Source organism: Xiphophorus couchianus, chromosome 22 (assembly GCF_001444195.1).
Source record: "Xiphophorus couchianus chromosome 22, X_couchianus-1.0, whole genome shotgun sequence".
In the NCBI taxonomy this organism is placed as follows: domain Eukaryota; kingdom Metazoa; phylum Chordata; class Actinopteri; order Cyprinodontiformes; family Poeciliidae; genus Xiphophorus; species Xiphophorus couchianus.
The window spans coordinates 2,029,766-2,091,584 of NC_040249.1; the positions used below are offsets into that span (position 1 = coordinate 2,029,766).

At 41.5% G+C, this 61,819-nt stretch overlaps 2 protein-coding genes across 4 annotated transcripts in view; one reads left to right on the forward strand and one right to left on the reverse strand.

The window, feature by feature from the left end:
* Positions 1-8,295, forward strand: part of LOC114137435 (ras and Rab interactor 2-like) — a 29,168-nt gene extending 20,873 nt beyond the window's left edge. For all 3 annotated transcript variants that reach the window (XM_028005999.1, XM_028005998.1, XM_028006000.1), the window contains 5 exons: positions 1-1,058; positions 5,871-6,179; positions 6,258-6,389; positions 6,473-6,636; positions 6,760-8,295. The exon at positions 1-1,058 is cut by the window's left edge and continues 541 nt beyond it. In XM_028005999.1, the coding sequence (XP_027861800.1) occupies positions 1-1,058; positions 5,871-6,179; positions 6,258-6,389; positions 6,473-6,636; positions 6,760-7,149 (2,053 nt within the window). In that variant the 3' untranslated portion in view covers positions 7,150-8,295. The remainder of the gene's footprint in view (positions 1,059-5,870; positions 6,180-6,257; positions 6,390-6,472; positions 6,637-6,759) is intronic.
* A 9,582-nt stretch (positions 8,296-17,877) lies between these two features.
* slc24a3 (solute carrier family 24 member 3) lies at positions 17,878-58,698 on the reverse strand. The gene is made up of 17 exons (XM_028006001.1): positions 58,324-58,698; positions 48,261-48,380; positions 29,513-29,589; positions 27,768-27,842; positions 27,581-27,665; positions 27,373-27,476; positions 27,017-27,091; positions 26,826-26,851; positions 26,668-26,721; positions 26,148-26,275; positions 25,265-25,425; positions 23,791-24,031; positions 23,391-23,557; positions 23,098-23,212; positions 21,360-21,472; positions 19,811-19,876; positions 17,878-19,717 (listed from the first exon to the last, which is right to left on the reverse strand). Exons 1-17 carry the CDS (start codon positions 58,502-58,504, stop codon positions 19,568-19,570), a joined length of 1,938 nt encoding a protein of 645 aa, XP_027861802.1. The 5' UTR covers positions 58,505-58,698; the 3' UTR covers positions 17,878-19,567.
* Between the last annotated feature and the right edge of the window lie 3,121 nt (positions 58,699-61,819).

Consider the following 61,819-nt stretch of genomic DNA (forward strand, 5'->3'; position numbering starts at 1 on the left):
AAAAGTCGCCTGGATTAACATTCCGAAGGAGGAAGAGAAGGAGAAGAGCAGCAACCTCTTTTCACGCCTCGGCTCCTCGTTGAGCATCAGTCCATCGTCCTCGCCTCCAAAGAGACTTAGCATCAGCTCCCCAATATCCATTCCCCGGCGAACCCTGCCCCTCCCTCTGACGGCTTTCTCCTCCTCTCCACGTCGATCCAAAGCATCTCCTTCATCCAGTCATGAGGATGCTCAGTGCCATCTGGCGCTGGAGGAACAGACGATTGAGAAGGCCATCCTAAGGACCAAACTGTCAAAGCAAAAGTCGGTTCATTCTACAGGCCAGGGCGCCTGCAGTGCTTCAGAGCCTTCGGTGATGACAGGAAGCAAGCTTTCAGAAGTCACACCTGGAGAAGCATCTCAGGAGGACTGTACCAATGGAGGCCAACGACTGAGTGACATGAGCCTCTCCACAGATTCCTCGGATTCCCTAGATTACTCCCAGTCCTCTGCCTTCTTCCTTCCTCCACTGCATGACCCCAGCCCCCCCACTATCGCTGACTTCAACACCCATCTCCCCCTCTCCATCCCACCATCCCACTTACGTTACAGCAGCATAAATATAGACGACGAAGTTGATGACGACGACTATGAAGAAGAAGAACCTGACTACGGCGTTGGCCTCGAGAGTGAGCAAGACCAAGAACTTACTATGCTCCCACCCGGGGTCCACACAAAGCGGCGCCCCAGTGCCAGTGCCCTGGTCCTGCAGAAAGCCCTGCAGGGAAAATTTCGGAAGATGAGCGGCGTTTTCAACTCGCTGCTGACGCCAGAGAAGAGGGCGATCCGCAAAGTCCTGGAGATGTCCAAGGATAAGAACTCATACTTTGGCTCCCTGGTGCAGGACTATCTGAGCTACATGGGGGAGGGTGCTGGCGCCCAGGCCTGGCAGGGCTACACCTCAGGACTCGAGCTGCTTCAGACCATCCGCCAGTTTATCACTCAGATGAAGAGCTACCTGCGACAAACCTCCGAGATGGAGCCACCGATTGAGAGCCTCATTCCTGAAGATCAGATTGGTAAGTTTGGAATGAAAACCTTCCTCCTCCTTTAAAACTATTTCTGTCTTGCCTAACTAGTTATCCAGCGGTCACATAAAGCATTAATAACTACACCTCTTGCACAATGTATTCAGTTATAGAAAGGAACTTTGGTTCACCTCTGCAGGATTCCTGCTGACAATACTGCTCAGATTTCCACTCCGTAAGCCTCGTGACCTCATTGTCATCTCCTCTCAGAAGGCTGTGCAAGTCATTTCTGCCTTTTTAAATAATTGGCTAATTATTTTTGGGAAGGGTGAATGATGTCAATATCAATGGAGAAATCACAGTATTGTGGAAACATGTGAATGCAGATGCAGCAGTTTCACATCTCTGTTTTGTAAAAAGCATAAAAATATTTTTTTTCTAAACTGCTTGATGTGTGAGTTGGTGGCTAACGGTGTGTTTTTGTTGAAAACATGCAGCTCTAACCTGTGATTAGGTTAATAAATGTCTGAGCTTGGTGATTTATAAAATAGCATTATTTTTCTTTTAATAACAGCTGGCCTTATACAGTAGGTACAGACACACACTTTGCTCTCGCACCTGCACACACACACACCTGAATATACACTTGCACATGCACCCGCACATACACGCCTACACACACACACACCTCATTTACATCTGCATACACCTCACTCGCACACGAACACACACACACACCTTTGCCAGAAGAGCAGTCGGAGAACTTTGGCCCGGGACCTCGTGACTGGAACAGAACAACATGCAGACGGAGAGAATAAAGACTCTGTTCTCTCTCAGGGTGAACAGAGCAGGTTAGCTTGTTCAAACACATCAACAATGTTCTGCAGTCAGCAAAGTCATAAACAGATAAAAATTAGTATTTTTACTAGAATCATAGGTAAACAAACGCCGTGCTGCTGACATTTGGACTTTTTAGATTCACATACACCTTCACTGTAGCACTGTAGTCTCTGAAAACAATAGGATGCTTCCTTTTTAAAGTCTGAGCAAAGACATAAAGTCCCTAAACAAAGGTTCAAGTCAAAGCTGATTCTGAAAAAAAAACAAAAAAAACTAACTAGATCCATTTTCTGCATGCTCCCATCATACCTGCCGTTGAAAAGGAATGATCCAGTGAGTGCAGACTATACCAAAATAAAAACCCAGCCGACCTGTCTGAATAAAGTTGAAAACTACTTGAGTTTGATTGTCAGGCCCTCAGATGAACCTCCAGGAAAACGCTTGACCACTGAAGTCCATAAATTCACCTGTTCACTGCAACAACACCAAAAAAAGAAGAAGGTAGAAACCAGAAAAGCAAGAATCCTGCAGTCAACAACTGTTCTCAGGACAGATTAATTTCAGACGTGAACTAAACTTTCTGGATTATATTCCTGTGGGGATTTATGCGACAGGGATCGGATTTAAAATGTGGAATTATTAAACTCTAAAACGAAACTCTGGTTCTTTTTAGTGACGTTCATGAAGCTTCTGTCGGACATTTCCGTTCCGTGTATGAAGAAAGGGTTAAACTGGGAGGGGTGTGTGTGTGTGTGTGTGTGTTTCATCGTGTTGGTATGCAGCTTGTCCGTTTTCTGAATGCTCTTGTTTTTTCTGCAGCACTGTTTAGTTTCAGGGCAAAATTGCCCAGTATTTTCCTGCGGCACCCTCAGAGAGCCGCTTCTGTTTGGCTCAAAGGCCCCAGATGCATCTGGATGGCCCGCCTCCAAGTCGTGCAGACGAGTACGTCAGACTGCGGCTCCTTTTATAGTAGCTGTCCAATGAGAGGCGGAAGATTAGAGGCAGGCCCCTACACAGGGGTCGCTCTGTTTCTGCCGTCATTGTCTCTTCTGATCAAATATGAAATGAAAGAGGGATGTGATCCTTGGAAGAATGAAGGAACAATAAACCTTGATTTACTCATTTAGCAACGTACAGAGATCAACATGCACTTGTTCAAAGAAACATCCTGTTCCCGTGGTACGGACCAAGGAGCCAGGAAGTAAACAATCTCTTATCAGTTAGAACATTGATCTCAAACTGCAATCCTTGAGGGCCAGAGTCCTCCAACTTTTAGATGTGTCCCTTGTCTTACACACTTGAATTAAATAATGAAACTGCCTCACTGGCATGCAGTCGAGCTCTACTGGAGCTAAAGACCTTATTTTGGAGTCGGGTGCGCTCGGCCGGTCCTTGAGGACTGGAGTTTGAGACTACTGTGTGTTAGAGGATAGATGCGCATTACCTCCTGTGTCTTTGCCACTGAGAAGGGCCAGAGATGGGAGCGTCTGCACATAGAGCTGATCAAAACAACCTTCTGAATTAAAAATAGTGAAATCGCTGCTCATCCCCACACCTGCTCAGCTAGGAAAGGATCTCAGGATCTAATTGGTCATGACGTTCCTATGGATGCCAAAAGCGCTGAACCTTGCTTCAAACTGGGAAATTTCACAGGACTGTTGCTGTTTTTTGCAGCACATTCCTGCTTCCTCCAGACTGAATCAGGTGACTGGTGGGGTCCACTTAAAACCTGATGTGTAAGGGACACAGAAGCACACAAACGTCTGACTTAACACCGTGCTGTGGGGGTCTCCTTTATCAGAAATAAGCAGAAGTCAACCTAGGCCTGTCACAATAATCAATAAATCAGTTAATTGCATGAATAAATAAAACAAACTCAATCATTTCTAATTTCATAATTTATCGTTTTTCTCTTTCTACCGAAAACTGGATCATAAAAGTCTTCGGTCTGGACTTTTTGGTCTCAACTAAACCTTTTTTAGAGGCATACATTTGTTTCCTGAGACTTAGCAATTCATTTTACTTGTTGTTTCTGAAGTTTTGTTTATTTATTTTGGATATTTAAAATGTCTTCCAGTTCCAGTGTTAAATGTTCATTGGAATTTAAAGCTTGTTGATCTTTGAGAATGTGTTCCTGCAATATTATTCCATTATTACCATTACATCACTGGCAAACTGTCTCAAAAGAACAGTATTATCGGTTATCGCGATAACTTCTGGGACGATTAATCATCCAGAAACATTGGTTTATTGTGACAGGCCTAATCAGAGGAAAGGAAGACGTTGCGCTGAGGAACCACTGTACCTGTACCTGGTTCTTTCAGTCCTTCCAGTTTGTTCCTTTAAATTTTTACCAGAATTAAAGACCGATTCGCTGTTACAGCCTTGATCACTGCTTACAAACCCATCAATGATGCAAATAATAATAAAAAATAATTAAAACAGTAAAATATCTATAAAATATGGCAACTGTGATTCTTTAGTCGTTCTGCAAAGTTCCCAGAAACAACAACAGCAGGCTAACTGGAACAATCGACTCGGCCCATGTAAGATATTTCCAAGTGTTTGGGAATCTCTTTTGATGCCTCATGTGTTGTGAGTTTCAGAACCGGATCTGCCGGGCCATTGGGTAGATAAGCTAGCAGGAAGACACATGTTTCCAGTAAACCTAACCTGTAAAAGTCACACCCTAAAAATACTCCTACTAGCTGGTAAGGTCAGGTATGAGCGCCAACAAAACCAGCATTACTCCTTATCGATCCCGGCAGGCGGTAAAAACGTCCCGCTCACCCAGAGCTCCCAGCCAGTGTGGAGTAGTGAAATGAGGAAGTGAAAACGGCCCGCTAGTGTTTTCTGCAGGCTCGTTGGCGATCGCTCTGCGCTCGGAGGGTGCTGCGGAGAGTTTCCCTAAGCCAACGCTGACGCAGACTCTGTGGATGGCAGATGCTGGATGCGGTCCAGCTGAAGTGGAAAGTAAAATCAAGCTGAGAGGTTACAGATGTGTCGAGCCAGAATAACTGCTGAGCTCACTGTTTCCTAGAGGAGAGTCAGCAGCTCGCTCTCAGACTGCGCTCACACATGGTCCTTGTCCAACAGGCCTGTTGAGGTTTGGCCTCCAGTTATCCATCTCCTCTGCCTTGTGTTGGCCGAATGTGACCGTGTCGCTGCAGCCGTCGCATGTCCACTGTCCACACTGCGGGTTGTCAGCAGTCTCACCTGCAGCGCACAAACAAGTCGAAGCAATGTTGGTATGAAAAGCAAAGGAAGGAATTTTAAAGAGGGAGTCGAGCTTGTTTGAGAGCAAGAGTGCTTGATGTTCTGGCAATTTACTGAGAGCACAGAATGTATCTCAAGTTGGGCTTCCAGAAATGTCTGACGAATCAACATTGAAATAACACGGGTAAGGATGTAAGCAGTTCTTTCCCATAAACCTTTCCTAAACCTTGTACCCAGTTTTTTGGGCTGGTATGTTTTTCTCTAAGATGTCTTGTGATGCATCCAAGTCTAAATAAATAAATATATACGTATTTATTTTTAGTTTGTTCCTTTAAAATTTTAAAGTAACAAACTTTAAGGGTACAAAATATGAAGTTGTATTTTTCTTCAAATACAAAGTTGTTGTTTGGAAAAAATGAATCAGTAGTTCTAGTCTTTAGGGGTTACTTGATGTCACAATATCTATTTTGTCACCTGCAAGAGTCGTCTACAGTAGAAGGAGGGACTCGGTCGGTCGGCATGCTTTTCTATCTGTCTGCCATATTGGATTTAACAAATATTTTCTTGCACTTGCGGTGGATGGACAGTAGCTGATGGTGTATTGTGTGATGCACTAGTGTCCACTTCAGTGGTCTGTGTGCATTTATAACATAAAAATCCTCAAGAAGCACAAGAAAAAGACTTTTAGATAGCTGCCCACTGTAGTGACGGCTACACACGAAAGGGTCGTTAAACTAGAACCTGTGAAGTGATTTGAAAGTGATTACTCTGACGGAGTAAAGACCCAGCTGTGTCTCCCCTCCTCAGACAGAGTCCTGGAGAAGGCCATGCTGAAGTGCGTTCTGAAGCCCCTGAAGCTGCCCATCAGCGCAGCGCTAAAGGAGTTCCAGGTGCGCAGCGGCAGCTGGCAGGAGCTGAAAGAGAACCTGTCATTGGCCAAGGCCCGGCGACCTCAGGAGATGGGCGTGGCCGACGCTCTGCCTCCCGACCACGTGGCCATAGAAAAGATCAGGCAGAAGTTCCACACCATGTGTAAGCTGTACTCCCCAGAGAAGAAAGTCTGCATGCTGCTAAGAGTCTGCAAGCTAATTTACACCATCATGGAAGACAACTCAGGTAGAGATCTGTGAGGCCAGCGGTTTTCCACACACAACACACCTGGTATGATGAAGCACGTCCATCCCTTTGTTTCAGGTCGTTTGTATGGAGCCGATGACTTCCTCCCCATGCTGACCTACGTGCTGGCCCAGTGTGACATGCCTGATCTGGACAATGAGATCCTGTACATGATGGAGCTGCTGGACCCTTCGCTGCTGCATGGGGAAGGTGCCGGTCCAACACCTTCCCTCCTTTAAAAGCACATTATGTCTCTCCTCAGATGATTCTTACCGTCGTTTCTGTGTGTCCAGGTGGTTACTATCTGACCAGCGCCTACGGAGCCATGTCCCTGGTTAAGAACTTCCAGGAGGATCAGGCAGCCAGGGTGCTGAGCTCCGAAACCAGAGACACGCTACACCAGTGGCACCGGCGGCGCACCACCCAGCGTTCTGCGCCTTCTGTCGACGACTTCCAGGTGAGCATTCACTGACAAACTGACTTACCAGACAGACTTCTTCTTTGCTTCCTCAGAGAGGTGATCTTTTACCTTCACCTGATGATGATGATGATGATGAGTGGTGTCCTGTTTGTCTCTCAGAACTACCTGCGTGTGGCACTGCAGGAGGTGGACAGCGGATGCACGGCTAAGACTCTGCCAGTGCGACCGTACACCACGGTGGAGGAATTGTGCCAGCTGTGCGCCCTGAAATTTAAGGTGTCGGACCCCAAGAACTACGGCCTGTTCCTGCAGATGGAGGGCAGCAGCCAGCAGCTGGCAGCAGACACCCACCCTCAGAAGATCAAAGCTGAGCTTCACAGCCGTCCACAGCCAGTTCCCTTCCACTTTGTCTACCGCCGCTTAGCCAAAAACGGCACGTTGTCAGCATCTCTCTCCAGCACCCCTGCCGCGACCCCTGATCCCCAGGCCAACCTAAACCACCAGAGCACGGACCCTAAGGCCCTCAGCGGCGGCTCCATCTCTGTATGATCACAGAGGAACACCCTCAGACCATCGTCCCCTACAAAACATGCTTCCCCCAGCATGTGCCGGCCGGATGTCGAAACAGTCCAAGTGGGCAAAACAGAGTCTCGTGCCAGTCTTCGCAGAGCCTGACTTCTCCTTTCAGGCGGCACATCTGTCTCAACCAACATCCCCTCGCTGTCAGATAGACCCGGCCGACAGAGGAAAAACACGCAGTTATTTTTACTTCCTCTGGATTCGGTATCTGAGCAGCTGAAAGGGACAGAAAGCAATCTGTCCTCATTTACACTTCCAATCATTCGGTGCATGTGTACATAAATAATCTAGGCACCATTTACTTTTAACAGTTGCAGGTCACCTGTTACTTTATTGCTTTTAAACTTTTAGATTGTCTATGAAAACAGATTTAGTGACACCTAGAGGCCATTAATGTACATAACAAATTTCCTGTGATTCTTCAGGAATGCATCTTCTCGTGCCTCCCAATCAGATCCGCTGTGATCAAATGTAAATTCATCTCATGCTTCCGATTATCCTAACATGCATTCATACGTCGTTGACCTTTGGAACATGGTGTCCATTCTCTTGATCCAATAGAATAGCGTTAATATAGTGAGATCTTTGTGTTTAAGTTTAAAATTAAGAAGCAGGTATTCGCTGTTTAATCCTCGTGATACGAGCTGGTGTCATATTTTCTATTCACACTGACATGTGACAGAGGAACTGCTGCGATTTGTTAGCTTGTGTGGCCTTTTTAGCTGGTCTGAAGTGCCACACTTTGCGATGCGCTGCACGGGAAGAGTGCAGGTTGTTTAGAGGAGAGCGAAAATGATCGAGATGTTGCGAGTTCCACGCGGAGGAAACGAGCGAGGAGCGGTCAGCACAGACGGAAAGGAAGTGCGACGTGGCTGGAAGAAAAGTGAGAGCCGCAGCAGGAAGTTGGGCAGCGTTGTGTCACCCCAGGAGACGAGCGTTCTCCTGGCATGTTGTTGTTAGGAGCTGTTGTATTTATGTCTGTGCTGGGATCTTTCACAGATACGCTTCCTGTCCTCGATATTTTTTAATGTTAAATTGTCACGAGACACTTTTCCTGCCTGTCATGTATCTATGAGAAACATTTTCTTCTGCACTTAATAAACATTGAATCTGGAAGCACGTCTGACTACAGTTTGTACAAAGGTCCATTGTTAGCATGGCCGGCCCCTCAGCATATGCGAGGTAAGCCGCCGCTTGGCACCCCCACGCCACCAGGGGGCCCCCAAGAGCAATGCAGTAGCATGATAGAAAAAAATATTTAAAATAATATTGAATAATGCAAACTAAATGCTATTACTATATTGTTCTTTTGTTGTTGTTGTTTTTACAGATACTGATTAATCTCTTCCTGTTGAAGGCTGCTGCCTCTGTTGGGGAAATATAAAATATTAAATTTAGTGTTTATCAGTTGATGTTACTTTCAAAACAGTTCAAATAAAATGACACACTTAAAAATCACTCTGCATTTTAAAATCCAAATATATATATATATATATATATTTTTGTTACTCCTGTAAAGTTGAAATGAATAGTCATAATAGTATTTGTATAATGTATGCTAAGTACAGATGACGCTAATGATAGCAGGGATGTTACACAGAGTAGTTTAGGAATTATAAATCTGGTGTTGGTATGGGGCCCCCCAGAAAAAGCTGCTTAGGGCCCCAAAAAGGCTTGGACCGGCCCTGATTGTCAGTCTTTATGAAAACCTGTCCATTTCACCTTAGTTTATTTACATAGACCAAAGACAACGATTCACAATGAATGTTGTCTCAAGTAATTAAATAATTTTTTAGTCAGCTCAGCCCCACCATGTAGACAGATTTACAGCCCAGTACATCCACTCCAATTCAGCTTATTTGCAACGCGTAAAACATTGATAAGTGCATTATGCTCAGATCAATATTCAAGTTACTCTAAGGTCCCAAAACTCACACTCCTCCACTTGTTCCTGCGTTGTGTCCTTCAAAAACCAAATAAAACCTGTTGTAATCAGTGTGTAATAATGTGAAGGGTCTTCAATTATATGAGAGTTTGTTTTTTTTACCAGGTTTGGGTATAAGGGTTATAACACCCTGCTTCATTGTGATTAAAAATTGCTTATTGCTTCTGAAATCATTAGATAAGAAGGTTCTCTTAGCCCATCCCAAAAAAAAGTTCATAAAAATCATTTGGGGATTAATTTAGTGCTAAACTTTCCACTGCTTTGCTCAGTTCACAAAGATTAATATCTGCATTGCACAACTGAGAGAAATCGATACGAGCAATTCTATGGTGTATTAAATCGAAGAAGGTTTCAGAGTCATTAGAGGAGAAGGCTGAGGAGTATAGGATACGATTTTGCTTGCAATTTCAGACAATTTAGTTGTAACCTCTCCATTTGTAACTAAAGTATTAATAGAGTTACTTTTGTGACTCCTTTTTTCTAAGCTACAAAAGTAGGTTCAGCTTCTTTCTCTCTCCTCTACCCATTTAGCCCTGGAGCTTCTATAAGTCTTTTCAGCTTTCTACAGATAAACATCGAAACATCTGCAACAGTTAGCATGGATTTAAATCAGCCTCCTGCATCGACAAGGAGTTGACAGAATGTTGCCTGTGTTCTTGACAACGAAGCACTTCAGGTTCAGATGATGTCAGGATGGATCAAATCTCCGTACAGATACAATACAGGGCAAACCATGAAAACAAAGCGTCTTAAAATCAATGACTGGAAGGTGAACTCTAGTTAATGAAAAGGTACACAAGAGGGCGCCAAGAAAGAGTCTGTCTGAAACTGAGGGGTTGTTCCTCCCAAAACCTTTAATGCAGCTCATTAAGTCAGAAAATCCTCCAGTGTATTTTAAATCAGCGTTGAACTGCTGATTCAAAATGAATTCACCCCAACATTCAGTCAGAAAATTAAATATTACATCAGTGAAATAAAAAAAAGTATTTTAATCCCGAGATGTGGACTTACTGAACAGCGTGTCCATGTGCTGTATCACTAGGAGTACTAGGTTTTCGATTTCTCCCCAGACTTACTGAAACAGTGCCAAAAGAACCAACGACTGATGGCTCAAATTAGCATCCATTCTTCAATTGTAAATGTGGTCATTGACCGTCAGGCCAGAAGGTAGGAGTGTGAATAGTCCATGCTGGGGGTGGGTATCTATGATACCAACAGGAGATCAGATCTCCTGTAGGTAGTGCTCTTCAGTCTAGTTTTGAAGCATACATGAAGTGTTTTTGGAGAGATGTGACCTTTTGCAGCTGATCCATGATGTTGTGCTGCATTATCCAGTCTAAGTCGAAGTCGAAGTCTAAGGAACAATTATGCAACTGTGAGATGCGTTGAGGCCATTACCAGGGTACTTATAAGGTAATGGCCTTATTTACAGAACAAAAGCAATCCTTCAGGTCATTTGGACTATCTCCAGCCTATGTCAAAATGGACTAACTCCAGCATTTCTAGTGGTATATCATCTGTTCTCAGGCTTTGTTCTCCGTTTTCAGTGAATTACTGCATCAGTACAGCATGAAAATCAGCATGTGGTTCTGCTGAGGAGCAGTGGAAGTCCAGTTTTGCACCTTCGACTCATCTGCAGTGTTGGTTCTGGTGTCTCTCTTCTTCCATCCGACAATATTCCATAGATTTTCTATGGGTCAGACGAGTTTACTAGTGTCACCATGGTTATTAAAGTATATGTTACTATTGTTGTCAATGTTGGCTGATAAAAAAGTTCTGCTGGAAAATAAAGGTAAGGTAAGGTGAGGCAATTTTATTCATACGGCACATTTTCAGCAACAAGGCAATTCAAAGTGCTTTACATGAATTAAGGAAATACAAACAAATAATAAACCAAAGGAAAGTATAAAGTCAGCATAACCGTGCAGTTTGTCAGCAGGAAACATGAAGTGATGTAAAATGTCCTGCCAGATGACTGACTCTGACTTTGGTCCAGATGACACAGTCCCCCAAATCTTCACTGACTGAAGTTTCACTGTGGACTCTCCACTATTTCTCCAGACTCTGGAACCTCAATTTGCAAGTGAAATACAAACTTTGCTTTCATCTTGAACTGTGTCTGGTTCAGGAGTCACACAGTGACAATTGTAGTCCATTATCCTGGATCCGTCTGTGTGTGTGGTGGATCTCACAGTTTTTCCCCAGTGGCTTTGGTGCATTTCTCGAATCATTTTTGACATCTGCCAAACAGTGAGTGCGTTTCTAAAATCAATTCGTACAAGTAGCGAAACAGTATGACTTACCTAGAGAGCCCAATTTCTTTCTGAAAATCCTTTGTTCATCTCTCAAAATGAAATATTTGTATCAGTGAAGATGCCAGTACTTCAGAATGTCAAGTACTTGTTTTATTGTGTTCAGACAAGACAGTAAAAATTGATAGTTGTACTCTCAATTGATATTTTGATGTAGACTACGTGGCTAAACCTTTGATGACAAGAACTTGTCATTGTAAATTGTAATGGTGGAAGATGAATGACAAGAGACAGGACAAGATTCACATTTATGCTTTTACTGTAATATATTGACAGACCCTGTCATTGTGGGACAGAAAGGAAAAGACAGCACTGCACAGAACAGCGTTGACCAAATCCTGTCCTTCCATTGTTAGAAATATAACATCAAACAGTATGTTCGCCTGTTGATGGTTCATGAGATATACCTACAATCTATTTCAGAAAACCGGTTGACCGTTGGTTGATCTAAAGAAGGAGTGGGCAACTCCAGGCCTGGAGGGTTAGGTCTCCTGCAACTTTTAGATGTGTCTCTACTTCAACACACCTGAGTCAAATAATGAGGTCATTAGCAGGACTCTGGAGATCTTGACCTCACTTAGGAGGTGATTCAGCTGTTGGATTCAGGTGTGTTGGACCAGGGAGACGTCTAAGAGTTGCAGGACACCAGCCCTCTAGGACCAGGATTGCCCACCCCTGATCTAAAGGTTCACATATTTGCCTATGTCCGAGCAAGTCAGGATTCATCTTGGAGCAATTTCTCAGTTCTGTACAAATTTAGAAAAAAAAAGTCATGGAAATGTGTAGAAATATGATTGACAAGTTATTGGAGCATTTTGCACGTTAAGACCTATACAATGAAGTTACGTTCAAACCGTTGTGGAGGTCGAGACTATTCAACTGAGATCTGGATGAAACACTTTGGTCTACATGACAAAAGCAATAGGAAATGTAGGAAAAACAGATAATTGTTCATAATCACTCAAATGAACAGGAAACTGCTATTTTGATATGCACAAGTGACAAATTGATTTGGAGATTGAACAAACGCGCCAAAGCGACTGAGAAAAACAGAAATGTTCCAACTTTCCATTTCCTCTGACTCTGCCCCGTTCTCTACTCAAGGCTGCAGTTTTCCCCGTTTTGCACTTCTTGTTCTACTAAACCTGTTTCATCCACCCAACAATCATTCATATGCCTGGAAACGGCACTCGGTGGAACTGCCACCTTCTTAAGCAACAGCCTTTTGAAGACCATTACATCTGACATTAACGTACGTGAGCTACTTGATCTCGGCAAATAAGCATCGTCTGAACCTCGGTTTTCCCTGCAGCCTCCCAGGTCGGTCATGATGTGTTGGTTTATGCACGGCCTGCTCAGAGCAGGAGAAAAGAGAACAGAAAAAAGAACCTTAAATAATGGAGATACTGGTAATGATGCCGTGTAAGTTTGTTATTGCAAAGTGTCCAGACTGTATCGCTGGCCAGAATCAAGTTAGTGTAACGATGCATTGTGTTGTGCAAAGTAAGAAATATGCTATTTTGTATCGTATTTGTACACGTACATAACTGTGTATGCTTGTGTAGTAAAACATGTTAAACGCAGTTTTATTCATGAAACTCTAAGGTGTTCAAGACGCCACCACTGATTTGCCTGACAAACACTTGCAACAAACAGAATGTGCTCTTTAATCAAAGACAACTTTATTGATGCAAAACGGTTTCTGAAATTAGATTTGAAACATTTAAACACAAAATATTCAGTTTTGTTAAATCCATGTATGTGGTAAGAGGTACTAGCTCCGATATGCGAAGGTCCATGTCTGCGGCAAACACTCACAGTCGTTCATCACAACCTGGGGCTGAAAAAGAGCAAGCAACCGTCAGGAATTCAAACTACATCCAGTGCTCTCTCTAAAACCATTTGACTCTCATTTCAAAGAACAGTAAGAGTTTCCATAGATAATTTAACATATTGAAATATCTCCATGCATGTAATCCAAAACAAACAAAAAAAAGAGAAAGAAAACAAAAACCAAAAAACTTAAAAACAGCGCCCTTAAAAACAAGGGGGGGAATAGAGGGGATACCTAGAATCTATGAAAATATATTCCCACACATATACACATTCAGACAAAAATATATGCATATATATAAATACATTTACACATATATTTACACATATTTACATAATCAGTGTATCACCAATGTGAATATCACAAACTATATAAAAATCTTCTTAAAAAGGTACCTGGTATCACGATGGGAGCATCCTAGGTGATTTGGTTGATTTCAGACACACAGAAGTGCAGAACAGTGACGGCCTCCACACTAAGGCTGCGTTCACACCTGAATTTGCTGCGTTCACAGCCGATTCCGATTTTTTTTTTGTCAAATCGGATTTTATTTTATTTTTTTCTGCCATGGTGTTCACACTTCCAAATATACATAACTTGTACGTGTTCTCCAGTGTGAGCGGTCAAACGACCTGAAAGTGTCCTGCATGCGCAGTAGAGGGCGCAGTAACGTCACACATAGAGCGCGTGCTCAGTGTTTTGCCAACCGCTGTAAAGAAGAAGAAGTAAACATGGATGCTAACGGTGGAGCATAGTTTACACATTTGAAGTTGTTCTGCAACGGGAACCAGAATATTAACAACTTAATCCTCGTTATAGTCCGTCATGGTTGTTGCTGCGTATCGGGACGCAGAATTGTGATGTTTGTCGAGTGTCAATGACGTTCAGGTCGGATGAACGCAACCTGGACTTTTGGTCACATTTGAATCGGATACGTATCGGATATCTGGGTCGCATTCGAAAAATATCTGACCTGTTTTGTTCTGGCTGTCATGAAAAGATCAGATTCAGGTTGCATTACGTCAAAAAAAAAAAAAAAATTGGAATTGGGTCACTTCAGGTTGAAGTGTGAACGCAGCCACAGTGTGGGAGCCGTCACTGCTCTGGACTTTTCTACGCCTTCATCAGGAGAAGGTGTACGCAGTGACTAGCAAACACAACAAACTCTACACACCCGGAACAGAGAAGGATTGGTAAAGTGCATGCTGCAGCTGATCTTAGATACGTATGATAAAGAAAAACATGGTAGTCACTATAATGCAGTTGCTGTTAGAGATATCTCCTGACACTGAGAAAATACTGTGCAGCACAGACACAGATTGCTCCATTAACTATGAGCACTGTCAAAGCGCTATAAGTTGTCAGAATTTAAATATATCAAATAAAATAAATTTTAAAAAAGGAGTCATTTGATTGCACATACAAGCTTTTTGGGGAAGTTTCACACAGGATGGTACAATGTACCATAACCACAATGTAGCGTATCAGCGTTTTGGGTGGATTGCAGAGGAGTTATGGAAGAATTTGCAGAGTACCGGTGGTGCGCCAAAGCTACACACACCAGTGAGGTTTGGTCCCGAGTGCCCTGCGAGAACCCCTTAACATGGCATCAGGGTTGTGCTAACCATGGTGACATCTTTGAGTGTGGAGGGCATCCCACTGCAACCAGAGTCAGGGCAGTTTGGCATACTTTGTGGAATAGCTACGGTTCTGATACATAAGAGTAAGGTGGAGGTCGAGGAATGGGACGATGGAGAACAGCAGGGGAAATCCAGGGTGGCCAGTAAAAGAAAGTGAAGGCATCGCTGATAGTTTTCTAAATTTGACCCAAACCAACACGATCCTTAAGAGTCACACAAATAAGAGATCAGCTGGTGGCTGGTACTGGATGTTTTTTTTTTTTTCAATTTGATCAGTCCTGACCGATCAAACGCCAACCTGTTCCAGGTGGAGATGACAAACAACATGCTTCAGTGTATATACTGTCAGTGAGGGATGAAAACTCAAAGTTTTCCCTATCAGCAAGATGTTTAACAAGGAAATCAGAGGAAGCACAAAGACATGACAATATAAAATATTCTATTATATATACAAAAACGTTAGAGAGATTGAGACTCACCGTCAATTGAGCAAAAATAAAACTCAAAGTTATTTATGGACCATTAAGATGTGAGTCAATGAGATTTTCTCTAGGTTTTAACGAACAAAGCCATCCTTGACTAAGGAAAGCTTAAATCATCTTTTGGCAATGGAGAGCTGCCGTTTTTGTTTTTTGTTGTTGTTTTTTTTACAAAACTGACTTAGGCCATTATTTAATGAAGGTGACGATTTGTATTTGGAACTCAGTTATTCTTTACTTTCTAACTGGACTTCCTGCTGATAAAGTGGGAGAAACTCTGACTACCCCCAGTTACGACTTGAAAGACCCACTTTGCATTTCAATATGGCCGATCCTCGAGGGCCAATTCCATGGTGACATCTTTGAACGCACCCACACTGTGGCTGCGTTCACACTTCAACCTGAAGTGACCCAATTCCTCGCGTCGACAATTGTATTTTACAAGACTAGGAATGTTTACATGTAGCACTTGAAACTCTAAGCTAAAGTATGGAAAGTAAAGCTTAAAATGATGCTCAGAGGTGCTGCGAACGTCTATGTGCTTGGCAACATTGAAATCCCGACTTCTCCATGTTAACTGGTTTTGCGGGTGACGTCAATCGCAGTAACGAGTTCTGACTTCAGAAGTAACTGGAATGCAGCGCCGGTCCACTTTTAGACCACACAGTTTACGTTGCTCTAAATCTATCAAGAGACGGATCATAGCAAGAAGATAAATAATATCTTACATCTCGGATTGCTTTAGGATAAAAGTAGTTAAGGTTTGGTGCAATCAATATTGCATGCTACCTCTGTACCTCAAGGTGTAAGAGTTTCGTCTCAACACGAACACTTTGATAACTTACTGAGGTGCCCCACAGATTGACAACATTTCCCTAAAATACTCATGGTAATCGTTGATGTAACCAAACAGAAGTGGGAAGACAGTTGAACAAGTAACATTGTTTCTCTGTTTAACATGGGCAACACCAAGGAGATTATTTTGGACCAGTGGACCTACACAACACCACATCTTAACCTACGGAGCCCCCTGAGGGACACCTAGGGGACATGGGGAAAATGTTTCTTTTGTGTTGCCTTGCAATAAGTTTTGCGTTCCCTCGTAATATTCTCACTGAAATATTTGCCAGTCTATTTTGTATACAGTCACGAATGTCAATTGAAAATTTCAAATCTATACACATTAAAGAGCCTCAGTGAAAACGTGTTTATTCTTAACTCTTTGATGCACAAAACTGATTGAAAATCGATTTATTCCCTGCATGTTTCTGTCTGTTTGTGTAAGGCTGAGATGGACCTGCACATGAAAACGGCTCTTTAAACCATTCAGACCAACACAAAGAGACACAATCAAACTGTCTGATGACTTTATGACCCAGTGATAATAACTCAGAAACAGTCCAAATAGTTTGGATCTATTTTTTCTTTTTCTTCTTACGGAAAGTTTCTGTTTACATCAGGTCTGTGGTGCATTTCTGTCCTAAAGAAAAAGATATAAAACTTCAGGTATTTCACAACTAGATATTAACATAAATGGAAAAAACCTCACAAAAACCTTATAGCAGAAAGTACGATGGCCACTGTAAGAAAGCCTTACAGTATTCAATTATGCCGCATGAACTGATCAGTAGATTATTGCGAGAGAATGCAAAAGAAGAAAAAAATCCTCCCTGTCCCCTAGGGGCCTCCATATTAACCACCTGTTTCAAAAGGAATGGAAGAAAGTTTGACCTGAAACAAGAACATCCTAACTGGATTCACCTGGAGCTTAGCACCAACAAACACTGAAAAACATCTGCAGAGTGATCAGGGCCTCACAGAGAACTACTAGTACTGCTGTGGTTACAGGAAGAGCTCTTATTCTAAAGGAGATCTATCCGGGCCGAGTGAGAAAGCTTGAGTCTCACTCCAGAAGAGCGAGAGCATCCCTGAATCAATAAATATCAAATGTCGACTTGATTTCTACAGAATTCCACATAATGAGAGCATTCCAGGATGGAAGCTACATTTGTACATGTAATCTGTGACTTTGTCTGGTGAAGTTTGAATACGACATTGACAACTGCGTCTTTAATCCCGACAATCCTGTTGCAACCACCATTGAGACTCTTATTTTGAAGTCAGACAGGAAGAAGTTGTTTAGTTGTATTAACAGAATCTGGTCATTAGACTAGCTGACAACACACAGTTACAGAAAACACTGAAGAGGACGCCAACAACTGGCTAACTGCTAGCTGCTAACAAAGCTAACGTTAGCATCTGCACCTACATTCCTATTGGGGTAAAACTAAAGGGTCATTTCATAGTGTTCCTAGTGAGTCTGGCCTGCATTGTATCGTCTTCAGTTTAAGGACTTATCACCAGGACTGGCTTTAACATTGAAACTTAAAACTGAGGGTGAGTTTTAGGAAGCACAAAAGCTTTTACTGTGTTTGTGAAAACAAAGAAAATTGGATCAAAATTTCCCAAGGATATTGCTAACATCTTGTCTGATTCTTGTGAACTCAAAATCATGTATTGTCTTGTCTCAGCCTGTATTGTTAGACCTCGCATTGTCTTTAAAGCTGCAACCTGACAAGGTAGTAAGCTTATAGTTATTGCATTTCATAAGTTTCAAACCCAGTTTCCCCACTCAGAGCAATGAATATTTACAAAAAACCCCCAACAAAATAAACAGACAAACTCCTATCAGACACATATTTCTGACTGATGTACAGACAGAAACATGTGATTGGAATGATTTGTACATTAAAACACTAGTTGATGATGGATAAACTAGACCCTGAAACAGTCTTTGTTTTTGTTGGATTAGCTGTCTGGACTGGAGGAGTTGCCAAAGCTCATCTGTAAGAAAGTCATGTTTGGTCTCACAATCAGCCACTGCCTCGAAGGATGTCGTTGCCCGTCACGGCTTACATTAAATCACCACAGTACATGCTCTAATTCTAGTAGGACATTTTGACTTATCACAAAACTTAAGTGGACAAATCCAGACCTTTGTCAGAACAAAATACAAAGAACTCCCAAAATAAGACATGTCCAGAGCAGAACGGTCAGCCCTGGTCCAATCTCATTCTGCCACAGAGGAAGTACTTTGAACCCATCTCTATTGAGTCTGTTAACTCGGAGTCTTTAAGAGGACAAAAGCAGCAGTCATAATGATAATTATAATAAAAAAAAAAAAAAATCAAAATCCTCTTCTTTTTATAAGGATGTTCCTCACGGAGCTGGTCAGTGCAAATAGGACATTTCTGACATCCACCCGCAGAATTCCAGATCGATCCCTCAGAAGACGTTGTGCTTGTTTTGTGTTTTAAGTTTTATTCTTCTGTTTGTTTCTGTGACCTCGAGAGAAATGTGAGACGTGTGTGGCATGAATAAATTATAAATAAATCATCTGGGGGGTATATACAGGAGAAGGGTATATTCAAGAAGGAGTAAAAAAAAAACCACAACAACACTACAATTGTGAGTCACTTCATAAAAAGGTAATGCCCTGGTTGCCTGTAGTTTTACGTCTAAAAGCAGAAGAGGAAGACTGTCTCTACACACGTCTATACACACTTGAGGCATGAACAAAGTGACTCTGACTGGACATAATGTGCACATGTGCATAACTGGGTCTGTTTGCTACCGAGAGACTTCCAACAACCCAAACAACTCCTCTGCAGCTGAAGTGCTGAGCCGACTCCGCCCACCTCGGATTCGTCATTGCTTTGATCGTTTTTACTCTCCTCAACAAGGCCTCGCGTACCCTGTGAGGAAGAGTTAGCAGCTAGGAAACGTCACACCTAAACACAGGAGCTTCAAAATAAAACATGTTTATGTGAGAAGCATGCAGTAATACAGGGGTGTGTGTGTGTGTGTGTGTGTGTTGAGCACAGTGAGGGCTTGTTATTAACCAATCTCTGCCCCTGGAAAAAGTCCCACACTCTGGTCTGATTGGGAGTAAACACCAGAGCAGCTCCATATCGCACCAAGCAGGAAAACAAGCACCCAAAAAAGAGCAGAGTGGGACCTCTCCAAAAACAACAAACAAAGAGACTCAGAAACAAGTCTGTTCTGACTTAGAGCCTCTGTCGAACTCCACCTATCGCCTCCGTAACACTACCTGTGAATCGGACTTTGTGTGTGTGTGTGTGTTGGTGTGCGTGTGTGTGTGGCAATGCTGGTGCGTCTCAGTCTTCCCGACACGTTGGCAGGTTGACAAAAGTGAAGATGTTGTATTCGATGAGACAGGAGAAGCACAGGAAGATGGAGTAGAACAAGAGACACGTGAGTCCCAGACGTTTGTCCAGCGTCCACTTGTTCAGGTGGACTCCCAGCACCTGGACATCGCAGCAAGCAGAGGGACATGAGGCTCACGAGCACAGACGCTGGACGTAAGAAGAGTCAGAAGTCCGTGTGAGACACAAACTCACCGTAAGGAAGACAGACGCCAGCAGGAGTCCCACAGAGAAGATGAGCCCTTTGCTGTTCAGCTTAATCTGTGGAACAAAGAGACGAGGCACGTTATTAATCTATTAATCCTGCACAAATTTCATTTCGGTATTGTCACTGTTCCAGAGTTTGTGGGAATGAAACAAAACAAAAAAAAAAACAAAAAAACAAAGTACACCCTATTTTTATGTGCATAAAGATACCTGAACTACAGCCTCAAACCCCAGAGGAACTGAACAGGAGGCTTCATGGACGTGGAGAGAGAAGGAGGAAGTTCCAACCATCTCTTCCATCGATCATAAACAGCATAGATCGTATCCCTGACTCCAATGTCACGAGCTCTGCCCAGCTTTCTGACCACACGTCCAGACAGACGGTTAAAGAGGAGTGGCAAAAGCAAATGAGAACGTCGCCCAGGACATGTTGCTGAGGAACGCTGTCTCTGCTGCCTGGATGCTGACCTGTTCAAACGTCATGAGACCGTCGTACTGCAAAGGTCTTCAGTCAGAGGCCCACTGACATTTGTTGCAAGACTGACTACTACAGGAGATCCTTCCTGCCCATGTCATTACCGTCCACATTACCATTCCTGATCTTTGAATGGTACGAGTTACGAAAACGTTAGTTTCCCTTTGGGATAGATGAAGTAATTTTGAACTCGATTGAAAAGCACAATATGTTGCTTCGGGTGGTTCTACATTAATGATGGGAACTTTGATGGCGACTACTCATCATGGAGACTCTGACCAACCATAGCATGCTTTATTCATACAGTACTTTAGCAACCCATGGCTGACCAAAGCACTGTACGGCAGGGAACGCTGCAGCATATAACTTTTATTAAAACTGTTTTTTTTTTTACATATTTGTTTGAATATGTCATGACAATATGGTATGAAACAGACAACCTGTGAAAGAAACTGAGCGCCTCTGCTTTCTCCCAGTGCTAACAAACAACCAATCAGAGGCAGGAGGCGGGTTTTAGCGCTTGTCAATCGCAATCTTGTGTGACGCTGCTAGATGGTCACATAATGTTTTGGTGGACCAGATTTAGCCCCAGGCCTCGTGTTTGACACATGTGCCTTAAAATAAAATAAATACAAAACACTAAAAATGATAAAGCATGCAATATCAGTAATCCAAAGTATTAAAGTGAGTTTTCAACAGTGAGTAAAGACCGTAGGCATGTGTCAAAGACCGTAGGCATGTGAAATATTTCTTTTCAAAAATTGTTCTCTTTTTTTTTCTATATCACAACTGCATCAAATATTAGAATGCTGAAATGGGAACAAAAAGAAGAAACTAAAAAGGACACTGAGATCCTAGAAGGACAAAAGCTGAATTCAGATTCAGTCGTTTGTCTTTATTTCCAGTACTTATACACAGATCCGTTTTTAACATACATGAAGTTTCTCAGACGATTTGGATCTATTCAAAGAAAGACAGTTGGCCAAAAGGTTGACATTAAGACAGTCACAGTGGTGTAAATATTAGAAACTTTATCATTAGGAGGTCTATAGCTGGACTTACAGCAGAGCCGTAATTAATGGCCAGTGTCTTCAGGGCCCAGGGGAGGCCGAGCCCTACCAGGATGTCAAACACATTACTGCCGATGGAGTTGGACACGGCCATGTCTCCCATACCTGGAGACAGCAACAGAAAAGAATAGACAGAATGAAAGGAGGGCAGAAACAAAGGAAGGGAACGGGGAGAGACAGAAGAGTTAAAGGTGGGAGGGCATATATAAGATTAGTGATGCTGACTGTGGTACTGATATCCAAAAGTCAAGTCTGTACTTCAAAAAAAAAAATCTCTTTGTAGCCATGGGAAGCCCCAATGTGCTTGTGTGTCGCCCTGCCTGACATCACTCACTTTCAGACACCTATGCACACGCATACACACACATGCACAGCCGCTTCAATATTTAATGGCAAGAGTGAGAATAAACACAGATGAAAGCAGGGAGGATGGGACTCCTGCCAGCTCGTTTTCCCTCCATCTTCTTTTAGCAACCTGGACCAAGATGGCAGGAAACGCCTTGGTCGCTTGTTTCCATGTGATTCATCTGCAGCCCTCCAAACCTGTTTGACGGAGGCTTCTCTTAGACTCTGCTGTTTGGCCGTCATTCTGTCACGCTGGGAGAATAAAGAAGTCTCTATTTACACTCCGACACTTGATGACGAGTAGCTAACTTTTCAATCTGAGGTAGGACTTCTTGTACATGGGGGTAGGGGGCAAAAAGAAAGAAAAAAAAAACGTCTGAACACAACCTAGAGCTAATGACATTCTCTGATCAGGCAAGAAATAAATAATTGTACAATAATTAATAATAGAAAAGTGCATTTATTTTTAAAGTGCATTATTATTACATTTTATGTTACATAGCAATTTATTACTATGTAATAAAATGCTATGTAAGGAGTGTTTCCACTGCAGAAATCGAGACCAAATATGGGCATGAAGGTATAATTCTTCCCCAGAAGGTGCAGATTTTTCTGCATGGGCCACAAACAAAAGGTGGAGAGCTTTATGGTGTAAAGGAGCCCAAGCCTAAAATCAAATCCAGAGGAGGCATTAGCCTTTTAATTAATTAATAAATTAGCCAAAAGGATGTTGAAATGCCAAGGGATCAGCCAGGAGAAAAGTAAAAAATAAAAAGGAAAAAATCCACAGCACCTCGTTATCAATAACGCTGCAAAATATGAGCAGATGAACTAATGACAGGCATGTTAACAAGAGAGCATCACAAAGTTACTGTAGATTGGTCAGCTGCTTCACTACATCCTAATGAGCAGCTTAATGAATATATACCATGAAGAATGAAGGTAGTTCTAGAGGTTTAAGGAGTCCAACCAACCCTATACTGGTAGAGGCAGAGGAATGTACGCCAGATTTAAAAGTAGGAAAAAATGTTTCTATTTTCTAGGTGGTATCAGTCCATTAATTAGCTAAACTTGGAAAAAAGAAGGAACTTCAACATCAGAACCAGATATGTCAGCTATGCAGGGTTTCCCCCTACTGGATTAATGCCTTGGTGCCAGGCTAAGCGATTCTTGTTTCAATTTTAAATAGTTTTTTTTTTTATACACCAGTAATGCTGAAGAGCATGGTCTTTGCTGCAGCACACTTCACCGGCACAGCGCGGCCATTCCTGAAAGACGGTTTGTACTGGATGCATTGAAAAGGACACAAAACGGGAGGGGCAGAAGAGGACTCTAGTCAAGACTTTTGGTGCCTCTGCACGTTGGTCGCCTCGCAGATGTGTTACCTTGCCGCGCCACTATCAGACTCGCCATGCAGTCAGGAACGCTGGTGCCAGCTGCCAGGAAGGTGATGCCCATGATCACATCGGGAATTCCGAGTGTGAAGCCGATCACCGTTACCTGACACACAGAGACAGAAGGTTGTGCCTTACGCCTCGGAAGTCGTACAAGAGCTGCAGGTGCAGACGGCTTCTAAACCTGACTGTGTTGAGGGGGGTTGTGCATTAACCCTCAACACTGAAGGCAATACTGGGTTTGTCTTAGTTTGTCAGAAACACAAAGTAAGGACACAACTCACCATCCAGACCATGATGTAGGAGAAGGAGGCAATCCAAAGGGTGGAGAAAAAAAAGGAGAGCATAAACCAGTTCTCCCAGCGAGGTTTGGAGCAGTTGGGGACGGTAAAGAACAGCACCAGGCACAGAGGCCAGGCCAGCAGCCACTTCAGCTTGTTAAACACACCAGCTGCAGACACACAGGCCGACACAGAACGAGATGGCTCAGAGATTAGAAGGACACGTTGCACAGGCCAGCACACAGCGATTAGTCAGAGAAAATCGGTGGAAGAACATAAATACTAACATTCATCATCCATAACAGCAATTTAATCAAAAGTGGTTAGCAGCTGAAAAAAGACTAAGATTTGCTAAATTGGCTTTTGGGACATCAGAGGTGGAGAATTGCCTTCAAGAGCTCACCTGGGCACTGGAAGGGCACAAAAGGTCCATCTCTCTCATCTTCCTCTTCCTCTTCATCGTTCTCATTGTTTTCGTTGTCTTCGTTCTCCGTCTCGTTGCCCGCCTCTCGATCGTCACGGCGAATGCTGAGGCGCCTCTCTGCCCTGGACAGCCCATTTTCGATGCCCCGTCTACCGCCTCCTTTGACAGAGACGTCTGACTCGCCGTTGGTCAGAGTCCGTGTGTTGATTAGTCTCTGTCTCTGTGCAACACGAAGTAAGGATAAGCTCAGTTCTGATAGAGATGGATTTTTAATGAGTTTTATTCTAATTGGTAAAAAGTGTTCAATTGCCTCAGCGACTACAACTCTTCAACTATAGCCCCTACTGAAGGGTATGTGGTGACAACGAATGACCATCTCTGTTGTGTCCTTGAGCAAGCTGGTGGTGGTCAGAGGGCCACGTGAGTTCGGGACGATTGAATCTAGTGTGAAGCGCTTTGGGGTCCTCTGAACTTGGTATAGCGTAATACTAGAACAGGCCATTTACCATTTCTCATCTCTTTCAACAATGACTTCTAGCCGGGCGTGCCGTGGTGGCGTAGGGGTTAGCGCGACCCGTATTTGGAGGCCTTGAGTCCTCGACGCGGCCGTCGCGGGTTCGACTCCCGGACCTGACGACATTTGCCGCATGTCTTCCCCCCTCTCCTTCCCCGTTTCCTGTCAGCCTACTGTCATATAAGGGACACTAGAGCCCACAAAAGACCCCCTGGAGGGGTAAAAAAAACAATGACTTCTAGCCGGTCATTCATATGGTCAGATGATTCCATGACTATTTGTCCTGTGAACATATTCCCCCTTTCTGAGCTGTGGTTCTCTGCAGCACATCTAGTCACCTTGGGTCTCTTAGCTCCTTCCTTTTTTAACACCCTCCTTCTATCAATTTAAGTGGAGGCAGCCATATTACACCAAACTCATTTTTAAAAATTTAAATCTAACCCTATCTGCTGATCTGATTAGTCTGCTGTGTTCCCTGTCTTCATGACATTGGCTGTTCTCTAATGTTCTCTAAAAAAACCTTCAAGGCCAACAGCAGAACAGCTACATTTATTCTCTGATTCCCAATCCTCAAAGCCCACAGCTGGCATGGAAGATTCCTGAGAGCTACATATCAGCAGCCAGGAACAAGCAATGCCATAGCATAGCCCAAGCCCCCGTAGTTCATATGCAAATTAGGATGAAGCAAAGCAGGAGCGAGCACTGTCTGGTAATCCTCTCATGCCAGTACGGTCCATCGTCCCACACTTCTGGACCCTATTGCTGTTGTAAAGATTAGGCAGCAAGAAATGGGCACTAAGACAGTAGTGTGGATCCCCTGCCCAACTGGCCCAAGCTCTGTCCTGCCCCTGCACATGTCTACCACAGCTACAAACCTCCGGAGGCGAGACTTCACACCCCGGATGAAAGCAATTTGAGTTTCTGTGTCTTTGACCTCACCTCAGTGATGAGCATCCGTGAGGCCATGGTGAGTCGGGTTCTCGGAGAGAAGTGACTGGTGATCATGATCCTCATGCCAGCCTCGGAAAAGGTCAGCTGGTGGGGGTACGCAGAGAGCAGCTCGTCCACCATCAGCACAGATGGCTTGCTGTGGTGGTTTGCTGTTAAGAGCCGCACACATACAACAGCAGCAGCATGACTAACAGAGAATATGTTGACACCATTCAGCTGTTTGTGCTAAAAGTCTCACATAAACAACAGAGGGTGGGCAACGTGGGCAAACGCCACGGCGGCATCTTGTCATGCCATGAGACTGCACTTACTCTCATGCGCGCTCTACTGATGTAGATTCACTTATTTCGGCATGCCACATACTTGGAGTGGCTCCATCGGCCTTAACTGCTTTCTGGTTAATTCAGCTGGATTGTTATTTGACCTCCTGGAGTTGCTCATAGTCTGGAACAGCAAGTATCTGTCCACTCAGTGTGTAAACAACAGTTACTCTATCGCTTCAGAAGACAGATCCTACATCTTAATCCAGAACCAAAGAGGAAATAAACTTTGAACATTCTGAACGTTTGGACGGGACAGACGTGAGAGCTGCGGGCCACAGTCCCCATCTGCTGTGGTCAGGAATCAGATACATGCTGCCTACACGTTTGATGATCAGGATCCAAACCAATCAGACGTAGAGTTAGGGTCCGTTAGTGGACCCATCTGGTCAGAAGAACCAGTCTCCTCTACAGACACAAGTCGGCTGAGCAACAAGAAGTCTTTGTCCAGAGTTTAAAGGCGACCGTCTCTGTGCAGAACATTGACCAGAGGTGGACAGCAATCATTCTGAACAACTTGCTGTGAAGTGATAATCAAATAAAATTTGTACCTTTCTTCAGCAGGACAGCTGTAGCATCATAGCCATCATCTAGTTCAGTGTTAGAAGCAGCTCCATTACTTAAACCAGATGGATTCTTCTTCTGTCTCTCAAGGAAACGAACAATATAGCAGTTCAACCTGCAACAGGAAGTCAGATCACCTTCATGTACTCTGTGGACCTGCAACATGTCTCCTGTTTATCTCTACGATCAGATTAGCTGGATGCGTTGTGTGTTTTAGCTTTCAGTTATTTACTTTGGCTATACAAAGTGTTACAAATATACAAAGAAAATAACTCATGATGGGAGCAAACAGTTTTTCACACCCCTGTATCGGGGATGTAGTGTTATAGAAACATGTTCACTGTTACTGTTAAGGGTCCTGATGTCCAAACCCTTGGTTTTGATTTTCACTGAATGTACAGAATGGATGTGATGAGGAGGAAAAAGTATCTCCTGACCATGAATGACATAAAGAATACACAAAACAATAAAGTTTCTTAAAAATGAGTGGTTGAGTCTTAAACTTACCTCATGATCAAAATGTAGACGAAATACATCAGAATCAGTGTCAGAGCTTCCCACCTAAAGATTAAAAATATCAGTCAACCGTGTTTTACCCTGGTTAGCAAAACAAAAAATTGGAATTCTACCACATTTGTGGTAAATATCAAAAGTCCATGACTTACCAAACCACCTTTTCATCATATATAAACTTTTGCATGAAAGAGAGACGAGAAGCAAAGCATTACACGTGATGTGGACTCTGGTAATCTGATCTTAAAGGAAAGCTATCGCTGATGTGATTTATGATATTTGATAGTAATATTTTCCCATCCAACAAACTGGTACTTTGGTAGAGAATACCATCAGCACTTACCACTATAAGGGCAGAGATAGAGAGTGTGTAGTAGACCGAGTCTCTGAGCAGAGGCCAGCGGGACAGACGGATGGTCTGAGACACAGTGACAGGAGGATTATGATTAAATGCTGTGGTGACAAAAAAGGTCCACATATAGATGTTTTTTTTTTCCCTCAGTGAACGACTCCAACAAATGGACAAATTAATTTCAGGAGTTAAAACAGATAAATAATCAAACCCAGATCATCATGTCTGTCACCTAATAAACTTTATTTATTGTTTTATGAAGAACTTCTCAGTGACAACAATGCATGAAAGCCATGCATAGCTCTGTGCGTGTGTGTGTGTGTGTGTGTATGTGTTTTGACTTGTACCTGCAAAGCGAATATGCCACACACTCCAATAATGCAGAGAATGTTGAAGACAGCAGAGCCCACAATTGTGCCCACGCCAACGTCGCCTTTGGTGATGAACACTCCTGCACGACAGAACAAACGGCTGCGTATGTGTCAGAGGGATTACAGAGGCCACCTTACGGACGAAGACTTTTAGGGTCAGTTTAAAGTTCAAAAAGCTACGCACCAATGACTGACGTGAAGAGTTCAGGAGCTGAGCTGCCAGCTGCCATGAAGGTGGCTCCTGCCACGTCCTCACTCAGCTGAAGACGCTGTTTGGACAGGAGAAGAAGAGAGAGAGAGGATTTTCTCCACGGGAACCCGAGCCCCAGGAAACAGCAGAGGTGCAAGAGTGACCGGCGTTGACTTCTTACCTCACAAATCTTCTCTAGTGAGGGGACAAAGTAGTCATCACAGACCAATGCCAGGGCATAAAACATGTAGACTGCCTACAGAGAGCAGGATACACAATGAATACACTCACTCCACTAAAGCACCTGCAGAAAGACAATCTGTGCTCAACTTCATCTGATTAAAGTGGTTAGCGGTTTGCTAACGCTGCACTACTGCAAACCAGGCATGCATATCTTTTATCATTTGCTTTTGTTTATTTGTTTTTATTACTTATTTCGAACATGACAGAAGTATAAAATCACTCACATGAACAAGGAAGGCAAAAGACACACAGTTTTGTACCACATTCATCTTAACACGCTCGAAAAGGAGAAAGAAGAAGTAAGAAACTTATGAACTCCTACCTCATAAACTCATACAATATGTTCAGATGGACCCTCCATTATTACATAATAAATAAAAAAAGACATAGGTTAATTCATTTTCCATTTTATCTAGAAAATTAATTTTTCCAGATAAAATATGTATGGGTTTACATATGTCTAAATATATACTGTACATCCATACATCCATACCCATATGAGGCTAACATATGTGTTAGCCTCAATTTACACGCTAGTGTTAACTCTCACCCATATTTCTGTCTCCTTATATTTCCTTTTAAATTGTATTCAATTTTGACTTTGTTTTAACTCCTCATTTGACTTCCATAATTTCACCCCAGGAGTTGAAATACAAAAGCTCTTTATTGTTGCGCGTAAACTATAAAACCTTACGTTTGAATAACCCCTAGAGTAATATCCTCCTTCTCCTTCAAAAACCACTTCCTGTATGAGCACAGGCAGCAGTTTAGTTGATGCCTTAAACGTAATCTGTGTAAGACGTTTTGGATAAATGCAGACGGTAATATTTACATTCCTTCAGGTGAGAACTTGGGCTCACTCATGTCTCGGGATGAACAGAAGAGGTAGGGGGTCCTGCTCAGTGTAATACCTTCACGTTCAGCCTTGCACTATTTATCTGACGTGACAAACTAACACAGACTTGTGTTGTATACCTGCACTCTTTTGTTCCTACAGCAATTTCTCTGGGTAATGCGGGTCGAGGTAGGGGGCGTCGCATATGATTGTTGGTGTTCGTAGCAACTGTCGGCCCACAATGACATACACTGCTGTACACTTCACATTATGTATTGATTTATATTTGATATCTTCCTTGGTATGCTTTATTGATTTTTATTTCTTAACTTTGATACCTTGTCTTTCAGTTTTTATACCTGCTGCAACATCAATTGCCCATTTGGGACGTGAATAAATCTGAATCTGAATCTGGGACATGACACTTTTGTAGAATTGTTATTCATAAAATAGCCTGAATGTGACGCGTCAGTTTTCGTGCACTTTGCTACGACGCACTGTGCTTCATGTTGCTCTGTCGCATAAAATCCCAGTACAATCTGTTGAAGCTCGAAGCTGTGAGAGGACAAAATGTTCCAGGTGTATGAATATTGCAGCCTCTGTAAATATGAGGTGAGCTTCTTCCACTACATTAGCACCTTGTCTACATTCTGCTCCCAGTCAACATGTCATGTAAAACTGAATCCGTCTGGTATTTTCTAAACCTCTGGAGGCCCTGGGTTCTTAAACAAGCAGACGCTTTTTCACCGTGTTGTTCATTTAAATACGGGAACTTCTTTGGAAATGCCAGGACTGTAGTAAAGGAAACGCACTTGGTGCTAAAGCAGAATGCTGCAGATGACACTTACACACAGAACATGGAGGCCCACGGCTCCCTCTGTGCGCTCCTGGTTGGTGAAATAATCTCTGGGGAACTCATGGATCGCTGCAATGACACAAAAACAAAAGAAAGCTGAAGTATTCAGGAGTTTTACAGTAAGGAGTTACTGTACACGTCAGGGAAAAGGGATAAACAGTCAACTGGTTGGGAACGTTTCAGTGAACAGAAACACCACAGTAATTTTCAGGGAAAAGATTACAACAGGAAAATGTCTGGAGCCACTTTCACTTTCATGAGACAAAAAAAACAAAACGTGAGGGAAAGGTTAGCACTGATTTGATCATTTTACTTGTAGATTGTAATTCTAAACAGAGGCAGAGAAGAAAACGAAGAAAGAGAAGGAGAGAAGAAGAAAAAACAGCTGTGGAAGCTGACATGGCTGTAAAAAACAAAACAGATATCAGACACAACAGATGTCCTGGTCCCACATAGTTCCCAACAATTCTGACTTCTGCTTCATATCTGTTGGTGATCTTTGGTGGTAAGAGTCCTAAACGGCTGGGTAAGCCTCGCTCACAGAACGGCCTCTCTGACGACGACGATAAATAACAATTTATGCTGATGACCTTCAGTAATTTTACAAGTCTGACTTGTTACCGCATTACACAATAAACAAATTAGCTTAGTTTCCATGACAAACAGCTTCAACAAGCGATGCGGTGTTGCACCTAGTTGTAGCAGAGTCTGTTCAGCTACCATACACATGGCATCAGCATTAAATCACACGTTAAAATAAATTAAATGTTTGAAAAACATCTGAATAACCAGACACAGATCGTATGTAAACTATAGAAGTTTAAGATAACTATATTGATCAATTTAACCTGATGGGTTGTGCTTAAATAATAACAATAATAAAAACTTCCATTCAGCCACCTATGACAACGTTCACTCTACTTCTGTCAAACACGCGCAACGCCTATAAAAATATTTATATTTGGCTTTTTTGAAAAAATTAATGGCAAAAACTCTTCAACGTCAAAGAAAAAAAAGAGTTCAACAAAATAATGACAATTACATACAATATTTACCTCAAGAAATTGCGTAAATATTCAACCCCCCTTCAAAGTGACTGAACTAATTCAACAGAGGTCCAGTCAAGTGGTGCCAGTAGCCTCACAATAAATGGAAAGGAGATCAGCAGCGTGCAGTAAGTATAAAGATAGAAGGTCCATTCACTGGTTAATCAGTATTCCTGGCTTACAGCATGAAGAAAAAAAAAAGAATACTCCAGGCAAATCAGAGAAAAAGGTTATTTAGAAGTGGAAATCAGGGCATAGCTACAAAAATGTTGTTAAGGAAACAAACTTCTCCTGGAGGTCAATGTCAAGTTTATTTATGTAGCACATTTCCAACAGAAACACATTCACTTGGGTTTACATATTGAATGTGTCTGTTTTCTTTCTCTGTTTCCCTGAGTGATAAAATGACAACCAGCCTTTATGTTGTCACTATTGCTCATATTAGAAGAGGAGGCCATGCTTAGCAGAGCTATCAGAAACTGTGGTCTAGCGGCTCCTCTGTGTTCCTGAGAGCATGAGGAATGAGAAACACGAACTGAAAATGCAGCGCAAATTTGTCAATATATTTTTTTTCCACTGATATTTGTGTGGTATGCTGACATAAGCAGGTTACATCAGTGAAGTGTGTTATTTTTTCAGTTTCAAAACGTTTTTTTTAGTTTCAAATTATTTTTCTTTTGAACAAACTTTACGGACACAATTTAGCACCATAGAAATTTTGTGTGGGGGAAAAAAAAACAAGGTTTGGATATGGCTCAAAAAGAACTGCAGCTATTAATTGGCCAGGGATTGATCAATAAATCTGATTGAAAGATGAATTGATCCTCCTCCTCGCCCAGTAGTTTTGAGAAATACAAGAATTTAGATCAATGCAAGGGGTGGAAGAGTAACAGCTGGATTCAGTCAACTTTCAAACCGTCATGTAAAATATCCGAGTCCCTCTGCAGACTGATGTACGTACAGAGTCTCTGTGCAACAGTAAATGTTTTCATATGACGACATTCACACTTCTGGAACATTTGCATGCTGTTGCAGAAAGCTCCAGGAACATAAACACTGCAGGGTTTCCCCCGGTGTATTATAAGCCTGGCGGGTCACCAGGCTTTACTTGTCCCCCCACCAGGCTAAGCTTTGCTCATTTATTTGAGTTTTTTTATGTTTGCATTTTATAATACAGTATTTAAGCATTAATCTTCAAATAACACATAATTATCAAGTGATCTTTTCAAATTTCCCATCAACTTTAACCATTTTTTAACTCAAAAACATGGTGGGGCGCTGAATGAATGACTGCCGTAGCGCCCAACCCCCGGGCTTAGCAGGTTTTCTGGGGGAAACCTTGAACTGGATCAGGACAAGAACTTCATTTATCCGATGTCATCAGGTCATAACACCGAACTCATAAGACGTGTTGGAGATGTTTGCCGTTGGCTTCTTATACATTAGCAGGTGCTCCCAATCGCGGATACCTTTTCAACAAACATTTTTATTACGTGACGCGTCCATTCCCGCCTGGTATCAGCAGCCAATCACAACAAGCAGAAATGTGCTGCATCTCCGTGTCATCATGTGTGTTTTCCTGTTGAACATGAGCGTGCATCGGAGTAGGCAGTTAAAAATAGCATCAGCCCACTGTCGCTATGTGTGTGTGTGTTTGGGATTTGCTTGGCTCACTCTGCACCGGGAGGCTCTGTGTGCTCTTCCTCCGCTGTGTGTCTGTGAGCTGAGCTTGTGCTCTTGTGTAACGTGAAGGCAACTCGATGCGCAGTGACATTCTCCCTTCCCTGTAGCCGAGAGCTCGTGAGTCAGGCGGCTGGAGCCTCAGCGTGCCCTGTGTGGCCCGAACACAACACGAGGCCGTCTGCTCATTCAAAGTGACAGGAGCACAGAGAGAGAGAGAGGAGAGGCAGAAAGGGGGAAGGTTTGCAGCCTGACATAATGTAGCGCTGCCAAGGAACAAGTGATGAAAGGAAGGAGAGAGAAGAAATGTGAAAGGAAAGGAAGACCTCTGGCATGCATTTATCTCTTTTAGTCACCGAGTCAGGACTGGGCTTGATATACTCATCTTTCTTTTTTTTTTTACGGCACTCAAGCACCACATTTAAACCAGCGACGTGATCCATTACTCTGCCGATACGTGCAAACAGTAAAACAGTCAGTGCTGCTCCTTTCACACCGGTCAACAACTGTTTTAGTTTTCTGCTGCTTGTTTTCTGGGTTTATTACTGCCATTTAGGTCTTGCCATTTTCTATTCAATTCACTATGGTTATCATCACTAGTTGATATGCAGGTTCATTCCTTTGTTTCTTTCCTATTTTCCATGTTTTGTCCCCTGTGCATTTTAGTTTGTTCTCTTATGTTTGGGTTAGACTTTTTCCCTTCTTTGATTTGCAAATCCTTTTGTGTCCAAGTTCAACTCCTTGTGCATTATCTCTGAACTGAATCAGAAATATCACTTGATAATTATGTGTTATTGAAAGATTGGGAGGTTAATACCTGAACACCAACTATAAGGCCTTAAAAAATGCAAACATTTTAAAAAGACTTAAATAAATAAGCAGTGCTTAGCCTGGTGGGGGCACAAGTAAAGCCTGGTGGTCCGCCAGGCTTATAATACCATAACAATAACACACAGAACTTACTTAACAGAATATATATACATATATTGAAAAAAATGTATGAAATTAATTTATTAATACCTTTAACAACAATATAATATACAGACATAAGGCTAAACTCCTTAGCTTCTTCTGTTTATACCATCTGAACATCTTTCAGCACATGCACACAGAGTGAGACACACTTATTGGTATTTAAACCAGAAATGATGGAGGACATTAACGGCGTCTTCACACCTGATAGTCCGGCAGACTCGGTTCTATTGAGGAGCAAAATTGCTGCATTTATTACATTCTCAGCTGGTGCGGTTTGCTTTCACACTGCACTGTGTCAAAAAAAAAAAAACCTCATATCTGCAGAGGACATTTATTTCTATTTGTTTTATTTACAATATTCCTTTGATTCTGTTATGGGTTTTTTTTTGCCTTTGGTGGCTGTTAATGTTCAGATTTGCTCAAGGTTCAATGTGGCCCAATATTTAAGTTTTATTCATTTATTTATTTTTGGTTCAGTTGCACAACAGTCCAGCGGCAGTAATCTGTTCCAAGCAGACATCTTTTGCCCACACAACTTGTGGAACATGCAGCAGATAAAATACGTTATATGCATCACCGTTTCTGGGCTCTACAGACGCTCTCCTGCAGAGCATGAAAACAAAATGACTTGCTGCCATAAAGTGAAGGTGCACTGGAATTATTCGCTAATCATGCAGCTCAAGATTGGCATTGCTGGAGGATATTCCTAATCTTTTTTGAATTATATTTTTTTATTCTTAAATGTGTCCAATATTTGACAAGCAATGACATGCCATAGTATTTTTGCCTCCTGCTCATCACAATGACCACACACATCTGTGTGCCTACTTTTGAGAAGTGATACACATAGATACACAGTGGCGCAGTTGGTAGCACTGTTGCCTTGCAGCAAGAAGGTCCTGGGTTCTATTCCCGGCCCGGGGTCTTTCTGCATGAGTTTGCATGTTCTCCCTGTGCGTGTGTGAGTTCTCTCCGGGTACTCCGGCTTCCTCCCACAGTCCAAAAATATGACTGTCAGGTTAATTGGTCTCTCTAAATTCTCCCTAGGTGTGAGTGTGTGCATGGTTGTTTGTCCTGTATGTCTCTGTGTTGCCCTGCGACAGACTGGCGACCTGTCCAGGGTGTAACCCGCCTCTCGCCCGGAATGTTAGCTGGAGATAGACACCAGCAACCCTCCCGACCCCATTAGGGACAAGGGTGAACAGAAAATGGATGGATGGATGGATCCATCCATCCATCCATCCATTGCTGATACACATAGAAGCAATGGATGCTTCTAACTTTTTGCTTCTAACTTACACATAGAAGCAAAAAGCTGAACTAGCTATCTGTTTCAGGTTAAGTAAATCACATTGTGGTGAGCAAAGTCATTACATTATTCTCCTAAAAAGAGGTAAACTGATGTAGCTCTGACAGCACGTGAGGCACGTAATGCGCCTAGGCACCAATGGTGTGATTGGTGCGCGCCACCAGTTTCATGGCCTGTACAATGCATCAACTATAAAGCTGTCTTTCAAGAATGTCTGCACTCCGCCAGTGAAGTGAGCCGCAGAGCAAAGAGCAGCAAAAACGCATACAGCTATTGGTTACAGGTGTATAAAAAGCCCATTTAAATTAAAAACAAGCAATGTTTAGCTTAGGGGGAATGGTAGGAGGTTAAGCCTGGCACCCAACAGGCTTATAATACACTGGGAGAAACTCTAAACTTGTCTCAACAGCCAAAGTAATCTCAATATTTACAATCCTTTTGCAAGGTAAGATATAAGCTGAATGAATGTGAAAAAGTCAGCATCAGACATACAGAACAGGATAACAATAGTTTCAATTTCAGACATTTTTGTCTTCACATATAACTATTGGAGCTGCTTGTAAAAGAAAGAGTGTTAGGAACTGTTTTTAAAGACAACAACATCAGAACAAGAAGTGACGATGTGTATTCAATCCCCAAAGCATCTTCTGGGCATTTTGTAACGAGGTCAGTGCTGTAAATCGCTGACTTCGTTTAGTTTCTGTGTACAGTGTCAGTGTGAGGAGATGATTTAGCAATTAACACAGTCAGTTCTAAAATCCCTGTGCTGAGCCTGTAAGACAGACCTGAGTGGAGCCTCTCGTTACTCCACACTCAAGCTACACTGCTACCACCCCTGGCGCTTATATAATACCCCCAGCATTACATAATCGTAGTGTGCTCCTAACAGAGACAGAGAGCTTCACGAAAGGAGAGAGAAAATCCTCAAAATGCTATACATCATTAACGGGATCTGAGCACATTGCTGTGCTGCAGGAAACACGACATATGGCCTTTTTCTCCAGAAATGACAAAGCACCTTTTGTGTTGGTGAGATACACGCATCTATCAGCAACTTTCTTCCTTGTGATGCTCACAGGTCTTGTCTTTCATTTTCTGCAGTCTCTGTACTGTGGATATTATTTAATTTTCTCTGTGCTATTCTTGTTTTAAAGGTCAGTGGGATGTTGAAGGAAATTTATTTGATCGATTCGACAAAAAACTGATATTTCGCAATGTTTGTGGATAAGTATGAGGCAGCAGTTCCTCCACAAATGTGTTATGAGATTGAAAACCAAAAAAATATGTGATCAAAACAACCCCCAGGCCATGAGGAAACTCATTATCCACATAATATGAAAGAAAGGGAGATGGGGCAAAAAAGCTAAAGGTTTTGCATAAATGGCAAAAAACGATAATGATGGATTCAGTTACTGAAGTGGTGTGAAAAGAGTTTGCCCCCTTCCTAATATTTTTACATTTGTAAAAACACTTGAGTGTTTCAGAACATCAAAGAGTTATTTAAATATTACACACACACATATACTGTACATCCACATCTGCCCAGTATGAAAAAAATAACTTAACTGTGGTTTGTCACACCTGAGCTCACTGTCTGTAGCCACACCTGTTCTCAATCAAGACAACTCTTAAATAGCAGCTACCTGACTGAAGTACACCAAAAGATCCTCAACAGCCAGACATTATGATGAGATCCAAAGAAATTCAGAATCAAATGAGAAATAAAGTAATTGAGATCTATCAACCTGCTGTACCCATACATAGTTAAAACAAAGGTAAGTAAAATAAATAAAGTGAAAAGTGCTGAGGAGCGAATGGAGTTGCTGCTGTTACCTACAACACATTCCAGTCCAAAAGAATTGTGGAGAACCAATCGTGCCTTAATTAGTTGAAGAATCTGAAGGACATCGCATGTCTGCCCTGTGTTCTTCCATCACTGTATGGTTTGGCTCATCCACAAAACAGACTCCAATGAACAATCAGGTCTGCAGAGCTGGGGGGCTGACCTTCCCTCCATCCAGGACTTGTACAGGTCTAGGGCAGGGGTGGCCAGAGTCGGTCCTGGAGGGCCGGCATCCTGCATGTCTTAGTTCTCTCCCTGGTTTAACGCACCTGGATCAGTGATGGCTCATTAGAAGCCCTAAAAAGAACATTGAAAAGCTGAAAAGGTTGTTACTACCACCAGAGAGAGAACTAAAACATGCAGGACCGACTTTGGGCACCGCTGGTCTAGGGTTTAAAAAAATCGCAACATCCCTGCACAACCCACACATCCTGAGATATCTTTAATCTATTGCAGAGACAGTCCGTTGAGCTCAGTATTATATCATTATGATAATGGCTCTATCAATGCAAATGTTAATACATTTTGTGGTTTAAGTATTCATTTTATGTTAATGATTAACACATTAGCAGTCACAGCTAAAATAAAAATAAAAGCCCACTACTGCCACATTATTTTTAAGTGCACACGTGCAAAGTGCTTAAGTGCAACGTTACTGTTGAATTATGTTACTATAATCCCACATCCCACTTTTTCAGCACCAATGCCAGCAGTAACTTATTTATTCCCACAGATATTCCTTAATGCACTCCACGGCCTGTAGATGTTGATGCTTAATCTCTGAAGCATTATTTAATGCTGAAAACATTATTTAATGCACACATTACGCTCTTGCGTACTTCTGAACTGAGCAGCCGAAGACTGAAACAGTGGGTGCACCGCATGTACACGTAAACAGCAGCTAGTCGGAGGGAGAAACATGATGTAAGTTTGAGATTCTCGATCCTGTGGCCTTACGCCTGCTAGTCATTGAAGGTTCAGTGCATAAAAAGGCATGCAGCTACACTCTCTGTACACGTACTGCAGCATGTGGTTGTATTTATATTCTGCCACAAGTGCTTACAAGTTTGTGGGTGGCATTACCAGACACGTCAGCCATCGTCAGCAGGAAACAGAGGAAGAAAGCAAAAGTATGGCGAAAGGCTTACCCTGAGTTCATCTTAGACAACAAGCAACATCGGGGCTGAATAAATGCCGCCCTGTATTCATTAACAACAGATTAAACTTCGAAAAGAACCAAAGGACTGAAGGAACCGCAGTAATCTGTTCTTTTGCCACGTGTCACCGTTGCTACAGGTTTGTTGGGTCAAATAAGGTTATTGTTCACCGCAAGACGCTCCTGAGACATGCTAAAGGCTTACATTAAAAATACCACATCGTTTATTATCTACTGTTTTTATTTGAAAAGCATGGTTGCATGCAAGATATTATGCAGTTATAAATGTCTGCATATTTATGACTTCTGCTGAACAGTTTTCAGACAACTTGCCTGAAGTGAGCAAAAAATAATCATGGCAAGAAGGTTCAGATTACCTCTGAGTGGATGTGCAGAACTGATGGAAAACAATATAATAGAATTTTTTTTTACATTTACTTTTCCCATAATATTATTGAAAAGACAACAGGTTAATAAGGCCAACATCACTAATTGAATTCTGAAAACCCGTGATCAGAAAAAAGAACTATAGTTATATAGTTATAGTTAAGTATTGTATAGTTAACGATAGCATGCCCAGAAAACACTAACTAGAGTCAACATGGTTTTTACTTAGTCAGTTGTATCAGATTCAATACAAACTTTATTTATGAAAACGACAAAAATCCTTAAACATGGCATTTAAAAAAATTTTTTTTTTAAATGTTTGCAGTTTTTAAGACTTAATTGTTGATGTTCTGGTATTAATTTCCCAATCTTTCAATAACACATAATTATCAAGTGATATTTTAATTTTTCCAGTCAACTTTAAACATTTTTTAACTCAAAAACACGACGGGCCGCTGGATGAATGACTGCCTGTCACCGGGTTTAGCAAGTTTTCTGGGGGATACCTTGAACTGTAAGCAGCTACCCCCTTTTTTTATATTTTCTAATTATTTTGTGCAAGACATGAGCAGATTAATGGTGAGAAATTTTAATATCCATGTCTGCTGTTCCAAGAAGCGATGGTCAAGGACTGCTGAACCTAATAGACTCTCTTAACTTTGTTCCGTGCCAGCGAACTCATTGGACTTGGTTTTATCCCACAACTTCTCTGCTCTTATATCTGGAGATTGGCGATGCTTTCTTTCCTGACCACATATCTGTTTTGCTTGATTTTATTTGTCTTTGCAGAGCTATCAAATCAATTCAACCATTAATATACATTAATCAATGTGTACACTGCCACAATTCATGGCAGTGTACACATGCAGGAATTAGCATATAAGGAAACATTTTCAGGCTGCACAGTGGCACAGTTGGCAGCACTGTTGCCTTGCAGCAAGAAGGTCCTGGGTTCGATTCTTTCTGCATGGAGTCTGCATGTTCTCCCTGTGCATGCGTGGGTTCTCTCCGGGTTCTCCAGCTTCCTCCCACAGTCCAAAAACATGACTGTCAGGTTAATTGGTCTCTCTAAATTCTCCCTAGGTGTGAGTGTGTGCATTGCTGTTTGTCCTGTATGTCTCTGTGTTGCCCTGCGACAGACTGGTGACCTGTCCAGGGTGTAACCCGCCTCTCGCCCGGAACGTAGCTGGAGATAGACACCAGCACCTCCTGACCCCACTGGGGACAAGGGTGTTAGAAAATGGATGGATGGATGGAAACATTTTCACATTAAGACAAGTTAGCACAAAAAACAACAATGCCTTGCTATGCAATTTGCAGGAGAGAGCACATTTCACACAGTTCTATTAAAAGAAGAAAGGGGGGAAAAAAACAATTGCACAAGAAATAACAAGTAGACAGATACAATCTAAAATCAGGATATAAGACCCTCAAATATTGTATAGTCTATGACTACAATCTTGTAGATTATACAATATTTTCAGAAAACATTATTTTCTGTCTGTGTTGAAGAATATTGGTTTTCACAAGTGAAGTTGGTGACTGAGAATAAGATCACAAAGGACTTAAAATGTTTTTTTTGGTTCTGGTTTACGATTTCAGGGTTTCAAAGTTTTCCATACATTTCTCCTGTCACTGATTTTGTGTCAAAAATCCAAACAATGCTATTTCATTTTTTGAGCTGAACGGTGATATTCGACTGTTATATTACGAGATAACTGTGACTCGTTTCTCACCGTTTTCCGCATGGCTTGTATCCGACTGACACAACAGGCAATAAAACCTGGAGATAAGATCTCAGGGAACATGAAGCAACGTGAGAAGACAGACTGTTTTACATTCGAGGTATAATCAGACGCTCTAACAGCATGTGAGTGTGCGCCTGTTGCTTAATTGCAAACACATTTGTGAAAGTAAAATGCTCCTAAAAGGGAAAGCTTGTGAAACTGGCAGTGCAAATGAAGAAAAGATGGTGCGTTGAAATAAGAGTTCTGTTTTTCCTCGTTGAATTTCTGTGTTAAGGGTGACATGTAGTCCATGCTTCAAAGAGCTGTTAGATCAAGTCAATGCGGACCATGTTCTCACTTTTGGTAGTCTTTGGACTTCATCAATATGTTTGCACCTTTTGTCATTGAGGAATGTTTAACTTGAAAGCCGTTTCAGCAGGAATTTTCTTCAGACTTATCGACAGACACAGAGAGTACAATACGTGAGTCAGGTCTGCTAGACAAAATAATGACCTCATCACCTTTGGTCAGAAGGTACAGGTACCACATAGTAGGTGATTGCTGGGTTTCTAAAATATCCTTATAGACTGGACTATTTGGCACAAAAAAAACTCCCAAGCATATCTAAATTGTAGATGAGTCACTTGTAAGTTCTTGGACTGAAAACTGTTGCACAAATAAATGGTTAAATTAGATTTTTCTCAGGAATGTACTCATATCAGTGGGGAAAGTCAGTTTGCAGAGCACTTAAGTGTGTTTCAGCAACCTATGCCAGTATCAATACAAAAAAACCCCAACAATGATAAATTGTAATCTCCCCATTAAAGTCTCACTAATAGATAATGTTGATATTATGTTCATTTCAAATTATTGTGTTCACTATATAATGAAAATCGGGCATTTTGACTCAGTAGTATCACACCAAGAGAATACCATGCATACAGTAAGTTTCTACCGTTGCCTTAATTTCTGATTGGAAAGGTGACATAATAACGATCCACAATTGTTAAGCTTTTCCATCACAGTGAATGTTTATTCCTCACAGGCTAAGCAGCAGTTCTCCAGCTCAGCATGAACAGTGCAGAATGGGATTAGACTGCTGCAGCAGCCCTTTCTGAATGTTTTCATGCTTAATCCTGAATCCTGTCACACCTGAAATTCACCGTACCTGCTGGGGAACCAGAGATATATGCTGCATGTCACGATGCAGTTATGTTTGGGTTTGATTTTTATTTTTTTTAAAGTGTCTGTTTAACATGAAGTGCCACAGTATTTAATATTATTCACTTACTTCAACCTCAGATTTTTGTCATTTATTGTCACTAGAGGTATGCAATTTGTATTTTAATGCTCAAAAAGGTACGCACATTTTCTACATTGTTAAACTAACCAGCTCAGTTGCACATTCCTCTGGACTACAACTCTGCAGGATTTATGTTGACATTTTGTAGAGCTAAATTGGGGCCATAAAGTTAGTTAAAAAATATATATAAAAATTAAACATGTTTATGAAATGGCAAAAACTGGTTCCGTTGAATCTTAAGGCCACTTCCAATTTGGCGGGCTAGCAGACGTATTCGCAGCGACGGGTCAGCCCACGTCAGGCAGATTCTCTAAGCTTGTGATTCCCAAAGATTTTCTGGGCCCCATAATGGATTATAATAAAATTCCCCCCAAAAAAGAAAAAAAGAAAATCAACTGGGCACACATATCGTTCAACCAGGCATAAACCTACACACATATTTTGTTTTCAAACTCCACTGAAGTTTATTTGAGACTTCAGGTTGCAACAAAACACACTACTAACCATCTTTACAGCAAAACACTTTTGTGTAACTGTTTGTTTTTTTTTTTTTTTCATTCATCCATACCACTTCCAGTGCCCACCCTGCAATGGCCCTACGCCCTCATAGGGGGCGCGCCCCACACTTTGGGAACCACTGTTCTAAGCTGCTCAAGCATGAATGTGTCAGTTTTCTTTCTCAGTTTAATCAAATATTATAGCTAACATTAACGTGAGCATGACAAAAATGGTATTTTACCCAGCAAGTACAACTGCTATGATAACAAAATCAAGTTTGCGTACCTACCATACATCGACAAACTGTTACATCAACCAGACTGACTGACTCACTTCATCACATCAATGTGATCAGAGGGCATCGCATGCAGGCCGCAGTCAGATGAAACATCGGTTGGGTTCACCAATCTTCTTCTTCGTGTTGGCAAACAACTCAAAGTTGCATTACTACCACCTACTGGCTCACTACTCAGGCGTTCACTGAAAAGCTCCGCCCGAAATCGGTAAAAACATGGAAATGAGAGGTGTTTCAGCTTAGAGCCAATAGTACAGCAAGTACATGTTTACAATTCACATTTTATTTGGTAATAGTTCAACCTTTTGCAAAATAATGAAAAAATTTGTAACAATACCTTGACTTATCATGTAATTAAAAATCTGGGTCTATGTGCCAATGACTGCACCTCAGTGGACTCATCTTTGAAACTCCTGAAGTTTGTAGATGACTCCACAGTTACAGGTCTGATCCAGGACACTGATGAGCCGGCATACAGACAGGAGGTGGATCAGCTGGTCCACTGGTGTGGTCAGAACCGTTCGAGACTGTGATGATGACAGTGGACCTCCAGAGAACACCCCCACCAGCTCATCATCCTCAACAGCACTGTTTACTGTGGATCACTTCCTGATGCTAGGAACCACCCCTTTCTCCGGACACATAGACACTGTTCAGGAGACTGGACTTTCAAAAGAAGCTCCCGGTCATCTTCTACACGGTCATTATTCAGTCTGCCCTGCGTTTTGTCAGTCGCTGTGTGGTGTTGCTCATCCATAAAACAGGACAGTCCAGACGCCCATCAGGATTGACCTTTCCTCCATCCAGAACTTGTGCAGGTCACGGGGTCATAAAAAGGACAGCTAACATCTTGCAGACCCTACACATTCCGGACACTAAACTGTTTAAACTTTTACTGTCAGGTCGGTGATACAGAGCGATATTTGCAAAAACCAGCTGCCACAGAGACAGTTTCTTCCCCCCATGCTGTCTGTCCAATGAACACAACAAACACCTTACAGCCAGAGTAGTCAGCTACTCTGGCTGTGAGACAAAATAAGAGTAATTGCACTACCAAAACCTGCCTCTTTTTCTCTTTGCAGAAACAAAACCAATTGCACATACACATAAAATCCTCGATTTTATTTCCTCTTGCGCTCATATATACACTGTAAGCACATTAAAGCAAAGTCAAATTCCTTGTTTATGTGCACAATCTTGGCCAAGAAAGCTGATTCTGATTCCAGCCATAACTGTGATGACAAATTCCCTCCCAACAGGCTCCAAATGCTCTTAAATACCAGGTTTTATCTGCCTGTTTTCCTGCTGAATTCTCTGTAAAATAGACTCTGCCTTGAAGCTTTGTTTTGTGTCCATGTGCAGTAACGGAAAAAAGAGAAAATAGTCCCATTAAGTAAATTATTAGCTTTGTGTTCGGAGAAAGCTGCAGCACACATGCTGGTTAGACTGCAGTGCTGTTGGGACTCAGGACGGCCATTTCTCCTGCAGCTTGTAGAGGATCGTTTAGAAGCATTTGGCTGCAGACTGCAGGTCCGTTGAGACCCTTACAGCTACTAAACATAAGCAGCCTCACATTTAGACTCAGTCAAACGTTGCTGTAAAAACTCACTCTGTGCCTTGCCTGTAGAACCGTAAAGCACGTGATTCTTCGAAGGCTAGTTTTATTTGTAAAGCACATTTTCAGTAACAAGGCCATTCAGGGTGTTTTACATTAAGTATCTTCTGCACGTTTAGCAGGTGACAAAAGCTTGATTTCTTCTTTGTACGATGCAAAATCATGAAGATAAACAATTATGGGAGAGATGACACCATTACCTCAGACTCTCAGCCATAAACATTGTCATTCATCTTACTGTCATTCTAAGCTGTGTTCTATTTTCAGATGATTAATTATTTTTTTTTTGGCTTCATTTCTTTGCTGGGTCTGTGTTCGGAGCAGAACGGGGGCAGATAAAGAAAACGCAGTTAATTATTAAGAACGCTGTCACTTCGAATCACTCAGTTTAGGGGAAACTGTAGGAATTTTTCACATTTATAATTTATTATTATGCATTCAAACATTGTAGAGGTATCCACTGTCTTTCCATGTGTTTTTAAAATAAATTATTGTTTTTACGGCTCGTGAACGAAAACAACATCAAGTCGGGATTCATTTTTTTCATATGCAGTCATATTCAAGATATGAAAATGTTGTTGAAAAGTTCAGCAGACTGATATTTGCAAGCCTTTATTTCAGTTGATGAGTTTTTTTCCCTTGTAGCTAATAAAACCAGGATCTTTAAGTGTAGAATATTACATTAGGTGAATAAAAAATCTAAACATAGTCTAGATGAAATATGCTTATTCCCTGCTTTAAGGTTATTTGCAAAAAAGTATTCTTAATCTGACAAACAAGCATTGCATATTGTTGCTTACTAAATATGACTGTAAGTGGTTTCAAAGATAACAGCTGACGAGTTATTTTCTATATTTTCTACACTTTAGGATGTGGCTTTATTTTATGGGATTATTTCTCCATATAGCGATAAATTTGAACTTTTCTCCAGTACATTTTACACCTGGCTGTAATAGCAAATAATTGCGACTTAAATAGAAAATGATACTTAATTCTATAATGTAAAATGTGAAAGTGGTGCGTACATTTATAAAAATCTTGTTTTTAATAATAATTTTTAAAACAGTCAAGTCATTTACCTTCAGAAGTCCCCAAATTAAAAAATGGAGTCCAGCTGGGTGAAATGCAATCTGAGGCTAAATGCAGATGTTTTGTGAAGTTCTCAGATGTTTGTCACATAAAATTAGAAAACAACCAGCACCATGAACACCAAGGAACCCAGCCAACAGGTCAGGGAGAAAGTTGTGGAGAAGTTTAAAGCTGGTTTAAGTTCTGAAACAACATTCCAGCTTTGAACATCTCGCAGTTTTATGTTGAATCCATCATCTGAACATGGAGAGAGGATGGACTAACGACGAGACCTACAAAGGTCCATAAAACGTGGTGGCCACATTTTAATATGGACAGTGAGGTTGATCAGAGATTATGGGAAGATGTTTGGCGCTAAATCCAGAAAAATCTTGTGAGAAAACCTGTTAGAAGCTACAGACAAGCGGAGACAACCCACCCTAAACATACAACCAGAGCTACTATGAGGTGGTTTATGTTACATTACTGTGTTAGAATGACCAAGTCAAAGTCCAGACCTAAATCCAACAGGGAAGCCGTGGAAAGACTGATGTCAGTCTGTGGATGTGAAAAGCTGGTAGTCGCACTCACACAGGCCAACAGAGAAACCAGGTTTTACAAGTTACTGAGGGCTGAGAACAAACGAACACAACACTTTTCAGTTTTATGAGTCAAATAAATTAAAAAGCATGGGAGGGCATATTAAAACATTTTAGACACAGAATTATGAGAGCTGCACAATGCAAATCAAGCATATATGTCTATCTACTTCATAAAGCACACATGTATGTATGTACCTGTGCATAACGGAAAGAACAAGAGGGGGAGTATGAGTCATGGAGGATAGAGACAAAAATCAAGGATCTCACAGCTCTCCACATTACACCAATAAATGCATTCATGCTGATAAACCAGAGGCACCTTGGACAAAGTTAGCCACTGTAAACAGGATTACTGTTAATCGAACACTCTCTCTTGTATTCATACACCTAATATGTATGAAAGTCTCCTGCTTAATTTCCCAGCAGAACAGAGCTACGTTCATGCAAACACCTGCTGACAGGAAGTCACTGGATGTGACTCTATGTGACCTTGTGTTTGCGCAGGGATCTGCGCTGGGTGTGGAGTGGGATTGGTGGAGCAGGGGATCACTGGACGAGTGTAAACTGACTTGTTGCTCTGAAAATGAGTGGAAAATCAACAGGTGACAGGTTAAGCGTTTTCTCATCTTGACCTTTGGTTCGGGGGTCACTGAGGTACTAACTGCGTCTGGCTCATCTCCACTGAACAGCACAAGAGGTTTTCCTCTCCTGCGATATTATTCAGTTCTACAGCCCAGAGCTCCAGCATCAGTCAGGTTGTCACACTTTATTTAAGAAGTACTCTGTCTTTTTTTTTAGTCTTTTAGCAAAATAAAGTACATATATGTAATGAAGGGTGGGACTGTGGGAAAACCGATGATCCTTTTGGAGATTTTTAAAATGTCACGACAGGTAAAGTGGGAGGGGAAAATATTCATTTTGGAAGTTGAGAACTACAGTATTTTATATGACTCCCCTCATCCTTTATATTATTGGCTTTATCTCACAATCTCTCATTTCACACATGCTTCTTGAAGAACCTCTGTGATTTGAAGGGATCAAGCAGTGTAAACTGGGGTGCTGTGGAACAGCTGCAAAGTGCAAAGTCAGTGTAAATTAGGCTGGGCTTTTCACTTAATACCTGTACTAACAGGTGAAGCTAGAAGTGCCTTTGTGCATATGGATGTTTTACTTTCAAGAAGTATGATATTAACAGCGAATACTATAGGCAAAAGGTTTTGCTCACTTCAAGTAGAGCTTGGAGAAACTCTAAAAGAGTTCCACATAAGGCTGAAGGAGCTGTATGGAAAATTGGTGATCAATGAAGTGATTATTCTTGAACAATATTTGAGAATGTTGTCATCAAAACTGCGGAATAAGGAATAAGGTGTGGAATAAGGAACATAATCCAAAGACTGCAAAAAAGGCTGCTGGATTGGCTGACGTGTGTGTGTGTGTGCTAGGAGGAAGAACTCGTGGGTCTCCAAAGCACTGTGGGTTTTCCAAAGCTGGAAAAAGAATGGCCACAATCAACCACTGCAGGTAAAGTGGTTTCAGATGCAGGTGAACTCCTTGTAAAAGAAGGACTTGTCTCAAAATTTCAGAGGAAAATGCAGATCCAGCAGAGAGATGTGCAGTGCAGGGGGATTTAGCTCATCATGCAGGGCCAGTCCAAAGTTGTGTAAGGCCTTGAGCAGAATTTGATTTAGGGGCCCCTTCTGCAGCTAAGAACATCAGCACCACTAACAGCATTTCACCATGAACTTAGTGAAATCTAGGAGACGGGGCCTAGTTTAATTGGCCATGCACCACCAGGCTTAGCAAGTTTTCTGGGGGAAACCCTGCTTCTGTACGTTTGAGACTAACACTGCAAGTACTTGAACAGAAATGTAATGTAACAAAAATCTGCCGTACATGAAAATGCTCCACAAGATGGAAACTTGCTTTAGATAAATATTTAGATGCATGTGCTTGTCAACGCTTGTATGTTGCTGCAGAGCCCAACAGTGATGCTCTCCAGCTGAAACAATGCTGTTATCTGAGGGGGGGGGAAAGCAGGTGAGAAACAAAAGAGAGAAACACACAGTAGAAGTCAGAGAGAGCAAACGCTCTGGGGGTGAAGAAGATTAACAGTTGATGAGCACACTGTGAAGGCTCCTTTCAGCACAGAAGAGCAGACGTAATCCTCATTAAGGTAATTAGTGTTTCAGGAGACGAAGTGACAATAAACACAAACTACGTGCAGAACTGGTCCGATGCACGCAGTCAGACAACACGTGGTGCCTGCGTTTCAGCTGCGGGACCGATCAGGAGTGTGGGCATGTGTGCATTAGTAGGAGTGTGTGTTTAACATGAGATCAACTAAATGCATGGCAAGGCGTCAGCCTCATAAAGCCCCAGGATTCCACATGGAAAACACTCGCACGCTGCACACCACAGGGAAAGACAAACACAAACACTAACACTTCCTCTGACGAGTCAACTCTGAAGGCAAACATGAGGCTGAAGAGTGTCTGTCGTCATGGAGCTTACCCCACTGCCGTAAAGCAGTCCGAACCAGCTCTCCGTTCAAAGGGTCTGAACCTCCTGAGCCTGATAAGCCAGACACAGGCAGGTCAACAACGGTACTGTTTGAACTGGCATCGAAGAGAATATATCAGCCTCTAACTGCTAACTGGCCTGGCTAGACCGAGCAGCCTGCAGCCAGAATGTTTTAGAAATCTGGAAAGAACAGACTTCAGGGATTTCGACAAGAGCCGTCCGAGGATCAGACAAATCCACACACACAGGCGTTGATGCTGGCGACTTCAGGCTGCAGGGGAGCGCAGATCACTTCTTTCTCAGTGAGGTTTTTTTGTTTTTTAAATTTTCTTCTTCGCTATCATCTCCACATCAGCACCAGGAAGGATGATTTCCATTCCTAACTGTTCACCTCAGCCATAAGTGAACTAAGTTGCTGTGTAGGTCCTCCAGGACAGCAGGGGGCATCCAACAGCCACTGATGTCTCCCAGAAAAGATGGATCTCAAAACTTCACTTACCATTATTTTTAAACTTAATTCAGTATTTTTGAAATGGCAAAGTCAGAGTTTTGAAAACCCTTTAAATTAAAGCAGCATGAAAAATGTATTTGCACTACACATAACGCATACTGAGTTGAATGCTCAATATACGTTTAGGTAAAAATGACAGCAATTAGCCCACAGCATCATAATAAATATAGCAGCAACTGGCCCACTGCACCATATTGAGACTTACCTGGTTCAGTGCAGTTTTTGTCCGGCTCTAAGTAGAGCTTAGACTTGTTGTCTTCTTGCAGAAGGTGACGACTCTCCCACTTTGCCTCTTCCACAACCAAAGAGATAGAAGTCTGATATCCTGGGAGGCAGAAGAAGTTGAAAAACAGAAATATTAGGAAGGTTCCACTAATATTTAAAGTCAAACAAGACAACTGCAAAATAAGCACCAGTACTACAAAGTTACTAAAGTATTTGGTTACAAGAAACAAGTATAGTCTGCATCTTCCACAAGATCCCACATCCACAGGGAGATGAGACGTGTTTTGTGCATCAGTTCAGCATCATTCTGTAAACCACAAAGCTCAAACATGCATGTATGTAACCTTCATTTAACCAGATATGTCTCACTGAGATTAAAAATCTCTTTTTCGAGGGAGACCTGGCCGAGACTGCCAACAACACACAAACAAACGCAAATCAAAACTCACAGTCATCAAAACCCAATTAAACATACAACATGGATAATAAAGAAAAATAGCAAAAAGGAAATACAGCCATTTTCATCCTATATGAACTATATTTACTGACTTGTTATTTTAGTTTTTCCCAATTACTCAGTTAATCATCAGAATAGTCGATAGATTGCTCGATTACCAAACTAGTCGTTTACATCACTCTACATTACAAGTAAAGGCTTTAAATATTTCCCAATATTTGTAATGGATATATATATAAAACTATCTCTTTCTGAAATGAGTCAAAAATATTGAATTTTTTTGACAAGCTGTAATTGAATATCAATGTCTTTGCCACTAGAAATGGCAAGACTTCAGGAGAATAGACTCTAGGAGTCATAAATTCTGGTTTTGCTCTGTGAACACCAGACTGCAGATAAGGAGACAACTTCCCTCATTATCCTCATTCTTATCCAGTTAACAGATAAGCCACTTCATGTTTGTCTTTTTAATGGCGAAGGCTTTTCTCATCTTCAGCGTAATAAGCTTCTTTCCGAATGCCTGTCAGACGTTCAGAGGTTGCGAGCTCGTACAAACACACTCAGATAATGGTGTTTCACTGGGAGACGTCTGAGAGCATCATTAATCTGATCAGGGTAATTAAAAGCATAATGGGTTCTTCTGGCCCTGCCAAGTGCAGGTGAATTGCGTTGTGATTGTGTTTTCATTGTTCGTGGGTACAAAGGGTCTCGACAGACTAACGGCTTCAGAGAAACTCGGCCATGGAGCCCACTGTGCCGCCGCCAGTCACAGAGATCCACACAGGAATTCTGATATGAAAAACATACATTTACATTTAGAAGAGGGAATCTGGCATCCAAAAGACCAAGAAACATTATGTTTGCTGTCTTGATGATTGAATATGAACATTGTTCCAGATTAGTGATGGTAAAACTCAATAGCTGATCAAACCACGTTGTAGAACACGCTGTACTCTTTGACGTATTTTGTATACCTTGTACTCCTGTTTTCCTCTGTGATACTAGAAGTTTACATGCCATTATTCCATCACTTGCTTAGCTTATGCAGCTCATTTGCCTGGAGGTCTGCTCAGATTACTCCTTTCTTCAAATCTAGCAATCCGGCAGATGTTAGCCCTTCCAATTTTTTCTAAGCTAAGCGATAGCCGACATGGTCTTTTTGCGTGACATGATGCCAGCATTGAACCGATGCTGGCATCCATTCATGCGCACATTTGCATGCTGATGATGGTGATGGACTGTAGCCACAGCTGCCCCGACAGAAGCGAGACTGCCACCAGCAGGCGAGGCCAGTGAAGTGTCTTGGCCACGGACAGGACGACAGCAACGCCCCTGTGGCCGCCATCACCCCTGAAAAGTAAGTACGGGTATTAAGTAACCTAGAGTACTTCAATGTACTGCAATGCTTAAAATTGTTCCATACAGAGCAGGCCTTAGAGCAAGTCAGAGCTGAGACTATCATTCAAGCTTCATTCTAATAAATCACTGATAATACAGTAACTCTGTATTATGTAGCATTTTAGAACTATATAAAACAACTCGGGCTTCACAGTGGCACAGTTGGTAGCACTGTTGCCTTGCAGCAATTAGGCCCAGGGTCTTTCTGCACGGGTTCTTCGGCTTCCTCCCACAGTCCAAAAACCTGACTGTCAGGTTAATTGGTCTCTCTAAATTCTCCCTAGGTGTGAGTGTGTGTGTTCAGTCCGTCTCTGTGTTGCCCTGTGACAGACTGGCGACCTGTCCAGCGTGACCCCACCTCTCGCCCGGAACGTTAGCTGGAGATAGACACCAGCACCTCCTGACCCCATTAGGGACAAGGGTGTAAGAAAATGGATGGATAAAACAGCCCTGAAATGCACTAATATCCCCCATTTTCGCAAAAGCCAGATGCAATTAAGGCACATATGCTCGTGACATACACATAAACAATTACATTAAATCTTTAATGTTTTACCTTTTAGTCTTTTATTCATCTTTTACTTAATAGTTAAGTAAAAGTTTAATGAATTTGTTGATTAAAGGGTTAACTAGGGGAGGCACCTGAGTAAAATTGTTAGTCAGGTTAATTGCAGAGTCTGTAATTAATTGGGATCGATCACATTTTAATCTAAAATTATATATAGACAAAATAAGTAACATTTCAATTCAAAAACCCTTTTTTGCTGCTAAATTATTGAATAAACCACAAAGCTCAACCACAAAGACATTTATTGTTTTTAATTTATTGCGGTAACCTATTCAACTTTCAAGTGTTTTACGAACCGCTGATCATTCATGTAAGTTCTTTAGAAATGTGGACTGTAGGATTGGGGACGTCTGTACTTGGTGTAATGTTATATATTTAAGATTCTCCTCCTCACATATAAAGCTCTTCATTGTCAAACTCCATCATACATCTGAGATGTGATTGTTCCATTTGTTCCTAAAGGAACACTTTGCTTTCAGACTGCAGGTTTACTGCTGGTTCCTATTAAAAACTGCCAATAAGGGAAGGACAAACTTCAAGATTGAAACTTTTTTATTCCGATGTTGTTGTACATGACATCATTTTAAAGTTCTGCATTTGTACTTGTATATATAGCGAAATCAGAAAGCTGTGCTTTGTGGTCCATGTGCCTGACAAAGCACTCTGAGAATTATGTTCTGAGTATGGCTTTTAGTGGCTCCGTGAGCCATAGGAACAAAAAGCATTTGTGCAAGAAAGAAACTGTAGATGCTTCATTACTCTATAACTAAAGGTTCATGTTATTGTAATAAATTCTTGCTTCAGGTTCCAAAGTTGTACTTAACTGGGAAAGTCCACAGAGGAGCACTGAGAACAGTTATGCAAGAAAGACCCTGCAGATGCTACAGAACAATCACAGAAAGTTTAAAATGACTTCAATGTCAAACAAATTCAACTCTTTTCACAGACATTTAAATAATGTAAATAAGAGCAGAGATGAAATACGACACAGGGTTTCCTCCAGTGGATTATAAGTCTGGCGGGCCACCAGGCTTTACTTGTGCCCCCACCAGGCTAAGCACTGCTTATTTATTTAAGTTTTGCATTTTTAAATACCTTATAGTTGGTGTTCAGGTGTTAATCTTACAATCTTTCAATAACACGTAATTATCGAGTGATATTTCCAAATTTCCTGTCAACTTTAAACATTTTTTAACGGTCCGCTGGATGAATGACTGACCTAGTGCCCAACCACCAGGGACACCTTGCAACATGTCAAATACTAATGTTGTCAAGCCTATATACAGTCCATACCAGGACTTATTAACTTTCAGAAACAACAGTAACTTCCAGTAATTATCCTTTTCCCTCTGTGGCTAGCGGTGGAGGAATATTGGCACACACTTAGGCCATTTATGTGTCGCCAAAGAAGGTTATCGACATTGTCAGTTTCTGCTCAGATCTCTCACAGACCCGCCACTTGACTAAGTTAATTGAACTTTATTTATAGGGCCCTTTTCATACAGTCAGGTGTAATATACAGTCCATTATAGATGTTTAAAACAACACAACGCACATAGCTCCCAGAGAAACACAGTGAAATAATTAAATGACAAGAAAAATGAAACCAACAGATAAAAACAAGGAATTATTGATGGTAAAACAATGAAAGACGTTGATAAAATAATACAAGAAAATTGCTGCAGTTGATTAAAAGCTAAAATCCTCTGTGAAGCAGCAAATTGGTTCATCATTGAAAGAGCAGCTCATTGAGAAAATAAAATGGAAATATGGTAAATGTACATGATGTAAACCAAGCATATGATACTGCAAAGACTTAATGATAAAAATTAAAATCTGTGCTGTTCTTCGCCAAAGAAGGTTATCGACAATCCAAGGATGACAAAAGTATTAAGAAACGCCTGAAGAAAAAAACGTTATTCATATAAATGTTTCTTAAAATTAAGAAGAAAAGAGGCTGAAGAGAAATAGGAGCAATATAAAAGCATAAAAGCTTTTTTTTTCTCTCTCTTTTTAAATATGCAACCTTTTGGATATAGGGAACATGGCCAAAAGATGTAAACCAATAGCCATGCATGAACTTTATTTTTTTTAATCCAAGGAAAAAATAAAATTCACATCACATACTAATATTATGTAGTTCCAGTGTTTCACACTTTCGGCACCAAACAGCAACTCCAGTCAAGTTTCGCTTCGCCAAGTTATTTTCCTTTTTGTTTTCATCTAAATTACTTTTTCCCCCCCATCGTCTCATGCCTGGTGTCGTCTCTCCCTTGGTTCTTTTCTAGCCTTGATTATCATCATCCCTTTGCTTCAGTCCTGTTATGTTCCAGTATCCATGTTTGGGGTTTCCCGTAGTTTCATGTGGGGTGAGAGCAGGTTCTGTTATCCTTTAGATGTAAGGTTTTATTTCTTGTTTGCTGAGCTAAGTTCCTCAGCCCAGCCTTATCCCAGCTAATTTAGCTCATGTTTCTCCGCTGTTACCTGATCAGTTGTCCTCCTCGCCTGTCTCACATAGTACTTCAGTTCTTGTCATGCCTTTGTCTTGTGCAGGACTCTTGTGTGTTTTACATCTGGTAAGTTTCGGTGAACCCTCTGGTAAATATCCTAAGCTTAAAATAAATCATCATGCCACGTCGCCGTTTGCATTTTGGCTCTTCATCATCTCCACCATCAGCCTCTACCTGGTTTTCTTGCAGGATTGAAAGTGGTGAAAGTGGTCATGGTCTCTAGCATTAAAGGCTCAGGGTAGGGAAATTACTTGAATCCAACATGCGGCATATTCTTATACAAGTGGTCTGTGTTCTCATTTTAAAGTGTAACTATATTTCAGTCTCCAAGTCATCCTTTACCTCCCCCACTGCGACTCTTTTCAACCGAAACCTGTTCATCTCCCTTCCCTCGCATCTTCCCTCCTCCTTTTGTCCTCGCTTGCTCCCACGTTTCCTCTTCACATCCCACTTTTGTCTGCGCACATACACACTCACGCAAACACAGTCCCCATCTCCCGTTCGTTCCCTTCTCTCTTGTCTCTTTTCCTTTATGTCTAAGTCGGCTCCGAGTCCCGAGGCTTTGTCAGAGCAAAGTGCTCCATCTGTGCTCCTCCACGCTCCCATCCAATCGCTCGCCAACAAACAAAGAAGGACCAACAAACAAGGGCTTTAAGTTATGTAATGAGATTATGTAGAGATTATTACTGTATAGCAGATATACCAAGAGGCTTAACTATGGAATGACCATTTGTCTGGCAGGTTTCTGGTAGACAGATGATGAAGGAAAGGTCGGAGAGATTGGCGCGCAGCATATTTACTCTACAGATTAAAGCAGAGGTAACAAATAGACGCTCGTATTGCAAATGAATTTGTGGCCACATATGGTGTAGAAGAACGGCGTTTGCTCCATATTCGGGGGTTTTCATTCCTCAACAAAGCCACCACTGAGCATAAAGCCGAGGGTTAAATACAGCCAAAGCAAATGCACAAGTCCAGCGCTCGAAGGAGAAGTGGCTCATGGTCTTTTGCAAAAGACAAATCCTACAACCACTACAACCTGATGCCACTCCATTTTTGTTTACATTGGTGAAGAAGGAAGTTGAGCTCAGTGTCTTCTTCAGAGGTTTTCATGTCATGTCCTTCAGTGGTTCTTGGTGCAACGCCACCACAGGCGAGAGAAATAACAGGCTACTCAAAAAGGTTTGCTATGTTTGATACATTTCAGCTGGTGTGAAGCACGTCAGCTGAAATGTATCAAACATTGCAATTTTAGTCCTCTATCAAATTACCAGATTATCAGGTGTGAAAACAACCTTATGCAAATTTTTTGACTTTCTGACCAACACCAGCAGAAAAGGTGGGCGAACTGTCTTGCCCAAGGAAACAAACAACTAAGAGTCAGGCTGGCAACCCACAGACTGCAGGGCGAACTCCTACCACCTTAAAACACTGTCACCCCAACATGTTTTTACAGTGTTATTATTTGCAATTTTTAGTATGTTAGCCAAGATACTGAAGATGTGCAAGGATACTTGTATAAATATGGGGGTTGGAAAGTCGTTTACATGAATATGCAGGCGGGAGAACGTATGAGTTCTTGCTGTGTTTTGATTTATAAAGCGTATGTAAGTAGGGGCGCACCCCTTAGCTTTCCTTAATTTTGGGAGATCGGTGATCGAAGACGAGCTCATCTACCTCAGCAAAGGTCTATAAATCAACCACTGTCCTCTTCTGCTGTCCCATGAGAAAGGTTTGACCAATAGACCGGCCCACCACATCATGTCTGCACGTTTAAAGTTAACAACAGTCACCCCATTGTTGCCAGCTCAGCAACTGTCTTGCTTTATTTTGAGACATTTCAGACAAATAATTGGTATTGGGCAAAACTGGAATCAGCATGTCAGGCTTTTTAAAGATCAGTGATTAGTCAGACAACTGCACTCGGTCCACCCCTAACTTTACTGCATAGAAATGCCCAACCAGGGAGTGGGGCTAAAAATTAACTGTAGCTATATACTCTTGGTGCAAAGCATCAGTTACAGTTGTCCTGTTCCATGTTCGAGTGTATCGTCCCTGTCAAATGAACAAATCAATAAGACAAAGGGGGATTATTTTTAAGTTATAAGCAGATTGTTTGGTCCCGATTTCTTTAATTCTGGGTCAATCGACGATTGACGACTAGTTGCATATGAAACTGATCTAATCCACAAATCTTTTCTATCTATCTGAGATAGGGGTGCATTTGACAATAGTCAGCCTACTGTTGCCAACGTTGCAACTTTTTTCATATTTAGTACAAAAACAACTTGGCATTTAGGCCAAAATCAATCAGGCTTTTTAAATATCAGCGATCAGCTAGAAAACTGCAATCAGTGCACCCTACTTTATTTAAATAATAGCAATCAGTCTGCAGAACAATTCAGTATTGACCATTAATGCAAACAACACCTACTTAACAGGTATTGAAGAAGTACCTGAAAATGTCTTGTCATATTCGACACAACATGCAGAGGAAAAAAAATATCTGGAAAATGTTCTCTATTCATCATCTATGCATTTATATATCACTTAAATAAATCTAGATTTATCTACTCAATCTACCTGTGTCCCTCTCGCTCGCTCTCTAACTGTATCATGTATATATTTGCTTACAAATCTCAAGTGTTATTCAGCCAGGGTGGAATATTTACCCTCTTACAGCCAAACCAGGTCAATACCTTTTATTCGGTTATGACTGGATTTCTGCTGCATGTCAGGGGAAGGACATTAAGCACGTGGGCTAATGCTACTTGTGCCTTTGCCATATGTACCAGGAGAAGAGTAAGTACTGCCATCAAAATTAAATTCGGCATATTTAAAGATGCATATAACCTTGCCTGCCTTGCAGGTAGGATCTCGAGGAATCTCACGGTACTTAGGCTAATATAATCAGTTAATGATCAAGGAAACACTGGCAGGGTCTCTAATTAATCAATTGCAATTAGTCTCATTTTAACAGTAAACCATACATCGACAAAATAAGCAACATTTTCAATTCAAAAACTCCTTTTATCGCTACTTTTTTTTTTTCATAAATAGACATGACCTTAACAACAAAGATATTTCTTGGTTTTAATTTATTGTTTATGCTTTTCAACCATCAGATTGTTGCAAACTGCTATTATAGCGTTTCAGTCACCCCTGATCATCTCTGAAGAAACACGTGTTTAGAAATGTGGACTGCGGACGCTGACATTTCGTCAAGGATGTCTGTGCTGCTGCTGCATTTTTAGAATTTCAGAAAATATTTTAGGTTTCAATAGCTGCGGCGATTTTTGCACGACTTGCACCCAAGAATAGTCTTTTCTTGAGTTCAATCAGATTGTTTTTTTTTTTTTTGGAGCAAATATTATCCACTGTGTCATCCATTGCTGTTGCCTCTGGATGTTGTGCGTCAGACTTACGGGCGTACCAGAAACACAACACAGAGGCTCCAGCTCTCTGTTAAAAATAAAAATGCAATCAACTGTGTACAGATTTTTAATTTATAAATCTATAAATGAATTCACAGGTGTCAACTGAAGGCCCAGGGGCCAAATCCGGCCCGCCATAGCTTTTTATGTGGCCCTCTAGATTCTAGATTAAACACTAGGTGTGTTTAAATATTATCAATCAAATCAATGCCGCTCTTATCTGTTTACTACCAAATTATATCAATCAGTCCCTCCATCTTCTTGAGAATTATCATGGAAATTCATGCAAAATCAACAAATCCCTACACTTTTTTGGGCTAATATATAATTAGGAGTTTATTGCAGAATTTTCTCCACAATTGTCAAAAACTTTCTTACAGCCGCCTCAGCCTTAAATAATGTCAGATTATAGTCCGTGATCTACACAGCGTGCAATAAAAAAACGCATTTACCGTCATAAATAAGCTCAAATATCGCAAATATTTCCAAATTTGCCCCACAAACACTTTGATTTTTATTGCAAAAAAAAAAAATCACAAAAATTATCACGAAATCCTGGAGGAACTGAAAAGATGTTCAATAATAATATTTAATTTTAAGAAATCATTGATAGTTTTAACAGTTTGTGAGCAGGTTTTATCAATACATTCTGGCACAACCGGCCCTTTAAGAGCATTCATAATCTTGAGTTTGACACCCCTGAATTAATTGATCAGAATTAATGCATTTAAGTCTTGGCCTTAAATAATAATTGAACTTTGGTGTTCTTTTCATAGAGGTTGTATTACAGTGAAGATGACCCATGCCAGGCTTGTTCTCTTCACATACCCTGCACCTTCCAAAGAAAGTAGCCCTTACTTTACCATGACAAACAAATGATTCACAATAAAATACTTTAGTCGTGTCCAGAAAGAAGGCAAATAAAACGTGATGACCTAAAACTTATTCTTTATAGGGACTGTTGGCTACATATATATTTGTTTAAAAGTCTAATTCCATGCAAATATAATCCATACACTCAGCAGAAGCAGCCATATAACCAGTGTGAATCTCCTTTAGGTACGCACGCCAAGCAGACGGTGTGTGTGTATGTGTGTGTGTGGGTGATTGTGAAGCTCTGGAGCTTCTGATGGGGTCCAGTACTGCCTGGTACTGGAGGTCCAGTTCATATGTGATGACGCCTGGTGCTGCTTGAGCAAGCTCAGAGAAATGAAAGCATGAGTTGGGGTGAACACAGCACCACGGTCGCTGCCACCATCACTGGAAATCACCATTTCCAGAGGGTGATTGCTTGCAGATGTTGCATCATGTTGTTGTTTTGCTCTCAGCAGTGGTTGTTAATGTAAGCAGCAACACCAGGGAACAAATGCACTCTACACTTTCACTAATATAAAAAAAATAATCCACAGTTCTTTCACCCTGTGCAGATACAACACGCATCGCCTGCTGGTATTTAGATGTTTTCTATGGATAGTTCTTCCTTTATGGCTATTTCAATAAACGTCGTTAATAAAACACCCCCCCCCCCCCCATAAAAATGCATCTAAATGCCCCTATGAGAGGCTGTTCCTCAGCCTACCATCAGCCTGTTGGTCTGGCTGACTGCAAACACAACTTGGACGTTGTGTTCTTCTGGGGAACAGAGTCAGAAACCAAACCTCCAGGCTGCTCCTCACCTGCTTTCTGTGCCACCGTCTGCAGCCCCACGACCAGCCCCAGCAGCACAGCCGCAAAGCACATCTGGATGGCGAACAACTCCTTTCGTTTTCTCCGCCTGGCTTTGCCCCTTCGCCGGCTCAGCATCCCTCCTCCTCCTCCTCCTCCCTCGGCCGTCTCGGGCATCCCTTCAACCACCATGCGGGCCACTTCCTTCGGCGGGCGCTCCGGCGTTCCGGTGGCGGTCCAAAAGGTGGGGACAGCGTGAGGCGGAGGCAGAGAGCTGGGGCTGCGTGGGAAGGTAAGTTCTCAATAGGCGAACATTTGACTCGGTGTTGCTGGTTTGGTGAAGCTCACGAGGCTCCGGGAAAGTTACGTGTCCGGTCTGGCATTTCAAAATAAAGCATCACATTTAATAATCAGGTTTTCAGCTGTGGTGGTTTGTCATGAGAAAGAATGTTTCTAAAACGGACCCGCGAAAGATAACAGATGGATGTTGGCTAGAATCGGAACCCACGTACTTAGAATGTAAAATAAATGTAAAAAAATTTTTTTTTAAATGAATTAAGTATTCAACATTTAGAAATGTGCAAAGAGGTGTAACACCCCAGCAAAAGAAAAACTGACACAATGTGAAAATTATATGGTATGGAGCCCTTCTGGTAACATGGAAGAAAAAATATCATGTGCCATGGTCATGACTTTATTACGGAACCCAAATTAGTCCAAATTAGGATGTATTTTTATTTCTTTCCTACTTACGGAACGTTTCTGTTTATATCATAGGTTTGTGGCGCCTTTCTATCCTAAAGAAAGATATAAAACTTCAGATATTTCACAAAAAGATACTAACATTCATGGAAAAACCTCACATAACCTTACATTAAAGCATAAAGCACGGCGCCCTCCGTAAGAAAGGCTTACAGTATTCAATTATGCTGCATGAACTAATCAGTACAGTATTGCAAGGGAACGCAAAAGAAAATAAAATCCCATGTCCCCCAGAGGGCTCCGTAATAAAGTCATGACCACGGCCATGATAATCTGTGGAAAAATTGAGCTCCTCTGCCTTCTCCCAGTGCTCCCAGTTCTAACTAGAAAAAAAAACAAATCAGAACCAAGAGGCAGGTCTTAGTGCTGTTAATCACAGTCTCATGTGGCGCTGCTCAACCCCTCCCCTTTGCTTTCTGCAGACCTGCAGCTTAATCCGGTTGAGAATGCTCAGGGCTAGTTAGCATGATGGTGGATTAACGGTGTTCCTGTAATGATAAGTTGTTTCTCCGCCATCCACACATTGAGCAGCGAGTATACAAGGTTGGTTGACAGCCACTAAGACCCTCCTCCTTGCTCTGATTGGTTGTTTTTGGTCTGGTGCCGTGTATTTCTTCAGACTGCAGTAGTTGCTCTGAAGGAGGTGGAAGAGATCCATCTTTTCAGAATCTTCTATCTCTTCCTGTCAGAGTTTTAACAGATGTGTAAATAAAATTTAAAAAAAACATTTTTCATAAAATTTACATATTGCAGCTTTAAATTTCTCTAAACTTTGTGCAGATATAGTAAGGGAAGGTGTTCAATAGACTGTGATCAGCAACTACAAAACTACGATCACCTCAACCTCTAAGGTTGGATCTTGGAACATCTAAAAGCATCTGATTATTTGACCTCTGTGTTCATTGTTGTGAGAATGGTGTTGCAATGTAAGTTTATCCCTTTCCGTTTAGTTTCAGTTACATAGTCTATGGTTGTGTTCAGTTTCATAGAATTTATTTCTCTTAGATTATTGACTGAATTATTATCCTTTGGGTTTGTAGCTCTTTTGAGTCTGAGCTCAGTTCTCCTCATCTTAGTTAGTGTTTCTTAAGTTTCTCTGCTCTCATTAAACCACGTCCCCTCAGACTAGCTCACCTGGCTCCTTTGTAATCAGTTACAAATTTAACGATGGCACTTGACTTAATGTAATGTTTTGATTGTTGATTGTACGTCGCATGACTTTGTGTTTTTGTGTTTGTGATGTAAAGCATTTTGAAATGCCTTGCTGCTGAAATGTGCTATACAAATAAAATTTGATCTGATTTGAGTTTGATTTGCCATTTTACCCCTACCTCAGGACGTAAGCTCCTGATTTTTTTTTTTTTTTCTTTTTTTTGCTGGGCACTTTTATTTCATTGCCTGCGGTCCATGACCAGTTCGCCCTCTGAGTTTCTCTATAATTTCTCCTTTTTGTTGAACAATAACATTGATGCTCTGTCTTAGCAAATAGCAATCTGCCTGTAGTTTCAGCAGAGGAAGTGAAGGAAGTCGTGCAGTCCGTGTCAGTCGCGCTTCCAAACATTAAATTAACAACTTAACAATTTGTTCGGCTCGGCACTTCCCACTGCACAGAGGAGGATGGCTGTTTACAGCAGAGGCAATTTCCAGGAAGTGTCATAGCATCGAACATCACAGGGAAACGTTAGCGGGTAAAAATTTAATCTCAGAAGAAGAAGAAAAAAAACAGAGTCTATGCTTCCAGGAAGGACTTGTTTCTCAATAGTACAAAAGGCTGGTTTTTAACACACTCCGGAACAATGAAATCTCTCTCTATTTCTAATACATGACTGACAAATACAGTCCAACTCCTGAAATCCACATCCAGATATTCAAATGACATCATTACAGTGTGGAAAGAAGCTGGAGATTCATAATACCATGCAAAAGAGACAGTAGACTGCGTAGCATTAGTGAATAAGCTGCATGATCACATTTACAGTCTCTTGACCTATGCTCACACACACTGCTCACACACACTGCTCACACACACACTTTGGTGATGGCTTTGGTATAATCCTCACCCACAGATACCGACAGCCATGATTTGACACAACAGCATTATGATGGATTAGGAAACAGCGAATGATGTTTCTCATACTTTTTTTTTGTTCATTTTCAAAATGGTTCATGTAAATATCTTTACATTTTTATTTAGATACATTCACATAATCACCTATATTTTCACCTCATTGCTTCAGCAGGCACATTCACTGCTGTTGTGACAACTAGAAAAGACGTTTTGTGCATAATTGTGCCTTTTTGTCAAACTCCTTTGTGTCATTATCATAGCAGAGATTAAATGACTGATGAGAATACAGCAGTGAAAAAAAAATTACAACCCGCAAAATTTTTATTTTTTCTTTAATATTCACATACAGACGTCAAATCTTGTTTCTTTTTGTTTCTGGAGAAAAAAGAATCCCACTTAAATGTGGAAAATTCACATTGCTTTGGTCATTTAGCAAAGACAATATAAAAAAATATACAAATGTGGATTTTGAAAAAAAGTTAGGACATCCACTAATGCCTAGTGTTACCCCTTCTCTGGTCATTTCTGGGGTTTTGCCTTATAGGTTCATAATTATTTCTTGCTTTCAGTTTCCTGACTCTTTTGGCTTTGACTCATATTCACACTGGACTTTTCCCCTTTGTCTTTGAAGCTCGTTTGGCTTCTTTGCAGGTCCCTCTGCATCATTCTGTGTTTTC

What these genes read in the sequence shown, in the direction of transcription:
- slc24a3 (XM_028006001.1), bottom strand. Translation starts at nt 58,504, where the DNA reads ATGGTGGTTGAAGGGATGCCCGAGACGGCCGAGGGAGGAGGAGGAGGA. An exon ending in CACTAGAGAAGATTTGTGAG is followed by an intron (nt 27,666 to 27,767) that starts GTAAGAAGTCAA and finishes CTGTCCAAACAG; the next exon opens with CGTCTTCAGCTGAGTGAGGA. An exon ending in CCTACATCATGGTCTGGATG is followed by an intron (nt 23,213 to 23,390) that starts GTGAGTTGTGTC and finishes TCTGTGTGTCAG; the next exon opens with GTAACGGTGATCGGCTTCAC.